Source organism: Ceratotherium simum, chromosome 19, assembly GCF_057802395.1.
Source record: "Ceratotherium simum simum isolate JZ-2026a chromosome 19, ASM5780239v1, whole genome shotgun sequence".
NCBI lineage: Eukaryota > Metazoa > Chordata > Mammalia > Perissodactyla > Rhinocerotidae > Ceratotherium > Ceratotherium simum.
In genome coordinates, this window is record NC_141918.1 from 42,407,924 (window position 1) to 42,480,012 (window position 72,089).

Here is a 72,089-nt window from a genome sequence, read left to right on the forward strand (position 1 = left end):
ACCACCAATCCAGTCTCTGTCCCTATGTGTTTGTTTATTGTTGTTATTATCTACTACTTAATGAAGGAAATCATATGGTATTTGACATTCTCCCTCTGCCTTATTTCACTTTGCATTATACCCTCAATGTCCATCCATGTTGTCACAAATGGCTGGATTTCATCGTTTCTTATGGCTGAGTAGTATTCCATTGTGTATATATACCACAGCTTCTTTATCCATTCGTCCCTTGATGGGCACTTAGGTTGCTTCCAAGTCTTGGCTATTGTGAATAACGCTGCAATGAACACAGGGGTGCATGTACCTTTACAAATTGGTGTTTTCAAGTTCTTTGGATAAATACCCAATAGTGGAATAGCTGGATCATATGGTAGTTCTATCCTTGATTTTTTGAGGAATCTCCATACTGTTTTCCATAGTGGCTGCACCAGTTTGTACTCCCACCAGCAGTGTATGAGAGTTCCCTTCTCTCTACATCCTCTCCAACACATGTTGTTTCCTGTCTTGTTAATTACAGCCATCCTGACGGGCGTGAGGTGATATCTCATTGTAGTTTTGATTTGCATTTGCCTCATAGTTAGTGATTTTGAACATCTTTTCATGTGTCTGTTGGCCATCTGTATATCTTCTTTGGAGAAATGTCTGTTCAGGTCTTTTGCCCAGTTTTTAATTGGGTTGGTAGTTTTTTTGTTGTTGAGTTGCATGAGTTCTTTATATATTTTGGAGATTAAGCCCTTATCAGAAGTATGGTTTGCAAATATCTTCCAATTGTTAGGTTGTCTTTTCGTTTTGTTGATGGTTTCCTTTGCTGTGCAGAAGCTTTTTAGTTTGATGTAGTCCCATTTGTTTATTTTTTCTATTGTTTCTCTTGCCCGGTCAGACGTGGTGTTTGAGAAGATATTGCTAAGACTGATGTCGAAGAGCGTACTGCCTATGTTTTCTTCTAGAAGTTTCATAGTTTCAGGTCTTACATTCAAGTCTTTAATCCATTTGGAGTTAATTTTTGTGTATGGTGTAAGGTAAGGGTATACTTTCATTTTTTTGCATGTGGCTATCCAGTTTTCCCAACACCATTTGTGGAAGAGACTTTCTTTTCCCCACTGTATGTTCTTGGCTCCTTTGTCAAAGATTAGCTGTCCATAGATGTGTGGGTTTATTTCTGGGCTTTCGATTCTATTCCATTGATCTGTGTGTCTGTTTTTGTGCCAGTACCATGCTGTTTTGGTTACTACAGCTTTGTAGTATATTTTGAAATCAGGGAGTGTGATACCTCCAGCTTTGTTCTTTTTTCTCAGGATTCCTTTAGCTATTCGGGGTCTTTTGTTGTTCCATATAAATTTGAGGATTCTCTGTTCTATTTCTGTGAAAAATGTTGTTGGAACTTTGATAGGGATTGCATTGAATCTATAGATGGCTTTAGGAAGTATGGACATCTTAACTATGTTAATTCTTCCAATCCAAGAGCACGGAATATCTTTCCATTTCTTTGTGTCTTCTTCAATTTCTTTCAGAAATGTTTTATAGTTTTCTGTGTACAGCTCTTTCACCTCTTTGGTTAAGTTTATTCCTGGGTATTTTATTCTTTTTGTTGCAATTGTAAATGGGATGGTATTCTTAATTTCTCTTTCAGCTACTTCGTTGTTAGTGTACAGAAATGCAACTGATTTTTGTATGTTGATTTTGTATCCTGCAACTTTACCATATTCGTTTATTACTTCTAAAAGTTTTCTGGTGGATTCTTTAGGGTTTTCTATATATAAAATCATGTCATCTGCAAATAGTGACAGTTCACTTCTTCCTTTCCAATTTGGATCCCTTTTATTTCTTTCTCTTGCCTGATTGCTCTGGCTAGGACTTCCAGTACTATGTTAAATAAGAGTGGTGAGAGTGGGCATCCTTGTCTGGTTCCTGTTCTTAGAGGGATGGCTTTCAGTTTTTCACCATTGAGGATGATATTAGCTGTGGGTTTCTCATGTATGGTCTTTATTATGTTGAGATACTTTCCTTCTATACCCATTTTATTCAGAGTTTTTATCATAAATGGATGCTGTATCTTGTCAAATGCTTTCTCTGCATCTATTGAGATGATCATGTGATTTTTGTTCTTCATTTTATTAATGTGGTGTATTACGTTGATTGATTTGCAAATGTTAAACCATGCCTGCATCCCTAGAATAAATCCCACTTGATCATGGTGTATAATCTTTTTAACATATTGTTGTATGCGATTTGCTAGTATTTTGTTGAGGATTTTTGCATCGATGTTCATCAGTGATATTGGCCTCTAATTTTCTTTTTTTTTGTTGTCCTTGTCTGGTTTTGGTATCAAGGTAATGTCAGCTTCGTAGAATGAGTTAGGGAGCTTCCCCCCCCCCTCAATTTTTTGGAAGAGTTTGAGGAGGATAGGTATTAAGTCTTCTTTGAATGTTTGGTAGAAATCCCCAGGGAAGCCGTCTGGTCCTGGACTTTTATTTTTGGAAAGATGGGTGATTACTGTTTCGATCTTCTTACTGGTGATTGGTCTATTCAAATTCTCTACTTCTTCTTGATCCAATTTTGGAAGGTTGTATGATTCTAAGAATTTATCCATCTCTTCCAGATTGTCGAATTGGTTGGCATATAGCTTTTCATAGTATTCTCTTATAATCTTTTGTATTTCCGAGGTGTCTGTTGTAACCTCTCCTCTTTCATTTCTGATTTTACTTATTTGTGCCTTCTCTCTTTTTTTCTTGGTGAGTCTAGCTAAAGATTTGTCAATTTTGTTGATTTTTTCAAAGAACCAGCTCTTGGTTTTATTAATTTTTTCTTTTTTTTTTGGTCTCTATTTCATTTATTTCTGCTCTGATTTTTATTATTTCCCTTCTTCTACTGATTTTGGGCTTTGTTTGTTCTTCTTTTTCCAGTTCCTTTAGGTGCATTGTTAGATTGTTTATTTGAGATTTTTCTTGTTTGTTGAGATAGGCCTGTATCGCTATAAACTTCCCTCTTAGAACTGCTTTTGCTGTATCCCATAAATTCTGGCATGTCGTATTTTCATTTTCATTTGTCTCCAGGTATTTTTTGATTTCTTCTTTGATTTCTTTGTTAACCCAGTCGTTGTTCAGTAGCATTTTGTTTAATCTCCATGTATTTGTGGCTTTTCTGATTTTCTTCCTATAGTTGATTTCTAGTTTCATACCGTTGTGGTCAGAAAAGATGCTTGGTATTATTTCAATCTTCTTAAATTTATGGAGACTTGTTTTGTGGCCTAATATGTGATCAATCCTGGAGAACCTTCCATGTGCATTTGAAAAGAACGTGTATTCTTCGGTTTTGGGATGGAATGCTCTGTATATATCTACTAGGTCCATCTGTTCTAGTGTGTCATTTAAGGCCAATGTTTCCTTGTTGATCTTCTGTTTGGATGATCTATCCGTTGGTGTAAGTGGAGTGTTAAAGTCCCCTACTATTATTGTGTTACTGTCTATTTCTGTTTTTATGTCTGTTAATAATTGCTTTATATATTTAGGTGCACCTACATTGGGTGCGTAGAAATTTACAAGTGTTATATCCTCTTGTTGGATTGTTCCCTTGATCATTATGTAATGCCCTTCTTTGTCTCTTTTTGCAGTTTTTGTTTTAAAGTCTATTTTGTCTGATATGAGTACTGCTACCCCAGCTTTCTTTTCATTGCCATTTGCGTGTAGTATCTTTTTCCATCCCTTCACTTTCAGTTTGTGAGTGTCTTTAGGTCTGAAGTGTGTCTCTTGTATGCAGCATATATATGGGTCTTGTTTTTTTATCCAGTCAGCCTCATTTGTGGCTTTTAGTTTTAAATTTTGAATTAATTTTTGGCAAGTTTACCAACAATAATAATATGTATGACATGTAATGTCAAAACTCTCTATTTTCAATGTTTTTGTAAGACAACACAAACATTATTCTACTCATTCTATCAATGAGTTAGCTTGCGTTATGGAGCAGTTTAGTGGATTTCGCCAAAATGAATTCCTGATTAATGGAAGAATTAGGATTAGAATTCAAGTCCCTCATTTCCTAGTGCAGAATCCTTTCTAACAGACCCCTTCTTCTCTGTACATGACGAATCATTGCAGAGAATTCTGCTTAGCAGAACATAATTTGGACTCTTGATGTGATCAAGACTACAGAGAGAAGCTGCAGAGAACAGCATTCTGCGCAGTAAGGAATGCTTACAGGCAAAATGGTGAGGAAGAAGCAAGCTGGGAAATTCAAAAACTGAAAAGGGAATATTGCTTAAGCCTTTCTTCTCCCATTTCTAGTCTTCCCTTTCCTAGAAACTGCCTATTTTTCTAAGATCAAGAAAAAAAAATTAAACTGTTAGTCTCTCCTTCACATCTACTTTACAGCTGGGGAAGTTTTGTCTTTTTATCACTTCTTTCTTTTTATACTTCTTTTCATTTTAACCCTATAGATTGTCTTTGGATTTTCTTTTAAAAAACCATTTATATCTTAAGTATCTGGAGAACAGGGACAGCATCATCCATGCATTCTGTACAGGATATAGAACATTGTGTGAATATGTAACAAATATTTTCACAAGGTGATTTAGCTTTTTTTTTTAGGAAGAAAAACAACAAGCAATTATAAAAGGACAATGACTACTTATTGTTGGTTCATTGGCTAATAAATGCCTGTCCAAAGAATATAAGCATCGTATCTGAAGCTGAGTCTCAACACGTTCAAGTGGGTGCATGTGGGTTTGGAAACTCATATTGGTCATAGATTGTGGCTGACTTGACAAAAAGGAGTGTAGACATAGACCAAAACAGGTGCCAACAGCGAAACTCCTTCTGTTTCTCTTGAAATAAGTCTTTAAAAAGCATTAACCTCAAACTCTGTTGAATAATTCTGTGTACTTCTGCTGTAAGAGCATTAGATCATGGTGTATTGATTGGTCCTTCTGGCAGTGAAGGTGTGAGATCCTTACTTCAAAGTAATCCAGTGCCTTGAAAAGGTGTTATTTGTTCATATATTAGAAAAGCAACTCAACTCTTCTCAATAGTCTATTTAGGTATACGTAGGTTCTTCTGCAGTATAAACTTTTGGGACATGAATGGATAATTGTGAAATTCCCTTTAAGTTCTTTAATTTCTCCATTTGAAACAAAAGAATATATTCCTTCTTCATCTTGACAATTAACTCACCTTATTATTAGGTGAAAGAATCTCAAATTAATAATAACAAAAAAAGATATTACTCAGAATATTTAGTTTTGAAATGGAATTTAATAGCATAGGTAGAAAAAGCTAGGTGTGTGTTTAAAATATCTTGATTCTAATAATTTGACATATTAATAATAATGACATAATTTTTATTATTACATAGTATATGGCTATATATTTTAAATGTCTACTTGATGTGGTTGAAACAAACTCTATGATGAAAGCCGACAACCTTCCATTTCTTTGTTCTCCTTCCAAAACCTTCTTTACTGATCACAGCTACTCACCTGACACTCATATACACTGGGCATCCTGAAAAGACGTTTGAAAATATCTTTTCTCTGAGAGATACACAATTTCACTGTCTATCTCATGCACCTCTCCTTCTCTCTGCTTTATGAGTGGTAAAATCACACAGCATGTTTTGTTATCCCAAGACTGTGAAAAGTATTCATCTGTTAGACTGAACGTTTTTCATACAGATGTTTTTATCACAGAGAAATAACACATTTTTTCAAGGTGGGTTTTTTTGGGGGAAAAAATCTAAAAAAAGATCAAATACAGATATGCTGAGTAACAATAAAGAAGCAACTATCTCCTTGTTCACGTCTTTCTGCTACATCGTACGTGCATTACACGTGCATTTGTACTTCTTTACATAACCTGCTTTGAAGACTAAAACATTTTGTATAATTCATTTCTGTCAAATAATTATCTCAAAATATACTTTATAAAAAGTAGAAATGAGCTTCAGCATACTGCAGTGACACTCCAGGAAATAGTTTGGAACCTCACTAAGAATATTGTCAGAATTTGAGAGGGATTTGTTCTAGGCGTGACATAAAATGTAAAAACTGAATTTCTTGCACAAACTTGAAACCAAAACATCGTATAAACTCTCTGTGTTTTGGACCCAACATGTCTCTGTCTATCTGGATAAAAACTATTGAATGCACATTTTTTGGTGAATTGTCAACAGTGAAGCATGAAAACAGATGTGTTCCTGCTATTTTCATTATTAGGGAAATAGAAGCAGCTGTGCTGGGCTGGTGTGCGAGGGAAGCTCTCAGTGAGGCCTTCGCACTCTGGGAGTCGGAAAACTTGGCAGTGTAGACCAGGATTTACATCATGAACATCTTCAAACAAGGCCACTGGGGATGGTTCGTGGGCACTGTTCAGGGCTTCACTCCTTCCTGGAGTTGTCAGTTCAGTTTTTCTGGTATCAAAGTTTTGTATGGGAATGTATGCTAAAGCTAAGCAAAGTTATTATGGCCTTAATTTGCATAAAAACAGAAAGAAAGACTATTTCAGAACTGGGCTTTGTCAGAATTTGAGACCGTGTCATTTAAAACAGAGAATGTAGCTTACATGTTTGGGATTAACAAGACAAACTGATGATAGTGCTTCGATATAGTTCTGCTAAGACTATCTGGAGAAGGAGGACCAAATATTTCTAGACACAATACACACAGTGGGGAAGAAACCCAGCATGTTTGGTGAAAGAAAAATAAATCAAAGTATAAAAACAGAGTCTTCTTTTATGCACTTGCAGACCTGACAGTAACCAGATGGTAAGTTTTTTGCATTGAATTGGTAGTTTTTGTGCAGAAGGGCTATTTTTGGCCCAGTATGGGAAATTTGTCACAGTAGTTCATTTGTCTCAAGCTTTCTCTTCCTTCTGTAGGAGTCTGGTGTTTGTGTTTGTGAGTGAATTTGTGTTTGTGTGTGGGGGTGGAGTGTTTGTGTGTCTGTGCATCTGTGCGTGTGTGTGTGCGGGGCTACTTATATATGCGGTTACGTATTCATCTGCCTTTATATAGAGCAGAAGTTATTCCCTGGCAAAGAAAACAGGCAAAACGTGAGCAAGATGAAATTGGATTTCTCTGTGTTGATCTGAAGTTTGAACTGATGGTTATATTGGTGTTCAGGGTAAGAAAAGATTAAAGTGAAGAGACTCATAAAAGAGAACGGTGACATTTAACTCTATACAAATTTTCTAAGCACTGCATTTATTGACAGTATCTTGAGAAATTTTCTCGTGTGGAAGAATAAGATCAAGAATGAACATGATTATATGGGCTTTAGATAATGAGACAAACTACTAAGCTTGTGCTTTCAAATAAAGCTGCTCTACTTTCTCTAGGGAACTGGAGGAAAGCAGCCCAGTGCTGTAGCCTTAGTCAGAATCTTCAAGTTACAGAAGTAGCTGCAGGTGTTTCTAATAAGAAATGAAATTCTGTAGTGTCTTAGCATTCATTTTCACAAACTGTAAATATGCCAGAATCTCCTAAAACCCTTTGATGTGTTCCCCCTCTTGTTATAGACCTCAAAAGACTCAGATTATCAAGTAGTTTTAAAAGAAGAATGAGGAAGAAGAGAAAATTTAGGTATAGGTTCCAAACAGTCTTGGTGTAAACTCTGAAACTCCTGCCCACACAAGCAATCATGGAGAGCTACTCAGAGAAAATCTTTCTTTCCCAGGTGAAATATTTTTGATTATGCAAGTTCAGCTCATATGTTAATTTTATTTTCAGAACATTCCTTTTCTCTCAGTCTTTCTCTTTTCCCTTTTATTTCTGGTTTTCAAATGGTATTACTACTGGCTTCTGTTTGACCAAGCTCAGATAAACTTAGAATGAGAAAATGGTTTAAACATTACAATCACGGAATGGTTATTAGGAATGCCAGTTCAAATGTGCTGGATGTTTGATCAACTATCAATGAAGTTTTATTTAAAAATTAGCACAAATTTGGTCAAATCCTATTGATGTTTAAAGACCAATTTTCAAAAATAACTATGTCCAGGTTGCCCCTACTGAGTATTCTGGGCTGATGCAAATTGAATGGGAACTCAGGGACCTCCACTCTGTAGGAGTAGGGGTAATGGCAGATGCCAAGGGAGGGTAAGGAGGCAGCTTCAGGCTCTGCTTTCTCCAGGTAGCACCTCTGAGAAGAGACATATATGACAGCACCCTAACCCCCATAGCAGGGCCTGCTGGGATCAATTTCTAAGCTTTTATCTTGCTCACTCTCTTGTATTCCTGCCTTCTCAGGGACATTTAATCCCCATTTCTTTGGGCTTGATCTAAATCTTACGGAAGTACAGAGAATGTGAAGAGAGTAGCAGGTCCCAAAACTTGCTCACTCACAACTCCTTTACACTCGAATGCAAAATTGAGTCCACGGTGTAAAAAGTCCTCAATTTTCTTTTTCCTAATTCTGATACATTGACTTGCAAGCATGCCCTCCAGTCTCAGAGGATGAGACCTTCCTCATGATCAAGGTCAGTCTCTCCACCATGCTCATGATTTCTTCTCTTGGAATGGGATCTCACTCTATCAGTTATCTCCCCCACCCCCAACACCTTCAACCCTCTTCTCTTCATCTTTGCTTTTGGCCTATATTGTACACAAATCTCTCCTATCCTTACAAAAAGTCCCACCAAGGGGCCGGTCTGGTGGTGTAGTGGTTAAGTTCTTGTGCTCCACTTTGGTGGCCTGGAGTTCATGGGTTCGGGTCCTGGGCATGGACCTACACACCACTCATCAAGCCATGCTGTGGTGGCATCTCGCATACAAAAAATAGAGGAAGATTGGCATAGATGTTAGCTCAGGGACAACCTTCCTCACCAAAAAAAAACAAAAAGTCCCAGCTTGACTCTGTTTCCTGCTCTAGTCATTGCCCTGTCTTTCTTCTTTCCTTCCCCTGCAAACATCAAAGCAGTATTTATTTGCTCTCTCATCATTTCCCTCCTTCACTCTTCAACCTACTGCAGTCTGGCCTCTTTCCCACCCCTTGGAGCAATTCTCTTACACCACTCGCTCGATTCTCCTCTTACTTCTCTGACTTTCCTTCTTGGTTTCAGCAGAGGCTTCCTTTTTCTTGCCTTCCTCTAAAATTTTGATGATCCTCAGATTTTCGTCTTACAATGTGTACTTTATCTGAGAGATATCATTTTTTCTTCAAAGTTTTAACTATTGGCTGTTCACTAAAGACTCCCCCAATAGATTTCTCCAGTATAGTCCTCTCCTGAGAAAAAAGTATCTCATATTTACTTCTTCTGGATGTTTACACTTGCAATTCATATAGGCTCTTTCATCTCAAAACTTTCCAAATGAATGCATCTCCTTTCTCTGCTCCTTCTATGATTCCTTGACTTTGCCTTCTCCCTTTCATTCACACTATTACAACTGAACCACCACCAAGCTCTACAGACTTTATTTATTAAATATTTCTTGACCCTGTTTTCACTCTCTCATCATCTCTTGCCTGGATTACTATAACAGGTGGTCTCCCTGTCTCAAAATTTTTATTCCTTAAATCTACCCCTCAAGCTCTCCACCCTCCTGGATAGGTAATATTTATGCCAGTGATTTGGGGCCTCATAGTATCTGCTAAGTATTGGAAGCTAGCCAGGTGGTAAAGGTCAGATTAAGGGCATTTGTTTCTAATCCAAGGCAAACGTTTCAAACAACCTCTAGGAAGTATCCATTATGTTGAGAAGGTAGCATGGGGAAGTAGAACATAGAAACAAATAAATTAAAAAATAGTAATTTTAGGTTTTAAAATTATGTCCAAAACCTTGGCTGTGGTTACTCCCAAATGGAATTGAGTGGGAGCAAAAACATTGGAAACTTACTAAGTTTTTGAGAACATTGTATTGTCAGGGAATCTACAAGCTAAGTTTACAAAGAATTATTATTGTTCAAGCTCTAAATCAGATCATTCTGTACCAGAAGAAATCAGACTGCAAAAGCTGAGCAGCCCTCAAATATACTTCAGAGGTGGCCACAGAGGACAATAGACTAGAAAGGAACTTCCCAAAGGGCAAAGCCATGAGCTCCTTACAGAGAGAAGAATCAGGGGCAATCAGACTGGCTATATAAGAAACTTACCCTAAGGCAGGGAATCGTTGCGGTTCTTAGCCAATAGCCCTTGATAATCTCGATGGACAGATGACTGTTCAGTGTTTCCCATTTTTCCCTGTTTTAAATTAGAGACTTTATGACAGTTCTCCTAGTCATATTCCACCGTTGTAAATTTGGTACATCTGTGTGTGGGGGGAGGACACATAACTTGTCTTTTATTTGATAGGTTGTCAGATGCTGATTGAGACTTGGAGAGGGCTTGAATGTGCTCTATGTATAAGAAGAGTACCGTGGATATTTGGTTAGGCAAAAAGGTGGACTGTGGGAGAGATGGTAATTGATCCCCAATATGTGTTCCCTTCATCATGGGAATGGAATTTTAACTCTTACAAGGTCATCCAAAATAAAGAGTACTTTTTCTAGCTTCCCTTGAAGCTGGTTGTGGTTATGTGATTCAGTTCTGGCTTATAGAGCAGAAATAGTGTGTGCTTCCAGAATTTCCCTTAAAGAGATGTCCTCCCCTTACTCCCTTTGCCTTTTCCAGTTAGAAGAAGGAGGGGTTGGGCCATCAATTGAACACAAGATGGAAGCCACATGTCATGAACGTTAGAGCAATTAAATAGAAGGAGCCTTTGTTCTTGATGCTCATGGAGCCGCCATGCAAGCCAAGTGACTCATTTGGGATCTCTTTCTAGCCCAGAACCAAACTGATACAAGAACTACTGTAAATTAAATGAAGAGAAATTTTACAAAAAGTATCCAGATAATCCAACATAATTAATTCAACTTCATTATTAAACCATGTGTTCATTTGGAGAGCTTTTGTGTTATTTACTTTTTCAAAAGTAGTTCCAAACTTCCCCTGGAATCTGCAATATCAAAGTCACACATTCAGAGTTATTTTTCCCTTCACCCATCTTCATTTTACTTGGGGAGTGTGGTGGGATGTGGGATGGATGTGGGGCACAATTAGAGGACAGATGAAAATGAATGATCAGTTTCCACTCTCCTCTTTTTGGATATGTATTTATTATGCCTCATTTGCATTGAAAGCGTAGTACTTATATCACTGCATATTTTGGTAAATATTTATAATGGTCAAAATCACCAAGAGATTAATTTCAAGTGAGCATAAAAATGATGAAATGTGTAGTTAATTTGAGAAATCTAGGGAAAGGGTAGTAGTAAGCACATTTATGAGGGAGTTGGAACATTGAAGGCCAGGATTTCCTTGGCCATGGAAATCTAGAAAATTCTAAAGGCCATTCCATTTGAGCCTGGTGGATATATCACCAGAAAATCAAATATTTTTCGTCTCCTTATCTGTGTACTCTCTTTTCCTGGCCTGGGAGAATATTTTAGATGATGTGGGTGGGCTCCAAATGCCATCACCTGTATCCTTATAAGAAAGAGGGAGAGGGAGATTTGACACACAGAGAAGATGATGTGAAGACAGAGGCCAAGATTGGAGGGTTGTAGCCATATGCCAAAGAATGCCAAGGAATGCTGGCAGTCACCAGAAAGTAGAAGACTCAAGGAATGGATTTTCTCCAGAACCTCTGGAGGGAGCAGGATCCTGCCCCACCCTTTGATTCTGAACTTCTGGCCTCTAGAACTGTGAGAGAATTAATTTCTGTTTTTTTAAGTCACAAAGGTTGTGGTAAATTTTTTGCAGCAGCCGTAGGAAATTAGCACAATGGGCAAGTTTTAACTGTATGATATACATTGAATTGTCTTCTTTTACATAAGTGTATATACCAAGGTTACTCACTCATTCACTTTATTCACCCAGCAACTACAGCTCTTTTCTGGTGATTGGGTGTGTGTGTGTGTGTGTGTGTGTGTGTGTGTGTGTAGTCACGCTGACTTTGTCTTTTCAGGATTTAAATAGACAGCATGATGCTATGGCGGCCTTTTCTACGTGCCTCATTCTTTCCTGCTCTTCATGAGTTCAATCTCTCTGTCAAAAAAAGAAAAAACAAAGCTATGACTAAGTTAATTACTTGAAGTAGTTTCATCTAATAGCACTGTTCTTTGCTGATACATGCAAGCACAATTATTACTCCACCTGGCCTGGCAGTATGACAGACATTTGATGGATGAAAGGTTTTACAATGTATTTTATTCTTCTAAGCATTGCACAGGCCTTTATTAGGGTCATATCCATGACAAACAGACCATATGTTTTAAGGAACTAAACAGCTGAGATTTAGAAGTTAGCAAGCTCTACAGACAAGGGCAGCCGAAGCCTCTGCTGTCATTAATCTATATTCTACTAGAGGAGAACAAAGAGAGAGGCATGGATACAAGAGAGGTATGGCTAATATTTGACAAATATTAAACCAATGTGTTTTTATTCCTCTCCCCCGTAAACTGTGTTCCATCACAGTGATTCTGTTGGCGTAGCCCATGGAAGGCGGGTGCTGACAAAGGCAACTTCAGAAAGAAGGGAGACGTGTGGTAGTGAAAGTCTGTTACAAAGTAGGCAGCCAGCATATCCCCTTGGCCCACTAGCTTATGGGCAGAAAAAGAGAAAGAAAAGATAAGACAGAAATAGGGGAATGAGACAACCAGACATGGGCTTTGAATGCAGAAAGGCATAAGGGCTCTGGCCCCACTCCCCACTAGGTCTCTAGGAGGATCCCAATGACCAGAGTGGCCACACAAAAATGTGGAGTGGCCCACACTGGGTTAGTGGGTGGAGTGGCATAGACAGGCTGAGACAGAGTTTTCTTTTTTCTCCTGAGCCTCCCCCAGGTCCTATGTAATGTGAATGCTGAGTTGGCAGCCCAGGCCCTGGTCAAGCCAAGCAGACTCAACCACAAGTTCATTAGGTATAGACGTCGGTGGTAGACACCAGCAGAGAGCACAAGGATAGGATTGAGCCACCCATAGCTCACTGATCCAGCCAGTACACTAACAAAGGAGCATAGGGTGGTGGCTAAAGGCACGGGTCATGGAGCAGACTGCCTGGGAACAACTCCTGGCTCTGCCATTTACAGTGTAGTAATTTTGCACAAATAACATTGTTTCTCTCTGCCTTCATTTCTCTAACGGTAAAACTAGGGTAATAAAAGTATTTACCTTATAGCGTTGTTGCAAGGATTAAATTAAGCAATGCACGTAAGCCACTTAGAACAATGCTGAGATTATAATATTCATTAAACATCATTGAGTTACCCAAGAACCAGTGTGAGGCCAGAGATTCCGCTTTCCATATTGTTTTGAGGTGATATAAGTCCCTTTCCCTTCTACTCAGGGAAATCAAGGAGTTGAGGAGATACATGTAAAAGATGGCATAATTATGTATTAAACCAAATCTAAAGAGACTATTTAAGCATTTGGATTGAATTAAGTTTTAAAGTGGAATATAATTCAAATAATTTCTTTTTCAGTTTTCCTTGCTACTAGCTGGTGGAGTTGGGGGCAGGCTCATGAGTAAGACTAGATTAGTTAATAGACTAAGAAAAGAGACTATTTTTTTTTTTTTTTTTTTTTGCCTTTATAAACATATGTGTAGTATGGGTAAATATCTGGTCCTGGGCCTCAAGTAAATAAATGAACATTTTCTGGTAGTGATGAATTGTTACAAAACCCCAGTGGGTGAAGTCAGGTATAATGGTTGTATAATAACAATCCCAGCATGGTTCTAAACTGATTATACGCATTGCTTAAAGTATTTGTACTTTATATGTACAAAGTGCTGTATAATAAGATAGCAACAGGACCAGGGAAGAACTCCCTGAGAAGGTGACACTGGGGTTTAGACTTGAAGTTACGAAGGAGCAGGCTTACTTATATTTGGAGGAAGAGCTTTCCAGTTGGAACAGCAATGCAGAGGTCCTGAGGCCAGAATGAATTGCTGCTGTGTTAGGAATGGAGGGAAAGCCAATGTGGCCAGAACAATGGAGATCAAGGCACATGTGAGGGAATATTTATAGATCATGATAGGGAGTCTGGGTTTTATTCTAAAAGAAATGAGAAACCACTAGATGTTTTTAATCAAAGAGCAAGCTGATCTGATGTACATTTTTACAAGTCACTACTTTGCATGGAAAATGAGTTGTAAGGGGATGTGAGTGGAAAAGTAGTAGACTATGAGGCAGTCCAGAAAAGTGAACATGATAGTTGGGACTAGGGTGATGGCAGTGGAGATGGAAAAATGTGGATAGATACAAGACATATTTTGAAGTAGAGCCGACAGTTTCTGCTGATGCATTAGATGTGAAGTTTAGAAATTAAGGACAATTTCTTGATTGTTGGCCCCAGCCTGGATGAATGAAAGCAAATACCCTTTACTGAGGTCAGGAAGAACAGTTTGGGGTAGTGGCCATGGGAAAGGGCAGGCATCAAAGATTCTGCTTTGGACATATTTAGTTCACGTCATATTTAGCTGACACTTGGCTTAGTACATAGCCAAGTGTCAACATCAAATGGGCAAGTAGTATGAGTGAGTCTGAGCTCTGGGTAAAGGTCATGGCTTGGATATATAAAATCAAGTGTCACCAGCCTTATAGAGACGTTTAAAACCAGCGGACAAGAACCAATCCCCTAAGTAGAGAATATAGAAAAAGGAGAGGAGAGGGGTTGGGATTTATTTATGATGAAGCAAAACCTAAAACAAAACACAACAAATAAAGAAAAAAGTGTTTCTCTATCCATCTTTCTCTCATGTAGTTGTAAATGCACTGGAAACGTGCATGAATACAAGTTAAACTTGTAACAATGATTCTGTGATGGGTGTGGTATTGGAGGTGGTTGAGGGAAAATGTTTTCTTTTTGCTGTATTCATTTCTGTATCATTTGAAGATGCCTGACTTAAATATACTAATCTTATTTCTTTTATCATTAAGACAAAATACTTGGAAAGCATCATAAATAATACATATCCATTATAGACAATTTAGAAAATGGTGCCAAGCCAGAAAAATAAAAGAAAAATCATTCATAATCCCATATCTCAGAAGCAATCACTTAACATTTTGGCATATGGAAATTTCCTTGCATAAATATATTTGAATGTAGAACCTTAAATATAGAATCTTAAATATTTTATTTTTCGTTTTTCACAAAAAATGTTCTCCAGAGTTTGTGTTATTAACTTCCAGTCTCTCTCTCTTGCACCCTCATCCCTAGAAACAGGGATGTACTTGAGCTTTCCAGAACATATTCCAGCCCAAAATTTGCCTACAGCTGCTGAGAGAATACCTGGCACCAAATAGTCATTCAACACACATTTATTGACTACAAGAATAATTGAGAGGGCTCTCAGGACTTACAGTGTGGACATGTGAAATAGCAGACTGTGTAGACGAGAAAGTCACGTGAAAAGGGAGCTGTATCAAAAGGATTCAGAATAAGGAAGGAACATTTGAAATCACAGGGATATAGTATCTAGGGATTCATATTCTAACCCATGCTGCCCAACAGAAATATAATGTGAGCCACATACAGTATTTTAAACTTTCAAGTAGCCATATTAAAAAAAATGAAAGGAAACAGATAAAAGTAATTTTACTAGGATAATCCAGTTAAGCCAATGTTTTCATTTCAATGTGTAACCGATATTAAAATGATTGAGATATTTTATATTCTTTTTTCATATGAATTACTCGGAATCCAGTATGTATTTTATACTTTGTGCACATTTCCATATAGAGTAGTAGCATTGCAAGGGCTCAATAGTCACATGTGGTTAGTGGCTACTGTCATAGACAGCTCAGGTCTAACATGTACAGAGAGGAAGGAGGGGAAAATCCGGTGTAACATTGTGTTCCTATCCTTGGAGTAAGACAGCACGTGTCCAGAAGCTCAAGCTTGAAGGATTTAGGAACACTGTATTTCACTACCTGTGGATGAGACGTAAGATGAATCAGAGAAGTTGAAAATATTGATGAGAGTAAAAGATAGGAAGAAATTTTATGGTGAAGAGTGACGGTAATAATCATAATGCAGAAATGGAAAGTCCAGAACTGAGAGTTGCGTTACTATGATACAAGAGAACAAAATATAGCTACTTCAGATAGGTTATCAAAAAGTTTATGTATTTAGACTTTGCCAAAGGCTGAGTGTCTTTTCTGTTTTTTTCTGGTTTATTTTTCATGGCTTCTGTGGAAAAAATTTACCATTTCAGAGGTTCTTATAATTTATTGCATATTTAATAGCATTTTTTGTTTGTTGTAACTCAAAATCCAAAGCGGTGATTTCCATTTTTGTCGCCTTGAATTATGAGTGAGTCAAAATCTCTAAAATAGTACAAGGTGGCAGCAATCACTAAGCAGGACTTGACGACAGTACCTCTCTCTCGCTCAGTAAATGGGCTGTGAGCTCAGATAGGGCACAAAGCGGAGCCCTGGCACCTTTCTTAGATAAGGGCACTAATTATAGTGAGGTGGGGTGCTATTCATTTACATCCTCTGGTGCTTCTGAAGAAACAGGGGCAGTGATGTGTCAGAACCGATAAGAGACGCTCAGAAACTGGCTGCCTGGTTTTTGTCCATAGGGAGAACATCTGTGACTAAAGACATGTTAGACCTTCTGGGAAAAAACTCGAGACAATCTTTATGGAGGAGTTTCTTATAATTAGATTCTCCATTCATAAACAAGTAACACACTTGAGTCGTCTCCTTATTTCTTTTTTTCTGGTGGAATGTTTTAACTCTTGGAAGGGTAGTTTACAAATTCTTACCAGTAGAAAAGAAAAAGAAAGAAATAGAAAAAATTACTCTAAAAGCAGTAATTTTTTTTTACATATTAAATCATTTAGTTATTTGAACAATGTCCTGGTTTTCACCATATCTGTGAGCATCTGATGATTTAATATGCAACAATCATCAGCAAATATTCTTCTATCACAGTCTTTTCTTACTCACTTCCTCCTGATTATATTACCTAAGTACCCGCAAGGATAAAAGTTTTATACTATTATTTAGCTTTTTTGGTTTTGACATCCAGTAAGCATTTAACAAATTTCTTCAATGTACTTTTCAATAAAGAAGCTAAATTTTCTTGACTACTTTTGATTCAACTTTTTTCTACCAAAGTTGTATATGTTTTAAAATTTAGGACTAAAAAAAGAGCAAAACTTTATTTTTATCACAAACAGTACAAAATTGATTCATATAGGCCCTAGAAACTTGGCTACAGAGCTAAGCTTTTGACTCTAGTTATACGAAGTCTCTCTTGTGAAGAACGTGTCTTCATGATCTATATTTGGTCCAAGTTTAACCCTCTGCCGGTGAGGGGAGGTGGGGCAGGAAGTGAGGGAACGAACTGGGCTGTGATTTGTGGTGGAGAGGGTTGCTGGCTGTGGGGATGAAGAAAGTCTATGGCTCTTGCACAAATAATGGCTTTTGAATGTCACAGGCAGAACTCTGGTCATTTGTTGCAGGATAAGAAAGTACTCTCCATTTCTGCATTTTTTTTTAGGTTAAATAATTTTTTAGATACACTTTTTTCTTTAAAAGACATATATATTGTTCATTGAAACTGATAATGTTAATTCTACTTGAAAATTTCAAGGTAATTTTCACTCTGTTTTCTTCTTAGGCAAACCCATGCTTCCCACTTAATCCTAAATTGGGGCCTCTTCCTCAAACTTTTAAATAGGTCTAATTCATGAGAGTTCATGGCAAGATCTTAAAGTTCACAGTGGTGGATCTCTGTGCCAGCGGTCACTCTTTTTTTTTTTTTTTTTTTTGTGAGGAAGATCAGCCCTGAGCTAACATCCATGCCAATCCTCCTCTTTTTGCTGAGAAAGACTAGCCCTGAGCTAACATCCACGCCGATCTTCCTCCACGTTTATGTGCGACGCCGCCACAGCATGGCCTGACAAGTGGTGCGTTGGTGCGCACCCGGGATCCGAACCCAGGCTGCCAGCAGTGGAGCAAGCGCACTTAACCACTACACCATGGGGCCGGCCCCCAGCGGTGACTCTTGAATGGCCTCATTTGGATCACTGGGAATCAGTCCTCAGAAGGAAGAGCACCCAACAGTTAGTCAGGCTTCTCCAACCCCAGTCAGGCTTCAGGGAGAGAGGACTTTCTCATCAAGAAAACCCTTGGGAATCCCCCTTTTAAAGTCTGCTTTCATCACTTTGAACCTTCAAATTTACTATAACCTATCTGCTAACGATCTTATACGACCGAGGACATTTATTTTATTTGAAGAACTGTTTCCCTTGCTTCTTCCAAGTTATTTTCTAGAAATGTCTTCCATACAACCAGGAACAAACGATTAGGCAAGAAGGAATTATCCAAGCCAGTCCATGGTAATGGAGGAATGTAGTTCAGATAATTTACATTTGCGCAGGTTTTATTTTTATCTAAAGGGAAAAAAATTGCTGATTTTAAAGGTTTTGTTGTGTTGGGTCTATTTGTCTGTTTCTTTGTTTTATTTTACTTTTGCTTTTTTAAAGACAAAAATATAGAGGGAATCTCTGAAAGATTAAGTAATACTCTAGGTGTATTCAAGACAGCTAATTACTGCATTGGGTTAGTCACTCTGTAAATACTAAAAAAAAAAAGTACAAATCCAACGTGTAGTAAGTCTCTATGAAGAAGGAATAATAATTAAGGAAAAAATTTAAAATTAATTGATAGTATTTAAACCAGCTACAGTTGGGGTATGTTTTATAAAGCTGTCTTAAAAAAAGGAGGGGAGTTATTACTACGGCCAAAAGAAAATATTATAGTCAGAGATTGACGTTCAAAGTTAATAACACCTATAAGATTAACATGCTCTGATGTAAGTTTCACTGTCAAATTGTTAAAAAAAAAAATGACTCAGTCTTCATTTACAGGATAGTCGGTGGCCTGTAGCAATCTGTAAGGATGAGAGAGAAAAAAGAGCGGGATTAACATGTCACTCTTTCGTGCTACCAGACCATGGGACCTGCAAATCCTGAGAAAGAGGGAGACTCATACAAGGTCACTTGGGATTAGGCATGCAAACTAATGGCCTTACTCATTGTTCCAAGGGGTCCTGTGATTGGGCTTGAAGCCAACACACTTTAGCCAACAAAGTCTTTCAATTAGGTACAGTCCTAATGCCAAGTTTCTCAGCGAGAGCATGTGAAAGGGCTCCTTTTGACTTTTGATCAAATCCATTTAAAATCTTTGCCATGGGACCCTGAAAATCGCCATTTAAAACTATGTCTGGAATGCCTCACACCTGAGAACTAATATTAGGTACATGTTCTTACAATAGAGATTATGACCAATGGATTCACAATGTCCTTAAGTAAATGGCTTCAAATATTACTGTGGACCATGGTGGAAACAGGAAATCCATTTACACTTGCCAGCTGTGCTAGACTATCAGGTTTTTTAGGGCAGGACTTTGTCTTACACCTCTGTACAGGTGCAGAGCCTGACACATGGTAGATGCTCAAGGAATGTTTTCTTTGATTGGATGGGTGAATTAAAAACAGCAGTTTTGTCTACTGAGCTTGAGAATTATGCATCAAACAAACAGGTGATTTATAGTTTGGAAGACCCTTTTCTACCCTATTTTCCCAGTTACCCATCAAGAGACCTGAAATATTTGTCCTTTTAGGACAGAAGAAGAGGTTTTGACACTGAGAAATCTAGCCCAATGGCAGTGTGCCTGTTTTTGGAAGTTGTTTAATCCCTCTTGCTTTGGAATGCTCATTTGTTTTGTGATGTGAAATCTCCTGCCTTGGCTGTGACCGTGGAACTACAGAGAAAGGCTTTCACTTCAGTGCCCTTTATTTTCTTTCCAAGTGGAAGAAAAACAAGGTTTGACTAACACTTGGTACCGAATACTTTGTTTTCAGATCTTATTTGTCTTTTCTATTGAATTTTTTTGGTGACAATAATAAAACAATGACTCACAATCCATAAGAAGGATTCACACTTGTTCCCTTTAAGAGGGATGTTCCCACAATTTCAACTCGGCTAGGTGGACACAGTAAGTGGAGACAGTGACCCCAAAAGCAAGAGAGTTAGAACAGACTGCGGCAAATTCTGCGGCCTGTGCACAAGATTATCTGCCTATTCTGCTAAGCTCTCCTACATGGAGCAAAATGTATCTTCAGAGAAAGGAATTGAAATTGCTTTTTTCCTGATGAGAAATGCAGGAATTTATAAGATATTGAACACTTAAATTTTAACCATGAGGGCTTTGAGAAGGGAAACTATAAAAATTTACTTTTAAAATTTAAACAATATTTGCAAACTCAAATGTCTATAGCAACTAAAAAGATAACAAAGATTTGTGAAATGGGCCAAATGGCGAGGTAGAGACTGTGTGGGGAATGGTAAATTTGTGCCTGTTTCAAAGTTGTTCAGATTCTTGAAACATACACACCACACACACACACACACACACACCCCTACATAGACACTCACAGAGTCACATACCTTGAGATAAACATATCAGTGGCTATATGTAGCCCTTTGACCATTATTTTTTTTATAATTTCTTTTTATTGAGGTCATATTGATTTGTAATACTGTGTAAATTTCAAGTGTACATTATTATATTTCAGCTTCTGTATCACTTTCTGTATCATTTCAGCATCGTGTTCACCATCAGTAATTAAGTTTTTATCTGTCACCATACACATGTGCCCCTATACCCCTTTTGCCCACCAACTCCCTTCCCCTTTGGTAACCACCAATCTGTTCTCCTTATCTGTGTGTTTATTTATTTGTTTATCTTCCACATATGAGTGAATTCATATGTTATTTGTCTTCCTCTCTGACTTATTTTGCTTATCATAATGCCCAAGGGGTCCATCCATGTTGTCACAAATGGCTAGATTTAATCTTTTTTATGGCTGAGTAGTATTTCATTGTATATTTATACCACTTCTTTATCCATTCATCCATTGATGGGCACTTGGGTTGCTTCCATGTCTCGGCTATTGTGAATAATGCTGTGATGAACATAGGGGTGCATATATTTTTTTAAATTAGTGTTTTCATGTTCTTTGGATAAATACCCAGAAGTGGAATAGTGGAATCATATAGTATTTCTATTATTAATTTTTTGAGAAATCTCCATACTGTTTTCCATAGTGGCTGCACTAGTTTATATTCCCATCAGTAGTGTATGAGGGTTCCCTTTTCTTCACATCCTCTCCAACATTTGTTACTTCTTGTCTTTTTGATAATAGCCATTCTGACAGGTATGAGGAGATATCTCATTATAGTTTGATTTGCATTTCCCTAATAATTAGTGATGTTGAACATCTTTTCATGTGTCTGTTGGCCATCTGTATATCTTCTTTGGAAAAATGTCTGTTCATGTCCTCTGACCATTTTTAGATTGGGCTTTTTTTTTTTTTTTTTGATGTTGAGTTTTATGAGTTCTTTATATATTTTGGAAATTAATCCCTTGTTGGATATATGATTTGACAATATTTTCTCCCAGCTGGTAGGTGGTCTTTTTGTTTTGTTGATAGTTTCCTTTGCCGTGCACAGAAAGTTTTTAGTCTGATGTAGTCCTATTTGTTTATTTTTTCTTTTGATTCTTTTGCCTGAGGAGACATGCTATTCAAAAAAATGCTGCTAAGGCTGATGTCAAAGAGCATATTGCCTATGTTTTCTTCAAGGATTTTTATGGTTTCAAGTCTTATATACAAGTCTTTAATCTATTTTGAGTTAATTTTTGTGTATGGTGTAAGATACTAGTCTACTTTCATTCTTTTGCTTGTGGCTGTCCAGTTTTCCCACACCATTTATTGAAGAGACTTTCCTTTCTTCACTGTATGTTCTTGGCTCCTTTGTCAAAGATTAGCTACCATAGTGTGGCTTTACTTCTGGGCTCTCAATTCTGTTCCATTCTGTGTGTCTATTTTTCTGACTCTGGCCATTGTTTTTAACCCATGAATTCTACCCTGGTGTTGTGTTTACTTTTTCCAGGTTAGAACAATTTTTCCAAGTGAGGGTCAAGCCTGGCTCTGCTTCTTGTCATGTGAAATTTTAAAAAAGGTGTGATTTCAAAAGAATTAAAGATTCAGCCCTGTGAAGGCTAATTCCTTTCTAATTCACCAAAAACTCAATCCACCCCTACCATGACCCAGTAAGGTCTTAGACTTGAGCTTTATTCAGTACTTCTCTCCTTGAGCTCCCCCTAGAGGTGAGAGTCTGCCACTAACAGGCCCACTGCTCCCATCACTGTCTTCTGAGAAATGAGGAGATCAATACACAGGAACAGGGGCGGCACTGAGATTATTGCTAAGAAAACACCATTCAAGGAAAATAAGAGCAATATTTATATGAATTTCTTCCTCACGTCTTGTGCTCTAAATAAATATTTAGGGCATACTATATGCAAAAAATTCTGATAGGTGTTTTGGAAAATACTGAAATCACCAATAACGTAATTCTTTTCTCTTTGGGAAAACTAAATACACACGAAAAGCAACATTCTTTCTGCCTTTCTGACATCTTAAAATTCTCTTTCACTAATTTTTCTACTACATACTTCTTAAGTAACAATTTTCTTCAGAATTCTTTTCAAACCTTCATCTTTTCTTGGTTTACTTTCCTTTAATTATGTACTCTCATTCATTCTTCTGGTTTCAACACCACCTATTTTCTGAAGATCTCCACCTTTATATTCCCAGACTGGACTTTTCTTTGAGTGAGAGATTCATGCTTTCATTTTTCTGCTAAAATTCTTCACTAGAAATTTTGAGTCACTTCAAATTCAGCATACTCAAATGATAATTCAAGGCCATAAGTATTTAGTGCCAAATGAGCATTATCAGTGGTAAACGCTATGAATCTAGAAGATCACTTTGGGCTGAGGATATTTGGGAAAGTCTCATGGCAGAGACAGACTTGGGCAGAACTTCAAACAAGAGCTTGTTTGTGGGCAGCAGTGTAAACAAAATTGGGAGCACATCTATCACCATTTCTTTCCATGGAAACTTTTTCTGGTGTTCCACTTTCCAGGTCCGAGCTCAGTTTTGACCTTATTACAATCCAAAAAAAAAAAAAAAAGACAGAGAGAGAGAGAGAGAAAACTTGCCTCATGGTGATTTCTTTCTCTATCTTTATGTGCTTTTTTCCCCTTCCAACTGGAGAGATTGGAGATCTGAGACCAGATAAGCAAAAAAGGACCCAGCCACATTCTGCTCCCAATAGAAATATACACATTTTCTCAAACAATTGTGGGTTCCTCTACTCCTGAAAACCAAAATGGGCAATCTTGAAACCCTGGTTGAGAGTTGGCTCTTGAATACCAGGCATTTTCTTTATTCATTCTGCATCCACTGAAGAGTGTGGATCTGGCCCTGCCTTTGTCCCAGCCGAGGAGCTGAATGCAAACTCTGAAACTCACAACATTGCCCTGCAATCTCGTAAAAGGACTGCCTGCTTTCCTTTCCCTCCCTTGCAGTGGCACTTCCACCTTAAGTAGCTCTCAGCCCAGCTAGACTTTGTACAGTGCCATCAGGCTAACTCTTTTGATGCTTGCTTCACAATAAAATAAATGTTTTCTTCTTTTTATCTTATGCAGTGTTGCTATTTAGAAGGAACATGGAGAGGCTTTTCTGTTCCCTGAATAATCACAGTAGTTGCTTTTCCTGTAGGGAACTGTAGATAATTAAGAACATGATTTTTTTTCACTGTATAACTGGATACACCATAAAACTCTTAGCTGTGTGCAACTTTTTCATGAGAAAGAAGTCTCCTTTTTACTGTGATAGCCTCAGGGGTGAAAGAAGTTATTCTGTGACAGCCTACAAAAAAGGCAATACAGTTGTGAAAATTCAATCAAAAACAATAGGCTCCATTGAGTTCTAACGTTCTGTGGCTTTTTCTCCCACATTGACAGTTACAAAATTTTTTAAAAAATTTTATTTATTCTTTTGTAGCCTTTGAATAGAAAATTGTCCATTTGCAAGGCAAGTAAATACCTTTAAATGTTTATCAACCAGTGTCGTGAAAGAGATCTTTTATAATTACACCTATTGGAGTTAATTGGGCTGCATTGTGTATCAAAACTTGTTTGCCATAATACTGGCTTTTTTCTTAATTGAAGTGCTCTTTGGTGAGTGTGTTTAATGAAGGGCTATGTATTTCTTTTGTAATTCCAAAAGTAGCAAAAGATTTAGCCCAGAAGAATAAATGAACAAGCATTTGAAGAAAAAGAGAAAGTTTCCCAATTTTCATTAATTTATAAGCTAGTGTTTGCATTGGGAAGTAGTAAAAAATTTGTTTCGTTTTTAAAGTTAGAACAAGACAATAACGCACTTGGCTTAAGATCTGGTGGAGTAGTCATTTGGCTTTTAGGAATGCATCCTACAGAGATACATAGAGTTCCTGCCCCACTGGAGCTTCAACAGAATGAGGAGCATGCCCAGACTAGGTACTAGCATAACCTGTTTCAAAGTTCAGGATACAGATATGGTTATAATATAGACATCTCCACCCCCTCCTTCAATCAATCACTTACTCCCCTACACTTCTTTTTAGAAACAGCAACAGTATCTCTCTTTAAACTCTTCTCCCTCCAAAAAATAAAATTATCCAAGAACTCTAGAAGCTCACTCAGTCCAAAGGAAATGAGTGTGAGGATTTGTCCTGATTCCAACGCCAAGCAGAGAGAGAACTGTGCCTGATTAGACCCCTTCTGCCATTGCTTCTCCCTGGCACATGATGTTGATGCTAAGGACTCAGCCTGCACGGCTTGATGGACAGTGCTTTGTGTACTGTTGCTGGGTATTCTTGCTGATATATACACATACCAGGCCATAGAGATGCCGTGCACTATGTGCCAAAGTTATAGCTCTTTTTGGTTCATATCACTGTGCTCAGCTACTGTTCCTGAAAGCACATAAATGGAGGAAAGAGAATTCTGGGCATATAAAACAGCATGTGTAAAGACTCAGATGCAGGGGCAGTATGACTGTTCACATAGAGAAAAATACTGGAAAACTACATAATTTTTTAACAGCAATTAACTTTGGACTATAGGATTATGGATGATTTTGTTTTCCTTCTACTGTTTTCCACTTTCTTAGTTTTCTGCAATAAAACCACATTACCTTATTATTTTAAAATGTTTTAAGTACCCAAGAGAGTAAAAATCAGTGACATTGGAAAAAAGTTGAACCTAAGAGTAATATTATTTTAAAAATGATATGAGGCAGTACTCAAGCTGAATAATGGAAGGGAAGGGAGACAATGAATTCTGGGGTGGTACCTAAAATACTGGTGTAGGAATCCAGGTCTAGAGTGAAAAGGTCTTGGCCTGGGTGCTAGCAGATGCTGTGAAGAAGGTTATAGAGCTATAAGAAATAATTTAGGGCTGAATTCAAGATGGAAAGTTTTCTAGTCTGTTTTTCCTATTGCATAGGCACCACATATACCAGATGCCTGAGAATTATCCTTAATCCTTCACTCTTCCTCCTCTTTCAAGATTTTTCTGTCCTTGGTTTTCTGCAGTTTGAACATGATAGGCCTAAGTACAATTTTTCTGTATTCATCTTGCTTAGTGTTCTCTGACCTTCTTGGATCTAAGGTTTGGTGTCTGTCATTAATTTTGGAAAATTCTCAACCATTCTTTCTTTATATATTTCTTTTGTTCTCTTCTCTAGTGTTCTAATTACATATATCTTGCATCTTTTGATATTGTCACACTATTCTTTGTTGCTATCTTGTATTTTTTGTGTGTGTGTGAGGAAGATCAGCCCTGAGCTAACATCCAAGCCAATCCTCCTCTTTTTACTGAGGAAGACTGGCTTTGTGCTAACATCCGTGCCCATCTTCCTCTACTTTATATGGGACACCGCCACAGCATGGCCTGACAAGCAGTGCCTCGGTGAGCGCCCGGGATCCGAACCCGGGCCGCCAGCAGCGGAGCGCGTGCACTTAACCGGTATGCCACGGGGCCGGCCCCTCTCTTGTATTTTTTTCATTCCTTTTCTCTTTGCATTTCAGTTTGGGAAGCTTCTATTGACTTATCTTTAACCCCATTGATTCTTTTCTCAGCTATACCCTGGTATGTTAACGGGTCCCTCAAGGGCATCTTTATTTCTATTACAGTGTTAGTGATTTTTAGAATTTTCTTTTAATTTTTTTCTTAGAGTTTCCAACTTTCTGCTTATGTTACAAGCTATTTTTGCATGCTACCTACATTTTCCATTAAAGCTTTTTGACATATTAACCAGAGTTATTTTAAATTCCCTGTCTGATAATTCCAAAGTCTATGACATATCTGAGTCTGGTTCTAATGCTTCCTTTGTCTCTTTAAATTAGTTTTTTCTTGCATTTTAGCATGTCTTGTAATTAGTTTGTTTGTTTTTTTGGAAAGCTAAAATGTACTGGATAGTAAGAATTGAATGTAAATAGTCTTTTAGTGTGAGATTTTTATCTGCTAGGAGTAGGGTTGGGCCGTGTTTAATGTTTGCTGTAGCTGTACGTGCCAGGGACTTCAAATTCCTCTAGCGTCCTTGACTTTGTGTCTCCTGCTGACTTTGGGCTGCTCTAAGAACTCTTCCTGGGGGCCGGCCCCGTGGCTTAGCAGTTAAGTGCGCGCGCTCCACTACTGGCGGCCCGGGTTCGGATCCCGGGTGCGCACCAACGCACCACTTGTCGGGCCATGCTGAGGCCGCGTCCCACATACAGCAACTAGCAAGATGTGCAACTATGGCATACAACTATTTACTGGAGCTTTGGGGAGAAAAACGGAAAAAAGGGAAGAGGATTGGCAATGGATGTTAGCTCAGGGCTGGTCTTCCTCAGCAAAAAGAGGAGGATTGGCATGGATGTTAGCTCAGGGCTGATCTTCTTCCCCCCCCCCCCCAAAAATTAAAATTAAATAAATAAATAAATAAATTTGGAACTCTTCCTTAGATAGAGACTGCATCTTTCAGTTTTATAATCCTGTAATCCATTGTTATTACACTGGAGCCTTGTTTGTGTGGTGGTGATATGTGGGGGGCTGGAGAAGCATTCTATAGTCTTATGAAAAATTCTCAGTCTTTTAGCGAGACTGAGTGTCTGGGATGTAACCTTCATAAGTGGTTCTTCAGCTTTTTTGTCTCCTTTTAGGAAACAAGAAGGTTAGAGGGAATAGGAGTTGGGAAAATGTCATTTCCACAGGTTGGATAGGCTCTAGTAAAGTCTTTTCCTTTGGAAGTAGGCCTTTGTTATGGAGAGCACCGGAGCTCTGCACCTATTTCAAATAGATGTTTTTCTCCTCCTCCTGCCAGAGCCACAAGCGGATTTTCTGGGCTTTTTACACAAAGAAACTGATGGGATTTCTGGAAGCAGGAGCCATGAAAGTTGTGAGTGATGCCTCCAAGACCGTGCCCCTAAAGAGTTTTCACTCTCATGCTAGCAACACTCAGTCCCCAGTAATTCACCAAAATTACCATTTCAGTGTTCCTGCTGGTTTATGGTTCCAGAGGCTTCCTCCCCCGGTAAACATATCTTGGCTGTGACTTTCTGGATTCTCTTGTTTCACCAGATTTGGGTGTGGTGCTTGGCCTTGTGACTTCAGTTCTCTGACGAGTTCAAGAAAAGCCATTGATTCTCAGTTCGTTCAGTTTTTTTTTGTTGTTGTAAGAACAGATTCCAAATTTTAGACATGTCAGAGCTGAAAGCAGAAGTCTTCTCTTCTTAAACCTTCACAACCAATAAATCACGGATTCCTGGTTTTATCTTCTATCTCTTTAATTCACCCCTCCTTTTTATTCCCACTGCTATTGTTTTCCTTCAGGCTTCTTTCTCTCCAACTTAGATCATTTCAGAAACTTTGTAAATCATTCCTGTGCCCTTAAATCCCTTCAAATCATGGTGAGCATACATCCTAGTTTTGCAGGGACAGTCCCAGTTTATGCCTATTTTCTGAGTGGGATGTTAATAGTGCTCCTTTTTCAGTCTCGAAGTGTACCAATTTGGCAACAATTATCAGTTGCCAATTATCAACAATTACCAACTACCTACCTTGAATAAATCTTGCCCTGAATCTGCCTCTTTCCTCAAATGATCTTGCTAAAATTTAAATATCATCATGTCCCTCCCCAGCATAAAACTCTTTAAGTTCTTTTCTCAATCCTTGGGGTAAAGTCCCAATGCCTTATTATACAAGGGCATCCAAGGTCCTTCATGACTTGTCTTGCCTTTTTTGGCTAGTTTTTATCATGCCTTTCTCAACCCCTTAAATTTGAAGATCTAGCAATATAGAGCTACTTGATATTCCTTGAACACAGCATGTTGTTTTAAACGTTGATACCTTTGTTCTGAAACCATCCAAGACCCATTCTTCCCCCCACCAGCCCTTCCCACCTGTCTTTCCCAATTTCGGTTATTATAAATCATGTTTAATTAATCATCAATCATTTATAGTTACATATTATTATAACTATTGTTTTGAAGGCTCTGTCACACATATAAAAACATTACACTACAAAAACTTACTCCAAACACTAGACTATAAACCCCTCAAGAGCAGAAAACATGTCCTAATCATCTGAATTCTTAATGTCTAACACAATAGGTGCTCAGTAACGTAGGTGGTACTCAACAGTCACTCTGTTGAGTTGGTTTAGGAGACAAGAGAGCAATGAAAAGTTCTAGTTAGTATCAAGGGTACACTCAAGTTAATGTCATGAATTTATACAGAATAAGGGTCTCTTAGACCTATGATTTCTTTTAGGAGAATTTACAATGCTAACTTTCCATAATTCTGAGATATTAAATGATTAGAGATGGAAAGAGTAGGGCAATTCAATGATTTAAAAGAAGCAACAAAAAATAATGGGAATAATAAAAAAATTCATCCTTCACCTCTTGGCTTTGTTCCTATTTAGAATTCCGGGTTTCTTTGGAGTTCCATGCTGGCTTCCGGTGCACAGCATGCCCCTTTTGTTCTTCCCAATCTCAGCCCACTTTTGTAATCTCTGCTCTCACGCTCCACAAATAACTACCACCTGGCTGCCCCCTTGAGCCTAAAGTTGAACACACCAGCAGTGTGGTTAGCACTTTTGGAGTATGTTCAGAGGAATTGGCCTATGCAAGAAACATGAATTTCTGTGTTCCCTGGAACCTAGAGTGTGCTCTTGAAGGGAAATCAGAAGCATATTGCTTGACCCTATAGATACCTCACATCATTGGGAGAAGGATAGCTGAAAGAGAGCCCAATGGGGTCCTCTAATGATTAGTGCTCAGAGTAGGGGCTCCTCCTCCCAAAGTCTAAGGGTAATATTGAAGTGAGGACTATATAGGAAATGGCAGAGGATAGCATTATGTTATCATTACATAAGCAGATTTTTAGCATAGCAAGAGGTGAGAAAATGTTTGGGGGAGCCATAAAGTCTGCACTTAGTAGAATGGGGCCCCACAGGACAGAGTGGAAGGACCAAAGCTATGGGTAGAAGTAAATATAAATTAGGGGTGAACATTTCCTCCATCTCTGCCTTTCCTGGCTGCCTATGGCTGGGCATATTGGTTTCCTTATCTTAGCGACAAACTCACCCCTCTTTCTTAAATAAGTCTTTTCCTTGCTGCCCACAATAGGCTTTGGAATAAGAAATTTCTAGACTCAACTCCTTCTTCCATGAATGATTTATGTAGTCCAGTAATTTGGGTGGCATGATCTCATTTCTCATAAACCTGAGAAGATTAAGATGGATTACCAGATTAGTTTGAGGAGAGTGAGAGAGTAGATGGTTAGAAATGAAAAAACAGGAAATATCCAAGTATAACCAGATACATATCAGAATTTCCCATGTAACCTTTGTGCTATGGTGGTGTATAGAGGTTTTGTCAAGAAACCTTCAGTTGCTAGAGACTTTATTGGCTCAGTCTACTGGAAGTCCAGAGAGAGAACTTATTTCAGCCATAGATGGATTCTCAAATAATTTATCAGTCATCTATTTTTTTTCATCTATCACAGATAGAGTTCTCCAGAAGCAGATACTGAGATGGAGCTCAGGGTGCAAGCTGTTTATTAGGGATCAAGACCCGTGAAGGGAAAGGCAGAGGAAGAAGTGAAACTATGATACAGGTCTGCAAAACCTTGGCCCACCCTGTGGGGAGCTCTGTATTAAGTATTGACCATGAAGTCTTTCCCAAGATGGGCCAAAATGGCCAGGCTTTACACCTGACCTTGCTCAGTCACTAAAGTGGGCTGACCCAGGAAGGGCATGACCTCAGGAGAGGCAGCACTCTATAGCTGAAGCAGACTCTGAAGAAGTTGACAGCTGGAGGCCATCTGCTGACCACACTCTCTGTTGATAGGCAACCACTCCTTCCTTGAAGAGAAACCTAGGTGGCACATCTCCACGTCTACTTAACCATTTTTGACTCTGCTTTTTTTTTTCTGTATGCTGGCTTTATTCAGAAGATCTTCTGAAGTTATGGCAAAAGTGTTCAACCAAAGCTTTAGACTTCTGTTTACCAGCTTGGTAACTTTAGAGGAAGAGTCTCTTTTACAAAATTTCCAGTTAATGTCCTGAGATTGAATATTACTCATTTGGTTTGGAATCAGGACTCGACTTTCAGAGCTAGGGTGCCAGGTTAGCCCCAACTAAACTGCATGGACTGAGAGCAAAAGTGGAGATGTTCCCCAAAGGTACATCATGGTACTTCTACCAAATAAAGGATGTTGGGGAGTGAGGAACAGATGTCTCCTACTCTGCTGATACTCATGCACTCTGGAGCCTTTTATAGAATGGCCTAGGGTCCCTAAGTAATTGTGGGATTGCACTTAATTGTAGGTAGAGGATCTCAAAGTGCATTGTTAACATTGATGGAGACCCTCATTATTTCGGAAGACATGACCTTGAATTCTCTATAAATAAGGGAATCCATAATACTACAATGTGTTAATTATTAAAAAAAACTCTCTCTTTCTACTAATTCTACCAATTTTCTGGAGCACCATTTGCTTTTCTTTTATTTGTAATAGAGTAGAGAATAACTGTGGTATTCTGCAACATACTGAATGGAAAACTAGCACAAGAACACAGTAACAAAGAGCCTTTCATGCTGCAAGGGAGAGGATTCCTGTTGGCATGGAGAACTTTCACCAATGGACTGCTAAACTGTGAATCTGTGAAAAGAAAGAGATTTCTATATTCAGAAATATTGGGCACATTGAAAATAGTGTCAATTTAATGTGTATGTGTGTGTATCTATATATATATGTACACATACAATTTGCTGTGTCTATATATGTATGTATGAATCTTTTATTTAAAATCTCTTTCATTGGGTTTATGAATGTCTGCTCTTCTTTAGAGTGCTATGTCTGTTTCTCTTAAATAGAATAAACCAGGACTTATACTCAAGGGGCACACATCAATGTAGCCACACCACTTATTAAATATTGAAATATTTTTCTTCTGGTTGGGACATGGTGAATGCGATAAGCATTAAAATTAATTAATGAGTTCCAGCACGTGTGGTATTTCTCAGAAACCACACACCACTATGAGTCCAAGATTTTTTTTGTTTGTTTTTTTGGGCACTGGAGCACAGAACTAGGAGTCCTGCTGAAGAGATCCTGTTATTTGTTTCAGGTATGGAGGAATTTCTTTTTTGTTCAAATGTCCGTGGCGGGAAGAAGGGAGACCCACACAGCCACGCTGAGGAGAAACTTGGCAATGGTTGAAGAGTTGGGGAGAAGGCTGGGGCACAGACAGCACAAGTAGGGCTTAACTTGCAGCTTGTGGTAGTGATCACTCAGGTCTAATTGGGAAACTTTGCTTTATTGGAAAACTTTCCCCTGGGAGGTACTGACCATCCCCGTACAACGTGAGGAGATTATGAGAAGGGGATCTTCCTGGGATCCCTTTTAAAGGGCAAAAGAACGTGTAATGCAAGAAGTGACAGTGAGGGCCTCCTCTCTGGCCCCTCCCCACTGCCCATGGCCAGTTCTCCCAGTGGAGAAACATCAAGATATCCTGCCCCCCACCCCCACCCCTGCCTGCTCCTGACACTCTTCCAAGAGCTGGTACTTGCTAACCTTGCAGCAATTGCCTGTTGTTTCTATTTTTCTCTTCTTTCCCCTCCTGTGTTTGTCCTGCTTAGTAACTGTGCTTCAACCAGTTGTCTCCACATCAGCACCAGTTGCCTCCTGACTGGACTTGGAAGGGAGGCAACCATCCTGCCCTTCTTGGGTGGAACAAAGCAGACAAAATATGCAGATTCTTAACTCAGGTAACTAGAATTGGCCAATAACCACCGTCCTTGTCCCTTCTCCTGTCTCCCCTTTGTTTTAAGGATTTATTATTAGTTAGATATGGTAAAGTCAACAGAGCAGGAGACAATAGCCATTGAAAAAATAGTTTATTATGCATGCAGATCCCAAGAGAAGGAGTACATGTTACACTAAGTGGGGCCACAGGGAAGCACGGGGTCAGTCAGGAGACGGAGGGAAAGAAGAGAACTGTGGGCTGGAGCCTTTATCATGGTTTTTATGGGAAAGAACAGGTAAGGCAAAGAAAGCAGGTTTGGGATTGGCTAAATTTGAATAATTTCAGCGCTTGGAGCATAGGGACTTTCCCTAGCCTCGCATCTGGCCTGCGGTGATTAGGGCGGGTGCATAGTGGTGAGTGTCAGACCCTAATAAGGGAGGTGGCTGAGGGTGTAGACTCTGAATTGGGTGGTTTGTATTTGAAAAAAGTGCCCCTGGGAGGAAGATTCCTCCTGTTGGGAGGGGAGTGCATCAGGCTAAGGCAAGGTGACTCAGCCATATCATCACATTGTCTGGAACAGGGTATGCCTGGCACAAGCTGTGCTTGGCATATGCGTGTAGGGCAGATGTTAAAGCACCAAGTTTACAGAAGCTAGAAACGTGATGAACACACCCTTCTACTCTCATCTTCTTTCCTTCTCCCTTTAGCTTCCATACTCCTGCCAAGAGGCTCATGACAAAGAGCCAGTGCCCTTCGCTCTTGGACGGTGGGTGGACAGAGACAGGGAGAGTGGAAATAGAGATGGAGTGGCAGCATGAATCTCCACTGTCTGCTGCCTCATGGTATCCTCAGTCACCCAATGACCTTCACTTCAGTGGTGATGTTTTCGGAAGAATTTTATATGTAAAATCTCGGCTAAGAAAGGAACATTGTTTAAGCTAGTTATCACTCTGGCAACCAAAAATTACACTAACAATTTTAGAATCATTAGAACGACTTCATGAATGATTTTTACTACAAATTTGAATGTTTGGTAAGCAAGATATATAGGGCTTAGAGACTATATATTTAGAGAATAAAAGGAATATTTTTTTACAGTCTTGATTTATATATTAAAAGTGTCAACTCTGTATTATATATTTTATATTATATATGCATATATCAGACATTACAAATTTTATATGAATTTAAATGACTCTACATTTATTACACATGGCATGGACCATTCTTGTCACCTCCAACTTGTCAAATTGTGGTTCTGTTTCAAAGCCTATTTAAAATACAGGCTCTTTATAAACTTGCTCATGATCATGACTTGTATCTCTTCTGTTGTCTCCTTCCCTGGTTTTTATGGTGGTAAAATCACTAATCATTCTTTCTCCCAGTTCCTAGAGCAGTTGTACTTTTCTAGGGATGAATCCATCTCCAAATCACTGGGACGAGTCTCCTCTGAAGTATGTATTCCTAGCCCAGCCCCTCACCCAACTGCACATACAAAAATATATCCATCTAGGAGATATTTGAATCTGAAGCAGTGTTTCTTACAGTGTATCAAAACCACTTGAGGGTAATATTGATTGAAAGCAGGAAAAACTAGAATTCTCTGTCCCTACTTCCTCTTCCAAACTGAGGAACTTAATCCTAAACAGTGTTCCCTGACAAACTGACATTTTGGTCACGTGCTCTAGGGTGGATCCCACTTACTAATCTAACCCAGATCAAGGCTCATAATGGCCACTGGGCTTCCACAATATTCTCCAAGTCCAAGTTGTTCCTGAATATTCCTGATAGCAAAGCCCCTGTGGATGGGTTTTTATCTTAGGTCTCATCATCCCTCTCCCCTTCCACGTGCCATTCCCCTACATTCTGCATGCTCAGTCACCAGACCTCTGCTTTGACCTGTATTTCAAGTTTTTGCAATGGTATCCTGCTTTGTTATTTAGACGCTGAAGGATCTCTGCCAGTATGGAAGCCCAGTCTCCGTACATCATAGATTTCCTAGATGGTGACAACAAGCTTGTCTATAATTCCAAGTATCTCCTTCTACTGTTATTGGCTGGACCTGCCCTCCACCAACCCGCAATTCAGCCCTAGTGGATGAGTTTATTCCTAAGACCTGGCGATTCTCTGCAATTAAATTTTGCTTTGAGTAATTGGCCATGTCTAAATAATGAGTGATGATCATGTCTACAAAATGTAGTGGGATATAGTAAGCATCCCAGTGACATTTGACCTCCTCTCACACACTTTATATCAAAAACATTGGCTTGTTTTGTAGTTATTTGGATTCAAGGCACCACTCCTCCTGTTATATTTGGAGGAGCCGTATCTCCTTTCATCTACAGCTCATCCTTTCACTTTAGCTTTGAATTCTCCCTGCTTCCTGCTCCTCAGAAGTCTTACATGTGGTTATTTGATAAATGCCCACCTCCCACACTGACTGTGATTTCTGAGAGGTCAGTGATCTTATTCTATTTTTCATTCCCATTGCATCCCTAATGCCTGGCAGAGTGCCTGGCACATAGGAAGTGCTCAATAAATATCTGTTGAATAAACGAATGAAAATACTAAGGCCCTTGAAAGTATGGGACTGTGTAATGTAAACCCCATCTTGGAATCTACTATTATGTTACTCAGACTCTCAAAATATGTTTAAATGATGAATGAAGATGTTCTTGGAGAAATATATGACTTAATGCTATGTCAGAATTTATGGGCTTCAGAAGATTAATGTTCAATTTCAGAGAAAACTATTCTGCCTGAATGCTTAGACCTAAATATAAGAGGATATATCCCTGAATAAAAGTTAAGACCAACTTTAATTATATAGAGCATTCCTAAACTCATTTTGATGGTAAATACCCACATTCCTATTTAACTATCTGTTTAGATAATTTTCTCCTTTTCATGTTGGCAATGAAACAGAATCAGATTGACCAAATGACTCAACACAGTTCCTAACCATTGCACGAGCCAACAGAAGGCTCATTCTGAGCACTTTTTTGCATTAGTACACACCTCCCTCATTTATTATGGAATGGAACTGGTATTTCCTGCTTCCACAAAGAAACTCAAACCCCAGTTGATACATCAAGGACTCAGAAGGAGAGGGCTGTTTTCTCTCTTCATCTGTAGAACAAGGAATCCTCTCCTCTCCCCACAAAAACATCCACAATAAGACTGAGGGACTAACAACTTCCACCTCAATTCTCTTTGTTCTATAATGGTGCTGTCTGTTGGAAATTTAATGCCAGCCATAAATACGAGCCACTTAAGTAATTTTAAATTTTCTAGTAGTCACATTAAAAAAAAGAGAATGAGATGAAAATAATTTTAGTAATATATTTTAACTTGAAATACCAAAAGTATGTCTTTTCAACATGTAATCAATATGAAAAGTTATTAATAAGATATTTTACATTCCTTTTCTGTTCTAAGTCTTTGAAATCTGGTGTGTACTCTATGCTTATAGTACGTCTCAGTTCAGGCTAACCACATTTTAAGAGCTTAAAGCCGCATGTGGCTGACACATTGGGCAGTCGAGTTCTAGAATGTGCTTTTGTGCTATAGTTTCCCATCCAGTCAGAAGAGATGTCCCCATTCATCTTCACTGCAGCCACTGGCACCCTAGTGAGAAAAGGCAACCTGTTGAAACCTCTGAAAAGTTTGAAGTAGATTTAAGAAGTGAGACCTGTCCAAACGCTTCAGTTGTCTCCACGCCCTGCTGACCACAGCTGCAGTTGCTGGTTTACGCTCAGCTTTGATATAGTGTATGTGGGCTGGTGCTGTTCTCATTGCAACAATTGTTACACGTTGCTGCCCAGGCTGCAGTGTTGCCCCGGCACACGGGAGGATTTTTCCCCTTTAGTGTTAAACATGGCCAAGGGTGATCAAGCCAAACTGATGCAGCATCTCAGTGCCCAGCCCTTTTTAGACACACTCACATTTGTTTTTTCTGTTTTTCTTACTTGGATAACTCTGAAGATCAGATAGCACCCTCCCAGGCCAAGTACCTGTAGATGTTAATACCTAGAATGATTTTTTTTTTTTTTTGGTGAGGAAGATTAGCCCTGAGCTAACATCTGTTGCCAATCTTCCTCTTTTTGCTGAGGAAGATTGGCCCTGGGCTAACATCCATGCCCCTCTTCCTCTACTTTACATGTGGGACAACTGCCACACCATGGCTTGATGAGCGGTGTGTAAGTCTGCACCCAGGATCTGAACCTGGGAACCCTGGGCCGCAGAAGCAGAGTGCGTGAACTTAACCTCTATGCCACCAGGCCGGCCCCTAGGATGATATTTTTAATGAAGGTTCTAATAGAGGGGACCAATGAATTTGTGGAGAATTCATGAACCAACCCCTACTGTCATGAGAACTGCATAAGTTTTCTTATATTGTGATTAATATGTAGTCTACCATGAAGATTATACAGCAGATTCTGATCATTTCCAGCTCAAATTTCTTAGGGAGTGGTTGATGATAAACCTTAACATAAGATGATTTTCCTGGTTTTCAAACTGTGTGTCTTAGACCTCACGCTTTCGCAGGGCCTGCTGCAGGGACCCCTGGGGCAGGGGAAGGCAGAGAGTGGGGATCAAGCATGGCAGGCAGAGACCTCTAGGCCCCGTCTCTGTCTTCAGCCAGAGGAACTCTGTTTGTTTTTCTTTTAATGCTTCTGGGCAAGATTTAGTATGCATAAGTGGTTTCTGTGCCAAATTTTTAGAAAACCACCCTCCTAAGGGAATTGTCTCTGTTTTGGTTCAGTCTGAATCTTCTTCTGTGATCCCCATATTGCATTTTTACCCTGCTGTCTGTGCTGGGATGCCCATTTTTTCCTTAGGGACTTTACTACTAAGCACTTAGTCTTTGCTAATGCAATTGCTCAAAGAAAAGCCTTTAAGTACCAGATCTTTTAAGCTCATTTTTATTGTTTTTGTTGTTTTCTGTTTATTAAAGTAATTCACGCTTATTGTGGGAAAATGAAAAAGAAAACCAGAGAGAATAAAGAAGAAAATAAAAATCATGCATAATTGCATCACACAGAGATAAATGATGTTAACATTTCCTTCTGAATTTTAATAGATATGTATTTTAAACTAAATTGGAATCATATTTTACACGGTTTTGTGTCTTGTTTTCCTCAATTAGCATCGTATTGTGATCATGTTTCTATTTCATTAATGCATAATTGTTATTAGCTTTTCTAATTCTTAATCCTTTGTATGTCTCATAATTTACTTAACCATTCATCTATTCTTGGAAATGTTGATCGTTCCTGAAGTTCCTTTATTAAAAAAGATGCTTCAACTATCATTCTTGTATAAATATGATGCTTCAATGAACATCCTTGCACATAAATATTTAACTACTTCTCTAAATTTATTTTCTAGGAATGGAATTACTAAGTAAACAATCTTTATAAATGCTTACTCTGTATATCGCTTGAACATTGCCCTTTAGTATCAAAATACAGCCCCACCAGTAGTATGTGTGTCAATATAACTGCACCCTTTCTGACTTTGAGTTCAATACATCAAAAGAGTCTTTTTCAGTTTGATTGGTTAAAAAAAAAAAAGGTAGTTCTTTTTTCATTTGCAGGTCATTGATAGCATGTTACAGGACATTTGTATTTCATTGTCTGGAGAGATGTATCTATCTATCTATCTGTCTATCTATCTATCTACTCTATCTATTCCTTTGACAATTTTTCTTCTGCTATGTTAATAATTTTAATTTTATTTATAAGAACATTTTCTATATCAAGGCTATCAGATCTTGCCCTATTATATTCATTGTAAATACAAATGACCCAGTTTGTCTTTTATTAATTTTTTTTTTGATAGCATAGGTTTGGTCATAAGCACTCTTCTAATCTCCATTTATTCTGTTACTCTCAGTAGTTTCATCCACACATGTGGCTTTAGTTACTATCTGTTACTACATTGGTGACTCACAAACTTACATCTCTAGTCCAGGGAGCCCAAGAAGATATATGTTGAAGATATATGTTGGTATGGCTTTTATCTAACAGAATGGAAAGTAAATTGATAAGAAGGAAGCCCATAAAGCTTGCAAAGGCATTGTATCAACTTAAACTAAAAGAGAGGAAGATGGCACAAAATTAAGAGAGGCCTTTGCAAGCCAGCCTGATGGTGTGTTGATTAAAGTTTGGCGCTCTCACTGCTTTGGCGGCCCAGGTTCCTTTCCTGGTCGTGGAACCACACCATTCATCTGTCAGTGGCCATAGTGTGGTGGTGGCTCATATATAAGAACTAGAAGGACTTACAAGTAGGATATACAATCATGCACTGGGGCTTTGGGGAGCAAAAAAAAAAAGGAGGAAGATTGGTGATAGATGTTAGTTCAGTGTGAATCTTTCCATGCAAAAAAGAAAAAAAAGAGAGAGGCCTTTGGAACTCCTGAACACATACATACATATCCTTAAGATATTTGTACGTCTTATTGGTTCTATTTCTCTGGAGAATTCTGATTAATACAGGGGATATATAACTTGTGTCTTTACTTCATAGATCTTCAATTGAGAGGAGCTATATTTGAAGAGTTGTACCCAAGGAAGTACATACTTTGAGACTAAGCCTGATGTCATACTGAGAAAAGACTTGTCAAGGGTCTTGGAGGAGGTCAATGTATTTTCCATGTGGGAAGAATATACATAATTTGGCATTTGTGATATTATTTGACACTCTTCCCATTATGAAGTGGATCTATACTTCTTCCTCTTGAATTTGGATGAACTTATGATTTGCTCATAACTAATGGAAGGTGGCAGAAAGGTGATGAAGATTCCACCTTGTTTGCTAGAAGATTCTCTTTGGTGCTCTGTGTCATCTTGTAAGAAGTCTGACTGCATTGAGGCTACCATGTTGCGAGAAAGCTTAGCCAATTGGTAAGACCAGTATGTAAGTTCTCTGGCCAACAGCCCCCGCTGAGCTCCCAACTGGCAGCATAACCATCAGACATATTGAGTGAAGACACCTCCTGGCGATTCCAGCCTTCAACTGCAGAGTCAACTCCAGCTTCAAAGTCTTCTCAGTAGAGGCCCCAGATATTATAGAGCAATAGCAAGCCATCTCTGCTGTACCCTATCTGAATTGCTGACCCACAAAATTGATGAGCAAAAGAAAATTTTTTTTTATGTTACTTAAATTTTAGGGTCATTTGTTACACAACAATAGTAAATGGAATACCCTTCACATGCAACATGTCTAAAACCAAACAGGTGATTTCAGTTTTCCAATCTATAAGAAGGTCTTGTCAATTTTACTTTCTACATTTCTCTTGCTTCCATCAGCTTTTCTCCATTTTCACCACAACAACTTTCATTCAAACTACAATACTTCCTGGCCTAGATTATTACAGTGTCTTCTTAGTTGATCTCCCATTTTCCACATTGAAGTCAGACCTGATTGTATTTCCTACCTCCCATTTCTCACCCCTACTCCCACATAACTCTAATGTTTCCCTATTATTCTTAAAGTAAAATAAATATTTTTAACTTGTCTTATGACCGCTCGCATGGCCATCACCTACCTCTCCAGCCTTATCTGGTTCCATACTCTGACCCTTGATCTCCGCACTCCAAATACCCCTTCACCTTTTCCACCCAGCTTCCACGGTTATATCTTTAAAAATATCTTTGATTAATGTAGTAATTCTTTTTTTTTTTTCCTATTTTTCAAATACTGGATTACTGCTTCAATATTCTCAGTTCCTCAAATGTAGCATGCACCCCCTTTCCTTTCCTCCACCAAAAAAGCTAGTTATTCTTCATAGAAACGCCAGGACAGGGAAGCTGCCCCAGGACGGGGCACTGATGGTGCTTAAACTCCAGCCTCTGAGGGAGTCTGGTTGTGGTCCAAGAGTTAAGGGCCTGGGTCTAGGGCATAAGTGTCCACCACGCCAGGATCCGCCCAGTAGAGGGACAAGTAGAGGAAGAAAGAGAGAAGGACCAGGGGTGGGAAGATGGACTGGGTCAGCTGGTGCCTGCCAGGAGTGACTCCTGCCTTAGCTGTCAGCCCCAACCACAGTGTTTGTGCCTTGAGCTGAGAAGGCAGCCCTTGAGGCCAGAATCCCTGGGACAGTGGTGATCCAAGACCCTGAAAGAAGGAGTGAGAAGAATAATCTTTGCATCTCAGATCTTTCCCAGAGGACAGTAAGACCCAGACATCCCCTGGTCCTCAAACTCTGGAGCAGAGATGAGGGATGAGGTCTGAGGGTCAGCCCTTGCTGCCTCCTCACTATTTGCAATAGATGTAAATGTGACCAATAAATCCTTTGAAAGAACCAAAACAAACAAACAAAAAGACTGTTGGCCGTGCTGAGAGCAAGGGTCAAAGGCTCAGGACACTCCTATGAACTATGCCCTGTTGGCCAATATATTTCCTCCTCATCCTTCAGATATCAGCTCAATCATTGCTTCTCCAGGAAGGCTTTTCCTGAGTCCACAATTTAGAACAAATCTACACATTTTATGCTATCACAGGACCATGCACCTCCCTTGAAATCTCCTATCATATTTTTAATTTTACATTTATTCTGTGATTCTTTAATTCATATTTGATACTCTCCTCCCGCTAACCTTCCTACACACACATGAGATTGTAAACTCTGTGAAGGCAGGGGCTCTATCTGTTTTTGCTTATCTTTGTATTTCTAGTGCCTGGCATTCAGTTAGGACTCATAAATACTTATTGAATATATGAATGAAGACAAAAATGTATATAGTAAGCATAAAGATCTTTTGCTTTGTTAATTTCCTTGATCACTCTAGCGCTTATAATCATGTCAGTTAGTTATTCACTTAAATGCTCTCTTAATTGTTGTATGTGCACACATATTCAAAACCATATACACACATTTATCCCATTTGGAAGTATTGTGGTGTTTGCAAGATGAATATATAACCCGTATTTTTTCTAAATGTTTAACTATTCTTTGAAACAGCATTTTTGGAAAAATCTACTTCTTGCCCACTACCTTGAGATTCTTCCTCTAATTAAAATAATATGTAATAATATCTTCTAATTGGTAATGACCTCTAATTGACTTGACCTATTAATAGCTCTCACTCTACCCATGGCTTGGTCTCTCCTTGACCATCTTTCTAGGCTTGTCCAAGCCAACCCTCAGCTCCATTTTGCCTTTTATATGTTGTATACCCTTTTATTTGGATTTGATTTTTGTTCTCATGGACTTGATACTTCTGTATCAGCTATTTGAGATCCAAATCCTCTTTGGTCCATGGCCGCAGTCAAAGACCTGCCCCACACACCTTCATGTCAGACATTTGCTCCTAGAACTTCAGACTTCGTTATAGCCAGAAGGAAAGGTTGAATCACATATAGGAAACCTACTGATCTATCCAGTCACATTTATGGATTTTCAAGTTATACCATGGTTATTTAAGTGACTTTAAGTAACTTAACGTGGTGTAAAAAATCTTTCATGGTATTGAGATGCTCACATCTCTAAAGATCTTCCTGGTAATCGCTCCTATTTCATTGTTTATCCCTCTTCCCATCTCTAATTTTGTGTTTTCACCCTGCTTTTCGGATTATACTCACAAAAGTTTACAATTTTTCCTTAAAGATTCACGTCTTGAGTTTGTTTTTTAATTTTACTATCTTCTGATTTTCAAATGCTGGATTTCTGCTTTAATATCTATAGTTTCTTTCCTAGGGTTTATTTTGCATTTTTCCCCTGACTTTTTTGAGTTCAATGCATGGTGGGTACATTTATATTCTTTCAGTCTCTTTTCAATATTAAAAATACTATATATTTTTAAAAACCAGTATATATTTAAAATAGAATTCCTATATAAGTGCTGCCCTGGACACATCCTATAAGTTTTGATATACAAGGTTTCTATTGTTTTAATTTTCAAAATAACCTGTGTTACCATTTTGATATTTATTTTTATCCATATTTTTGGTCAGAGAATATTTTAAAACTTGGATTTTTTTTTTTTTTTCTTTTGGTAGTTTGTTCATTTTTGTGTATGTGGTTTAATTTTATCGTAGTCAGCTACTTTGGTCTATTCACTCTCAACTTTTCATATAGTTTACTTTATGGCCTCATATATGATTAACTCTTGTGCAAACTTTAATATAGATATGGTACCCTAATTCAAGTGTATTAAAGTTTTTATTATAATTATCTTCATTTTTAATTTTCCTATTTGAGATTAAAGGCTGTATCACTACTTGTATTTCTAAGTTTTGGCTTCTTATAATCTGATGTTATATACTCAAGTTTGTCATGACTATTATAACTTCGTTGTGGATTGTATGTTTTTCAACACATGAAAAAACTCTTGCTCGACAAATGCTTTTCTCTCTTTTAAAATAATCTTTTTATTTGAGAATAGTTTTAGATTTCTAGAAATATTATAAAGATAATACCCTTCACCCAGTTTCCCCTATTATCAACATTTTACACTACCATGACACATTTGTCACACTAATAAATCAACAGGGGCACATTACTACTAACTTAATCTCAGACTTTACTCATATTTCACAAGTTTTTTCACTAACTTTTTTTCTCTTCCAGGATCTCGTGCGACATAAGACATTATATTTAGTTGTGCTCCCTTAATCTTCTCCAGTCTGTGACAGTTTCTTAGTCTTTTCTTGTTTTTCATGTTCTTGACAGTTTTAAGGAACACTGACCAGGTATTTTGTAGAGTGTCCCTCAAGTTGGGTATGTCCGATGTTTTTCTTATGGTTTTGTTGTCAGTGCCAGTGGAGTTAATTCTGACTCCTAGCAACACTGTGTAAAGCAAAGGGGAAACCTGTCTGGTCTTTTTGCATCATCCTCTCACCTTTCTGTGCTTTATCAATGCTTCACTGCTATTCATAGGGCTTTCATGGCCAATTTTTTTGGAAGTTGGTGGCCGGGTCTTTCTTCCTAGTCTGATTAGTCTAGAAGCTCTGCTGAAACCTGTCCACCATGGATGACCCCGCTGGTCTTTGGAATACTGGTGGCATAGCTTTCAGCATCACAGAAATATGTAGGCACCACAGTGTGACAATGGACAAATGGGTGGTGTGGTTCCCTGACCAGGAAAAATATGAACACGGGCTGACTGTGAGAGTGCCAGATCTTAACCACTAACCCACCTTCCTCCTGGTTAGACTGGAGTTATGGGTTTTAGGGAAAAGGTGAAGGGCCTTTCTTCATTACATTATATCAGAAGAGTGTGCTATCAACATGAGTTATCATTGGTGATGTTGACCTTCATGGCTTGGCTGAAGCAGTTTTTACCAGGTTTCTCCACTGTAAAGTCACTCCCCCACCTCCCACCTTTCCCTATTTTATTATTTGGAAGTAAATCATTAAGAGCAGTCTACACGTAAGATGAGGGGGGAGGGTAGATTTAAGTTCCACCTCCTGGAAGGGGGATGCCTTTCACATTTAATTATACTTTTAGATTGCCTTTAGTTTTATATTTGACACCTGAACTTTTGTCTGTCCATCTTTTTTTCATTTATGTTGATCCTGTATCATTTTACTTTTGGTCTGCTGGTTTTATAGTTGGATTTTATTTTACAAGCCAATGTGTGACTCTTTGTCTTTTGTCAGAGAGATTTCTAAGGATTATGTCTTTATTGATTGATTCCAAGGGATGCTATTTGCTTCTAACATGTTTATCAGACAGACAGCCTCTGACATAGCTCACCAACCCTGGGAGGGGCAGGGATTTGCTGCCTGTGATGGTGGAGCACTCAACTGTCTTCTCTTTGACAGCAAATTCTCTGGATGGGGTCAGCCTTCTTCACATATCACAGAGAAGAAAGGGGGCACTTTAATTTCTTTTGACAGAGTGAGTCACATCTAGCTAGGAATTTGGCCTAAAAAGAAACTTCTTATTGTGTAGCACCATAATCTTTCTAGTTCAAATTTTAATAGCTACCATTTGTGTGTTTGGCATTATCCTGAATGCTTTACATATAATGTCTTATTTTATCTTTCCAATATCCCTAAGAGTAAACTTTGTTCTTCCCATTTTATAGATGATAAACCAGAGCTCAATGAAAAGTTGTCACTTCTAGGAAATAGCAAGAGTTTGAAAACCGGCCCATTTTACTTCTAAACCTGTGTTATCTTCCACTGCACCAAATCCCCCAGTAGACAGAAAAATCCCTGACAGAACATTCATTCTGCTTCCCAACCCTTCATGGAGCTTTCCAAAATTTTGCTTTTATTAACTTCAGGCTCAGAATCAAGTAGCGATTGTAGTACTATCTTACTCTTGTTAAGTGATGCAAAAATCAGTAAGCAGTGGTCTAATACAGAGACTCACCACAGAGAAAACAAGGTATAAGTCACAATGTGAAATTATTAGGAGAGAAGAAAGCTCACTTGAGATGAATTCAACTCAATAAACACTGGATTAGCCCCTGCTATATGGCGATCCTTGGGGAGATGTAAAGGTGAATTAGACACAGTATTTGCACATAAGCAGCTCCCAGACTGTGATAAGTAAACATGATTTGTATTTCGTAAGAATGGGAGTATCCAAAACATGAGACTGTATCATGAAAATAAGGATTACAGTCAGAAGCTATGTCTCCATTGGCATTGAAACGCCATGCTCTGCTCCTGAGTTAGTGACTAAGTTGGAAGGAATAGCCTGGAGTGGCATGTGTTTTTTTAGCCAAGAAATTTCTAGTTTCGAAAGACTTAACAAGTTTCATAGACCATTCAACTTCTCCCTAGGATACAAGCAAGACTTTTTCAGTTTTAAAACATCTATTTACAAAAATGTTTGTAAAGTAGACTCTTCACAGACCTTTCAGACAACTACTAAACATTAGCTTGGCATGTTAAGAGATTTCTAATATTATTGTCATAATATTGCCCACATAAAAGTGACTGTAAATCTCCCCCCCACTGCGAGAAGCAGAGTATCATTTTTTTTAAATGTCTTTGATTTAAAAACATAGTACATTTCAAGGAAACAGAACATGTTCTTGGTAGTTTAGTTAGTATTTGCAGAGTACATGTTGACTAGGAAAAATTAAAACTCAGCATGCTCTTTTCCATAACTTAATATTAAGTACCCAACGTATGTTTGAATCTTGGCCTATAAAATGTGCTTGAAGCTAAAATGTTACAGATTTTTTAAATCAAAACTTTATGTGCAATCTTCTATCTGATATGGAATATTGGACTTCAGATTTCAGTGGGATTATCTTCAAATCTGGTATTTGTTGAAATGGTATTTGTTGAGAAATTAGACACTCTGTCACACATTATCTAATTTGGTAACATTAGAAATGGTGCCAAGTTTTCTACGTGCAGTCTCTGTCCCTCTGAAAAACTTGTAAGGAAAATTCTAGCAGATACTGACAGCAGTAAAAAATCTTAGTGTACTAAAATTTAAAAATGTGTAGGTTCCATTGATGAAGATAGGTAGGAAAGTACTGTATTTAGATTAAGGTACATGATGCTAAACCTTGCCTTACGTTTTTATTACGTCTCAAGTTGCAACAAATCAAAAAAAGATAAAACTTTATGAGACTACAGTTATTTCTTGTACAGACACTTGCTTGTAAAAATTCTCTGCCTTCATTTATTTTTATTTTTAGTTTAAAAGCTAAAGCCAAGACAGAAAGAGGCAGACAAATGAGAAAACCCAAATCAAGGTAAACATTGTTTTAGCAAAGCACAACATTCTGAAATAAACCAGAAAGAACATTATCCTGAATGTCACACTAGGTGTCCCATTTTCCCTCCCCCACAACAAAACTTGCTTTACCTTTCTTAGGGAAATTTTCTATATACAACAGATACCATTAGAGAGAATATTTCTGCATACTTATCTTTCAGAAGTGTGTTTCATATGGAATGCGTTTCTTTTTCTAATTTACAGCTGATAGAAATATGAAAGCTATCCAGACCCTGCCTGGAGGTTGAACAGTTTTCTGTAACTGGTGCCATAAATACTAAGAGAAAAACTAAAACAGGGCTTGAATTGAACAAGCACCCACATGTTTGGGTGTATATCTGAGTTACCCAAACCCCTTGAGTTTCCAACTTATATGAAGGGATTGTGAATTAAGATTCTCTATTTCTTCTTATTTTCAGCTGAGTAGAAGATGTCAAGAGCTTTAAAAAAAGATAGACACTTGGCAGTTTTTGTGTGGTCACATGGTCAACAAATTAATTGTGCATAAAAAAAAGAAAAATACTTTTATATGCCAATATAAATTCCATAGAAGCTTAAGAAATTATAAAATATAATAATAATAATAATGGCATAATAATTAAAAAAACATAGCCTAAGATACTCTAAAAGCTAGAAGAGTGGCTGAAGTTAGATTAATTTGATTGGTTTCTGCCTTGTGTCTCCTGCTTTTTCCTTCTCCACCCTCCTGCCACTCTGTCCCCTAGTGGCCACATGCAGGCCTAGGGAAATAATCATGGTAGATTAGGAAGTTTTTCAGGAAGCTCTGCCGACCAGTGGGTGGCACTTAAAAGAAAGTCATGTCACCAGCAAGACACGATCTTTTCTGTGCTGGGGATAAGCCATGTTTACTAACTAGTTTGTGAGTTTCAATACTCTCTTCTTTCCTAATTTTCCTAAATACCTACTTGTTCTTTAAAATGAAGGTCTTGATATTGAGCCTGATTCAAACCATCTTCTTTTCCAGAACTGAATGCTGGTTGTTGGGCCCATCCACTGCCTGGCACCTTGTTGTGTGTGAACAGATCTCCCAGAAATCAAGATGCAGCATCTCACCTGAGAGATAAGAAATCTAGAGACCTTTCACTGCTGTGCCTCATTCATTTGTTCATTCATTCATCTGTGTATTAATCAGTATATTTATATATTTATTCAATGAGTCCAAGAGAAATTTTTAAGGTGGAACCACCAGGATTTAGTAACTGATTGGATATAGGGAGAGATAAAGGGGAAGCCTTTACCAATTCTGGTTTTATAAAAACATTGCCAAGTGAATTTCTGCTACCAGAGATCTAGATTATCCACTTTATTCCCCTCTTCCTCTTGACTCCACTGAACAAAAAGTACCCTAGGAAAGGGATTCTTCTGTCCTGGGCCTACTATCATCTGTCCTCTGCACTTACTTCTCTAACAGGCTTATCTTTCATGCTACCTGGGGACACTGCTCCCACTATGGCAAATTTGATCTTGAAGTTCTTTAAAAAGTGATGATTATAAATTAGAAGTTAAACCTACTTAAGATTTATGACCTTTTTTTTTTTACTATTCAGTGTAAGTGATCATTTAAACTCCATATTCAAAAGCTACCCTAAAAAATAATAATTGCATAAGCTAAATGTCTTTAGGTATTTTATGAAGCATAGCAAAATATTTAATAAGCAAGTGGGATTTGGTATATATTTCTCATCCTCAGGAGAGCCTTCCTTCTGTGACTATGATGTGATTTTATTATTGCATCTTACAATAGAAAAGAAAGATTTAATTTGTAAAATAATGACACAAAATGTGATAAAGAAATTACATTTTTAAGAAAAGGGAGCAACTTTTTTCTTTTTTTTTTTTGTGAGGAGATCAGCCCTGAGCTAACATCCGCCAATCCTCCTCTTTTTTTGCTGAGGAAGACGGCCCTGGGCTAACATCCGTGCCCATCTTCCTCCACTTTATATGGGACGCCGCCACAGCATGGCTTACCAAGCAGTGCGTCAGTGCGCGCCCGGGATCCGAACCAGCGAACCCCGGGCCGCCGCAGCGGAGCGCACGCACCCAACCGCTTGCGCCACCGGGCCGGCCCTGGGAGCGACTTTTTAAAAGTTATAAAACCAAGAAAATGAAGGAAGACAGGCTGTTTTCAATGCACGTCTTGTATTTCTGTAAAGTATTTCAAAGCAAAAACTTTGTATGTAAAACAAATGGCTTCCCATGGAAGGCATGTGATTGATTGCCAGACAAGTGATAAAGACTAGCTTTGACTTGATCTTGTTTTTCCTTTTTTCATACATGAGCAAACTCTATGTTTGAACTCATTAGTTCAAAGCCCACCTTTGCCAGCTAACAATTGGTGATTAGAGTAGACTTAATCCTAATGTACCTCCCAGAGGCATGCTGATAAAAAGAAAACACTGCTGATTCTGTGCTTCCTTCACATAAAAATCTTTCTAAAGAGATTATTTTAAAAGTTTTTCTTTATCCTCTGTATCTTTGAAGAACTTAGGAATGGTAAATATCATCTTTTTGATTATGAACTTGCACACAAGAACTAAGTGTGAAGTGCTTATTTTTCTGGCCTGGTTATGTTCAGACAAAACAATCTTTTCACACTGCTCTGTACAAAAGGCTGTCTTTTTTCTAAGACGTTGGGAAATGAAGTGAAAAACTATTTTAAGAGTCCTTGTTCTGATTTTCTCTAGATCTTCTATCTAAAAACATTGGAAGCTAATAAGAAGACATGAAGAATTGACTTTAGTTTCAGTAAAAATAAACTTTTGATTTTCTACATGCAATTCATTAGGCACCTCCAGTGTGCTTTAATAATATTCACATTGGTCAATGTCATCTCTTAACACTAAGATTATCCAAAATTTCTGTATTCTCTATGTCAACAGAGTAAACAAACACAAACATCTGTTTAGAGCACATATATGGTCTCCCTATAAATATATAACTCTATGGAAACAAACAGAAAGTCATTGGAAAGAGAAATGATAGTGTCTCAACATCCTGGGGTGTGACAGCATGATTACCCTGGCCCCACTGCTAGATGTCCAGGAGGAGTGATTTCTTTCAGAACCTGATGCTTTCTCAGGCTCAGAGTTATGTACAAATAATTGTGTTAGCATGTCAAGGCATTTGGCACATCGTGAAATCATAATCTAAGAGTAATTCGTGATTCTAAGGGCTGTGAACATGCTGACATAATGTAAATGGATTAGATTTTAAAAGTATAAGACAATTTTTATGGATGCATGCAAAAATAATTTTGCATTCTATGAAAACTGGTTTTTTTATGTTATAAAAAGAAGCCTGTTAATTCCTTTTTTCTAGATTGTCTTAAAATATACTTTATTTTTCAATAAAAAACAATCTCATATTTCTTTTAGCAACAATAGTGTCTTCTGTGTTTGTTAATGATATGGGTATACTCAGTTACCTCAGAACATTATTTTCTTGTCTGTAAGTGGGCATTCCTTTAACTTTTTAAAGTCTTATTTTCTTGACGAAAGAAAATGTTTGCAGGAAACACAAGATACTTAGCCTAGTGATCCTCCTTTTTTCTCAACTACAACCTTTTTCTTTATAAGTAAGCTGAAAATAAATAGGAAACATTTGTTCTCTTCCAGGAAGGTTTTGAAACATTAAGAAATAAGAAAATACTTTTCAAAGTGAAAGAATTTTTTTAAAGTATGACCTTTAAAATAAATAAAATATAGTCACTGTTGAAACATCAGGGAAAAAAGATAAGAGATAAGTAAAGAAGTAAAATAACAAATATCCAATGTTAAAAAATCAGAGAAAAAAAAGATTAGAGGAAAAAAAATAGTAAAATAACTTTTAATCCCATGACCTAGAGAGAACCAATATTAACATGTTGGTGGGCACCCTTCAGAATTTTTTGCATACATGCATAATCAATGTCTGGTTTTCAACTTTGGGAATTAAAATAATGTTGTATTTCTTTATTTGTGAAATTTAAAGGACTTAACTTTGGTCCAGTCTTTCCTAAGGATCTTTTAGCCAAAGATTCTCAAAAATCCCTGACTAATTCTGACTATAGGAGAATCAGTCCTCATGCTAGCCTCTGCCCTCTTTTGGGAGAAGAAAATCTCAGATATACCCTTGCAGCCAATCGCCTTTCCTTCAGTCCTCAAGACAGCGACCACCCCAACTCTAGTGGTCTGCGGCCACCAGCAGCTTTTTCCTGCCATCAGTTTTCTCTGCGTTCTGTTCATGGAACCAGAATTCAAATTTACTTCATTTAGATCAGAAGTCAGCAAACTTTTTCTGTAAATGTCCAGAAAATAATATTTAAGCTTTGTAGGCCAAGAGGAAAACTCAAGGATATTAGGTAGGTACTTATATAATAACACAGAAAACAGATTTCTATACACTTTTTAATTGATGAAATTTAAATATAATAATAATAATCAAGTACTACAGTAGTCAGATTATGTCAAGTACCACAAAATAATATTTTGTAATACAGGTATACTAATAAGAAGAATGGATTTCTCTTTTTGTGGGGTGTGGGTAACATTTTGCTTAATTAGCGTTCAAAGTCTCGGGTTAATTGGAGTTCAGTGTTTCTTATCATCAAAATCGATTGCAAATATTCATCTGTTAATGCTATCTGTAATGAGATTTTATGTATTTCATCTTTCAAAATGTCTTTTCACAAAGATAGTGCTGCCAAATATTGTTATCAATCCACCAGAGTATGATTTTAATGATATTTAAAACTTGAAATGCATTAAGAAAATTCTGTTCTTCTTTTGATATTTGCCTTTTAGCATGTCATTACATTTCAGATTAAACTCTTCCAATTGAAGGTTAGGTGAAAACTTCTCAACTGCACAGTTAAATGGATTTTGAAATAATGAAATTTTCTTCCACTTGCATCATGGTTTGAAAAACGCTTCTAGAATTGTAGTTTGAGCTCAGAAAACATACTTGCTGCAAAGTTGTAGGGGGATGAAATCTTGACTCTTGTTTAAACTTTTGCCAGCACATAATGTGTATAAAGCGTATTAAATTTGTCATTCAAGAAAACATTACTTGTCAAAATGACATTACTGCCGTATGTGTTTCACATATAAACTCTACTGCTTTGTAATTTTAGATTTAATTCATTAAGAAACATTATCAAGGCTGCTGCAAAAGCTAACTTCTAAAACTATTTAGTATTCAATAATGCTGATTGAGGGCAGTTCTTCTTGTTGAAGAAGATTTCACAAGCTTAGTAAATTTGTCCAACAAGCCATTTTCTGCTTCACACATATTTATTCCCACCATTAGTTGTAACACGTCTTAGCAGGTTCCTCTGCAGATTGTACTGAATTAATGTTTCTTCAATTTTTTTGGAAAAATATTCTCTCCTATAATTCTTTCACACAGGCTATTCATAGACCCCAATTATTCAGTCATGTCAAACTCGGCATTAATTCTTCAATTGAATAACAACTGAGCAGTATTGATAACATCTTTCCTTGGTATCATCAAGAACCAAGGAAAACTACTAAAAATAATTTCTTTTATTTTTTTGATTGATCATTGAAGTTTCTCCCTATATCCTCAACTCTTTGAACAAATATTCTCACTCTAAGGCTGATAGCTAAAAGCTACAAAAGCTATAACAAGCCTTTTAAAGACAGAAGGCTTAAACAGATTTATTTTCTCTAGATCCATTTCCTCAACTACTGCAATCAAATACAATCTAATTCACCATTTGTAAATGGCTTTTCTTGTTTGGATAACAAATGAGCAATCTGGATACTTACTTTGGTTGCAGCTTGATTTTTATTTTTCTGAAGAAATTCTGCTGTGATGAAATATTCCACATTAAGTTTTCTAATTTTTCTGATTGTTCCTTTTCTTTGAGTTGGAAATATTGTATAGAATGCTTAGTCTGGTAATGTAGATGTATATCGCATTCTTTTAGCATAGCTATGTTGTCACTACATAATAAACACTATCCTTCATCATCTAATTTGATAATAAAATAACCCAACTCCACTGTGCCTTAAAAGCACAACTTTTAAAGTCCAATTTTCTCTTATTTCCTTGTGTTGACATGATAGGTATGTACTGGTAATTTATAAAAGTCATGTTGTGTGCAGCAATATGCACGGCATTGGAAATGCTATTGAGTTACAATTACGTTACTGTGATTTGTAGTGCACTGAGCAGGAGTTGAAATGATGAGAGTGTCCCATATGGTCTCTGCTGCAACTACTTAACTTTGCCAGTATAGCATGAAAGCAACGATATATAATACATGAACAAATGAGTAGGGCTGTGTTCCAATATTATTTCATTTATAAGTGCTGAAATTTGAATTTCATGTAATTTTAATGTGTCATTAAATATTATTATTATTTTTAGTTAATCTCAACCTTTTAAAAACATTCTTAGCTCATGGGCTGTACTGAAATGGGTAGAAAGTCAGATTTTATCAGTGGATCAGAGTTTGCCAATACTTATGTGGACTAAAAGCCTTCTCTTTCTGCCATTTCTGCCTCTATTCATGAAGAGGAGGAGGAAGAGGAAGATGAAGAGGAAGATGGGAAGAAGAAGAAGAAGAAGGGGGAGGAGGGAGAGGAGGAGGAGGAAGGGGAATAAAAAGGAGAAGAAGAGGAAGAAAGAGAGGAGGAAGGTATCTTATGGTACAGCTCACTGAAGTCTACTCCTTGTGGTCAAAGTCACCTCATTTTCTATCCCTAGAATCCCACTTACACCTCCTTATGACTCTAGTTTTTTATTGCGAATATGAAGGAAGAACTAGCTGCTATAGTCCCAAAGTAAGATTTAGGATTGATAACTTCCTAGGATTATTGGTAGAGAAAATATTCACTGACTTGCCCTCCATGCCATAATAAAAATGACAAAATAAGGCAGTGCAATGTGGTAAATTTTCAAATATCTCGGCTGCTCAATTGTATTCATCTCCGTGTTGTTGGTGTAAGCCTTCATGCATGTATTATATATAAACTGGAGATCTCCCCACCTACATTCAAACACATGCTTTTAGAAAGGAAAATCGTAGAGAATTCAATTGGAGCTACTACTTCTCAGGAAGAGAAACTAAGTCAAAGGCACTTGTGCTTAGTATGATGTCTTTTGTAATGATATCATACTCAGTTGGGCATGGAAGGGTCAAATGTTTCTCTAGAATAATAATGGTGGAGTGTATTGATCTGAAAAGAACAGGCCAAAGTAAGGCCAAAAGATAAAAAAAGAGCCTTTAATTTTTCACACACATACAAATTTATGTATCCATACATGTATTTTGGATTTGAGTTTCGGTTTTGAAATGTCAGTGTCCACCTTGATGAGCATTACCTACCCGATGACCTAGTGTGAAAAGAAGCCATGTTTTCCCCTGGAGTACATACTGAACCTGTATTGAAACAATTATATTGACTTTTAATCATGTAATTAGAATGCATCTCAATTTCCTGAACCATAGAGATTCTCATAAGCATTTGACCAAAGTCAGAGGTGCCGTTAAAATTGCCGGACACAAAATAGACCAACAAGAGAAATTTCCGTCTGCTGAGGAATGTGGTAAGATTTCTCAAACAAGGGGTAAAGAACTGAAACAGGAGGATGAAGAAGGATTACTTTAGGGAAATGTGATTCTGAAAAAAGAGGGAGGTTGGGAAGAAGGAAATTTTGTGAGGATCTAAGTGTGGAAGTATAAAGGAGGAGCTACATTAACCACATTGGAAGGAGTTTCAATTTTCCTTCCTTCTCATTTTATTACCATCTAGAAATTTGCCCAACTCATGAATTTTGCATCAGTGTGTTTAATGTGGTGGAGGCTGGTGATACAAGGTGGTTACCGGGAAGGATAGACTGAGAAATGGGCAAAAGAGATTATAGGTGTCCTTTTGGACGTGTTAGGGGATTATCCAAGTCTTTAAGAGTGTGTATCTTTGATTGCCTAGGCTATTTTGCAACTCCATAGGGGTAGGAAACTGATAACTTATAGGAAACTACAGGTAATGCAGATGAATCTTTTCCATAGCAATGGAAATGAAACTGTCCCTTAGAGATATAATCAACTTAAAGAGTAATGTTACCCCATAACAATGGTTCTCAAAGTATGATTCAGAGTCCCCTTGGTGTCCCAGAGATCCTTTCGAGAGACCTAAAAGGCCAAAACTATTTTCATAACAATACTAAGATATATCTGCCTTTTTCACTTTTATTGTTTCATAAGTTTACAGTGGAGTTTTCCAGAAGCTACATGACATATGGTATCACCACGGGTGAATGCGTAAGCAGATATGAGAATTCAGATGTTTTCTATTAAGCCAGACATTAAAGACATTTGCAAGAATGTAAAACAATGCTACTCTTCTCTCTAGATTTGTGTTTGTTTTGGAAAGTATGACAAATTTTTAAATATATTACTGAGGATTTAAAGCACTATCTCTCACCTCAAACTTTTACAGCCATTATATTTCTTCCAGTATTTCAAGGTTTCAATTTTTTATATTTAAATTTTAGTACATTTGTAATTTATTTTGCTTCATGGCCTGAGTAGAGATCTAACTTTTTTTTCTGAAGTGGTTGGCTAGCCCATTTACTAAATAAATTTTCCTTTCTTAATCATTTGAAATGGTACCTGTGTCATATATTAGATTCTTGTATTTACTTGGTTGTTTCTAGATCTTCTATTATATTACATTAATTTCCCTCTATTTTAGTACGTTATGGAATTTTTAAATTATTAAAATTGTATAATATATTTTAATGTATAGTACAGTAAGGGCACCCTCATTATTCTTTTTCACATTTCTTTTCCAAAATAAAATTCTTAAGGAAAACAAATATGTTCAAAAATAGCAAGTAAATATATGAATTATGTGTAAACTGTTAGTAAAGCATTGAACAGTCTTTTTTTTTTGCATTCCACAAGGATTTTATTTTTTTCCAGTTTTATTGAGATATAATTGACATATAATACTGCATAAGTTTTAGGTGTACGATATGATTTGATATATGTGTGTATTGCAAAATGATTAGCACAACAATTTTGGTTACCATCCATCACCACACATAAGTTAACAAATATTTTATTTTTTGTGATGAGAATTTTTAAGATCCAGTCTCTTAGCAACTTTCAAATGTATAAAACAATATTGTATAGTCTTTAGACAGAGTTGAAACTCAGTCTACTAAAAACCAAAAACCCATATTGGGCAACTACATGTGCCACATACCCTATGCAGTACTTTACCCTGACGTATATGTTAGTTTTGGTTAACTCTTCTTTCTTAGCCAATGTTTCAACTCATGTTTTAATCTTAGGTGGAATATAAGATATCTGAAAAGTATTAATGCACTTGTTTAAAATTTACCTATATTTACTGTTTTTTCTTTCCAAATCTCTAGCCACTCTTTCTCATAATTAATTATCAGTTTGAAAAGAACAAGAATTCTTTCATTTTCAGCAAGGTTGCAAGTGTGCCAATCAAAATGCGCATTGTTGGCTGAAAACAAAGTGGCACAGTGTTCTCTCCTTTATTATGAGCTATGAGGTTGTCATGATTCTCTAGATATTTGCCTTGGAAGTTTCCTCTTGTACTCCTTTATAACAGTGGTTAAGAATGGCATGACAAGCGATAACACAAATTGGCAAGGTCAAAAAGATTTCATTCCCTAAAATTGTCTGCTATCTTTTTTGCATGAAAGATGATGAATATTAACAAATAACAATTAACTTCTATGGTGTTTAATTCTCAACTTAACTGGCCATGAGGTGCCCAGATTAAACGTTATTTCTGAGTGTGTCTGGGAGGGTGTTTCTGGATGAGATGAGCATTTGAATCAGTGGAGTCAGTAAAATAAATTGCCTTCCCCCATGTGGGTGGACCTCATCCAAACAGAGGAGGGCTTGAATAGAACCAAAGGTGGAGGAAGGAGGAATTCACCCTCTTTTTTTTTCTGCCTCACTGATTGAGCTAGGACATCTGATCTCATCTTCTCCTGCTCTCTGACTGGGATTTACACCATTGGCTCCTCTGGGTCTCAGGCCTTTAGACTTGGACCAAATTACATCACTGGCTTTCCTGGGGCTCCAGTTTGCAGATAGTAGATTGTGGGACTTCTCATCCTCCATAATCATGTGAACCATTTCCTCATAATAAATCTCCTGTTTTGGGTTCTGTTTCTCTGGAGAACCCTAATACAACTACCTTTGGTATAAAAAAATTAAGAAAAGCAGCAACAGTAACGGCTGTGGCATTTTAGGAACATATTTGAATGGCTACTCCGTAGCTCCCCGTCATTTTAACTATTCATCCATTTATTTGTACTAAATAGTTCCTAAACTTCTCTTGTAAGAGGATTTAATTGTTTTCTCTTCTCTTTTTTCAGTTTAATTTGTATAATATGAAGCCACGTGTAAAATGTCTATACGGTTCTTCGCATGAATGTTTCTTTTCTTTACTCAGTTCTTTAGGCTTTCTACATAAAATATCCTGGCGTGGCTAACTTATTCCACATGTCACTGCCTTTGAAATTCCAAGAGGGGTTTCCTGTGATCTGTTGGCCTTTCCCACTTTCTTTCTTCTTTTTTTCTCTCTAGATTCTTCTGGGCAGTAATATCAAATAACTATGAGGACATCTGATACTTCCAGAGAGAGGATTTTCTAGTTGAAAAAAAACTTTTTGGAAACAGGAAATCATTTTTAGTTGACCACATTCAGAGTTCCAAAGCTAAAAGCTTTGGAAAATTTTATTTTATTGCTTTTTTATGTTAGCATAATGTAGGCTCCCATACTTAGTCTGGATGTTTTTCTTGGAATTATTACCTTAGAAAGTGATACATAAAAATGTTCTGCAGGATGTAGCCTGATGTGTGTGCCAATAGTTCTTTCCTTCTGTCTATCTATCTATTGGTCATCTATCATCTATCACCTCTGTAAAATAAGAAATGTATGTAAAACAGTAGAGCTATGTATTGCAAACAAATAAAACTAGAGAGATAAGCAGTGATGTACAATGTAATATGAAGGAAATTATTTTGGTACTCCATGAAGAATTGTTATGATATATAATACATTTGGATTTATGTGCTTGCTCCCAAATATGCAAATTGCTTTTATAAATTATAAAAGGTTTAGAAAAAGACAAGGACTATGACAACAAACAATTATAATGTCTTAATTTTGTTTATATGGAGACAATTGACAATAGCACTACTTTGACCCAAGAAGTCCAGGTTTAATGGATAGAGTCTATAGCAAACCATTGAAATAGAAGTAAATCAATGGGAGCTGGATAACATTCCCTATCCACTTTGCTTGCCTCTGTCTTCTCAAAATGTTACTTGCAAGCAACAGAGAAAAAAATTAGTGTATTACCTCTTTCACAATTTGTTTTTGGTTGCATTGGATAGGGTTCAAGGAGAAGACTGAAACATAGGTTAAGCGTTCATCGTTTTTGAGAGGCCATTAGTTCATTTTGCATAACCGTCTTGGGAAACTAAAGGAAAACCAAAGCTACATCAGCATTTCTTTTCTGTATGTGCCATGTATCCTGAGACACACAAAGGAGAATCACCTCTTCCTCTGGTGACCTGAGTTTGGAGCTTCCTGGGAGAGAATGAGTGACTTTACACTGGACACCCTGACGCCTGAGCATCCAGCCTCATTAATAGCCATGGGAGCCTACTGTAACAAAAAATGAAGTCCAGGGCAGTGTAATCTGCTTCTGGGCTGTGAAAGCCTCTGAAGAGAACATGATACACGGGTCAAATTCCCGATGCTACTAGGGGGAGAGCTGAATATGATTGTTTAGAGAACTTCAAGGGGAAGTGCCTCTCCTTACCCCACTGTATGCTTCCTGCCACAGAGATCCATCTGGAGTATTCACCACTGTATCTGTAGTGCTTACAACATTGTAGGTGTTCAATGAATGATCAGAGAATATAAAAAATGCTATAAACTGACCCATAGGGCTGATCACACTGAGCATTCCAGCCTCAAAAGGATCCGGGGCCAACTGAGGATTTTAGAGGACGTTAGATGTATAGAAAGCTCTAGTGGGAGATGATTGTCACAGGAGCTGCGGCCAGGAGGGAAACCACCGGAAACCATAACAGTCACTGAGAGCAGAGTGAAGTATGAGAAGCAGTGGTAGGAGAGCTACCTGGAGTTGCATCTGTTGCTAACTGGAGTTGCCATCGAAAGCATCAGTCCAAAAATTTCAGCCCCCAGCTCTCTGCTGGGTCACCAAGTTTATAAGTGGCAGATTTAGAATTGAAGGGGCAAAGGGAAAAGGGTAAAAAAGTAGGTGACTCTTGGTTTATCATTCAATTTAGTGCAATCTAGCACGCACTTTTTGTGGATTCACTGCAAGCTTAGCATAGTTGCTAAACCTCTTATCTCCTTGAGCCTTAGTTTTAAATATCTGTAACTTCAATTGTCATCTCTTTAGGGTTTGGGCGAAAGAACTGACTCACATGAGCTCAACCCACATAAGCTTGGGTTATACCAGAATCAATGATTCTATCATTGAAAAAGTTTTAAGTATCTACTAATGTTTAATAAATTGCACTGGATTGACTGCAGAAAGGAGTGCCTAAATATGATTCAGAGTGTCCCATTTCATAATATTTTTCCTGAGTCGGCTCACCTGGCTGGGAACTGTACTTGTGTTTAATTTTTCCAGTTCATTACCTCATGCTAGGTACCTCTATTCAGAAAAGATCCATCTATGTAAGGGTTATTTTAATCATATTATAGCAAAATTCATGCCAGGAATAGCTGGTATATTCACAGAGCGCTACAGCAGGTGCTGTGAGTGGATTTTCTGCTGAAGAGCCAGATTCCCTAAAAGAAGATTGTCAATTTCGAGGAAAGCAAGTGTCGTCAGCTAGACCGACAGTTCCTAATACTCAACTGAAAATGAGTACTCAACTAAAAATACTCAACTGAAAAATGAGTCTAAGGAGATTGTGAGTAGCTGGACCATCGGAAATATGTTCACAGAACTAATTGGAGAAAATAAAATTGGTTGCTAAAATGATTTCAATATAAAACCTCAAGAGACTATGTCTGATTTCTTCCAAGTGGATGGAGGTGAGATGGATACCAACATCAACCTCTGTGTGCTGAGATTTCTTGCTACTGCCAGTAACATGGTGTCTTTCCTTAGCCACCGACTGTGGCAAAATTCTACTTTATTTTTTAATGAAAATTCTGGAAGATACAGAAAATTAGAATAAAAGAAGAAAAAGAAATCATCCATGATTTTATATTCTCCAACAACTATATTGATATATTTGTATTTGTCTGTCTAGAAAAATCCATTTTCTATATATGTGCTCTGCATTTTCTTGGGAGTTATTTGTTAATATTTACAGAGCATGTATTAGCCACGGTCCCTAGATTTTCTACTTATCACTATATTTTATCCTCACCCAAATCCTACAAATTAGGTACTATATTTTACAGATGAAGAAACTGAAGTTCAGAGAAGTTCCGTAAAAGCCCCATATACCACATAGTAAAAGAAGGATTGAGGTTCACACCCAGGGCTGTCTGATACCAACAGCCATTTGTCAGCTCTTAGGGTTTATTGCCAGTACTGCAAGGCATGTCACAAACACAAACATACTTGAAAATGGATCATCCACAAAGGTATTAACCACTTTTTTAAGGGGGAAAAAACTGGGCTACATTTCCTGAAAACTGTTAATCTATGCATTTATGGTTAAATTCCACAAGGCTGGAGCCACTGAGACCTAGATGTCCTCCTAAAGTAAAGGTCGCCTTTCACAATCAGAGACATTTGGCAAGCCTACCTCAGCCGCATGTATTTATTTCTCACATATGTGGCAGCAAACAAATGTGAAGACACTGCAAAGCACCGAGGAGCTTGTGCTGGAGACTATTTTATCCCAGACTTGACATTTAAGCTCTCTAGGGAAATGTTAAGTCGTTGAGGTTTTATGCAGTTCTAGCAAGAGCACAAGAGGTTTTAATATATTTTTTAAACAACTGGACAATTATTAAGAAACACAATGCAGCCTAAACATATTTACTTGAACTTAAAATGGACTAGAATCATTGGATTCAGATTTTCCTAATCACAAGGGTGATTATACACAGTTCAGCTTGGGTTTAGAAGTTAGGCAGCATATATTGAAAATCTCACCTGTATCAACACCTGTTCTTTGCCTCAGCTCCTCTGAAAAGTTGGGATAATAACACCTCTGAGTGCTGTTATGAGGGACAGTGGATAATCCATGAAAAATATTCAGGACTATGCCTGACTCATGGTTTGAATTTAAGAAAAGTTAGCAGTTCAACACCAGAACAGGTTAGTCAATGGAATCTGTAACTTGTAAATATATTCTCTTCTTTTTTTTTTTGCTGAGGAAGACTGGCCCTGAGCTGACATCCATGCCCATCTTCCTCCACTTTATACGGGACGCTGCCACAGCATGGCTTAACAAGTGGTGCGTTGGTGCACACCCGGGATCCGAACCTGTGAACCCCAGGCCCCCGGGCTGCCGCAGCGGAGCGCACGCACTTAACCGCTGGTGCCACAGGGCAGGCCCTTAACTGCTGGTGCCACAGGGCCAGCCCCATTCTCTTCTATTTTTTGATGAATTTTGCATACTACTCCTTTTCATCTTGTAATAAATGATTTAAAATTCAAGAAAATACTCCAAACATGCAAAATTCAAAACCATTATTCTTAGACTTTCATCTCATTGTTCTTTATGTCATACTTGCTCAGTATTGATGATTTAATTCAACACTAAGAGCTCTCCTTCCTGTTTTACATCAATTGCCAAGTCATTGAAGGTACTAACCATATATCCTTATTATATTTATTAGCTTTGTATCTCTGTGATCTCTTAGTATCAAGTCATTCTTTTCTCTATCATTTTAATGATTTATCCAAACTCCAAATCACAATGTTTAGAACTACGAAATTGAAATGATCAGGTGCAGGAAAAACTATCAAGCCTAACAAGCGTTAGCAAATGAGAAAAGATGGCTCTAAATCCCTGTGCTGCCCTTCAGTCAGTGCAACCTTGGGCAATCACTCATGAGTCTCTGGTTCAGCTTCCTCAACTGTAAAATGATCATAATATCTGTCAGGCTTTCCTCCAAGGGTGTTGTGAAATAACATTGTATGTGAAAACTCTGTAAACTCAATAGCATGAGAGTATGAGAGCTTGCTTATTTAAAACTTCACAGTGAGAGGCCGGCCCCATGGCTTAGCAGTTAAGTGCGCACACTCTGCTAGAGGTGGCCCAGGTTCAGATCCCGGGCGTGCACCGACGCACGGCTTGTCCAGCCATGCTGTGGCTGTGTCCCACCAACGGCAACTAGAAGGATGTGCAACTATAACATACAACTATTTACTGGGGCTTTGGGGAAAAAAAAGGGAGGAGGATTTGCAATAGGTGTTAGCTCAGGGCCGGTCTTCCTCAGCAAAAAGAGGAGGATTGGCATGGATGTTAGCTCAGGGCTGATCTTCCTCACACACACACACAAAAAAAACAAAAAACTTTGCAGTGAGACAAGATAAAAGAAGTGAAAGCCCCCTATAAGCTGTACGGTGCATATGTTACACACGACGTTGTGTGGGGGCTTATTTATTTAATCCCTCGTGATGGAGGCACTGTGCTATGAGCTGAGGTTTTGCAACATTGTAGAGGCTTTCCAGAAAAGACAGCACGCAACACTAAGTAGAATCCGATAAAGATCAAACAAATGGTCTTGAGAAAGTGTACTGTAGGTGTCCAGAGAAGGAAGCAAGAACTAGGGGCTGGCTGGGCTCTTCAGGGAACATCTACAAGGAAGTGGGGTTTTGTCCTTAGCATTGGATTTCGGGTAGGATTGAAATAAACAGAGGGCAGAAGGGGGCCTTTCAGATGGAGGAGGAGCCCGAGCAAACATGTACGGAGGTAGCCTGAGCGATGGGCTGATTCAGATACAGTAGAACCTTCCCGTAGGGAAGCAGTGGGGGATGAAACTGGCAAGACTGGGCAAGTCAAAATGGAATGCCAAGAGAATCATGCGCTTTGTTAACACAGCACATTTAAAAGGAAGGATTTTGAGCAGGAGAATGGTGTGGTAAAAACTGCGAACTCTAGCTTCAGACAAACCAATTTCTAAGCCAAATTGGCCTTTTAGCCAGTGTTTTCTTAGGCAACACTTAATGGACACACATGGTACAGTGGAAAAAGTGTGAGCCTGGGAGTCAAGGGTGGACCTGTGGAATGTGAGGCCTCTTTTCTGGACCTACCTTTTGGCCAATGTGGCAGGCAAAGTAACCATCATCTTACATCCTGGCTCTTTATCACTTCTGAAAACATTTTTGCCACATTTCTTCTTCATTGAATTTGTATCAGTGTTCCTCCAGGTTAAGATTATAAAAACAAGTTAAAAGATGTTTTTTTCTAAAAGTCCTCAAAAAAGTTCCAAACTGTCCTGTCTGCTGTTAATTCTTTTTCCATTCCTTTATTTTTCAATCTCCTTTAGTTGGTTATGTTGCCTTTCAGCATAGAGTGTGTTACTACATCACAATTAGAAGCACATGATTACATTTTAAGTGACCATTTCCTGTCCAGATCCATCATTAAAATGCCCTTTGTTGCTAACAAATTCCAACTCACATTTAATGCTATTTTAACATCAGATATATTCTTATTATTTAAAATTATCTTAAGCCAAGCTTTGTACACAGAGTTTGAAAATCATCTTTGTATCTCCTGAGGCTTATGTCAATTACATTTTTGGCCAGAAATAAAAATATTTGGTTCTAAAGTTACAAGTGGGTGCCATATTGATTATTTAGGTACTGATATGCTAGCAGTAAGGCTTTTCTTTCCTTTTATTTTTTTAATTAGAGAAGATAAACTGAATCTACCCATCTGCCCTTGGTCTCTCAAAATTCGAAAGAGAAGTGAACTTAAGTTTTCACACATTCCTTGATTTTTGTCTCGGCTTCTAGAGCGTGGCAGAAACCTGTTATCCTACATACATATGTAGATTTGGAAACACCGGTGTTTGAACCATGCTCCACAAAACCTAACTAGTGTACCAGGGGCAAGTCTGCTATAACTGCCCGAGCCAAGAAAGAGAACTGAGTAGAGTCAGCAAAGGCATTGCACTGAGGTATGACAGAAATATGGGAGCCTAAATGGCCTAAATGGGAGAGATTCTCTACTCTCTCTCAGTAGAGAATCAAGAGCTACAATTTCTAAGTTTCTCCTTATTTCTTTTTCATAGACATGAGATAAGAATTGAGGTAAATTGTCTCAACTTCAAGAATGTGTTATTTTACTTTTCACATTGTAAAACTATATAGATACTCTATATCCCAAATAATAATGGTCTACCTGTGGATCAATTTGAGATCCTTGGAAAACAAACTTTAAAAAATGGTGGAAATGCCTGATGGTGATATATGAGTCTGGAACCATGATAATATCATTGCCATCTGAGTCTTACATTGTTATAAATGAGAAGGGACTTAGAATGCTATTACCATGAATTAATTCCCCATGCCTGTACATCAGTAAAATTTTACAAATATAAAATGATCTTTTCAAAATGGTGTTTCAGGGTGTTTACCTTCTAGTTTTTTATTGTAACACCTATGTTCAGAGGTGAAGTTATCTGAAACTAGACATTAAGATGGTCAATATATATCCTTGGCTTTTCAACTAGCTTGGTTGTGGCCTGTTATAATCTCTCTTTGGAAATTTAGATAAGCCTACTCTTTTTCAAATAAAAATTTTAAGTAATTGAGGGATTTTTTAATAAACAACTCTAATTCCTATTGAGAAAATCAGGATTTATTACTGAAACAAAACAAAACAAAACAAATTATGGGTTCCTTATAAGACTAAAAATATCTCTTGCCACTTTTTGAAAGCTGTGTTTTCATAAATTGTGTTTTCAAAGCCAGCGCTTCTCCCAGATGATGAAGTAAATTGAAAACTGAATGTTTTAAATGCAAGAAAGAATGCTTGTGCTGGGGGTGGGAAGGAAATGATGTAATCTTTAGAACTATACTTAATTCCAACTACGGTTATTAATTCTCACCTTTTAAACTCAAGAAGCCATTAATACTTGTAAAATATCAGTTGTGCACATGTCTATGGCATGATCCAATGACACAAAAGACGTAGTCACTGGTTATACACAAATGGGAGAAATAAGTGAATGTGTATCTTTGTGTGTACATGTGTAAGAGTATGAGAATAGACATGTAAATATTAGAGCACATTTTAGGAAACACAAGAATAAGAATGGGTTTTAATATACTGTCATGGAAATGTGCACATAAATGGGAAATTAGAGACAATACGTTAAGTAAACCAAATAATTCAAGGAAAAGGTGAGATTGCGTGGTTTAGAAGGATAGGAAAGTGATTTGGCAGAGAGAAAGCAAAGAAATACCGTGTGTCAAACACCACTACGTGACCTTCCAGAGCCACGCTCCCTCCTTTTTCATCTACCTTCTGCCTCAAAAATGGGCCTGCATCAACTACATCAACAGGACCCTGATGTTCTCTGGCTTCTGAATGAGTTTGGGACTTAATTTCTTCCAAGTTCTGCTAATTTCTTCCTTTCCTCAGTCCTTTGGGATTAAGAGTGGTAACGCCTCATTGCTGCTGGCCCCTATTCCCGCCCTATCTGTGGTGATTCACTTCCACTCCACTCAAACTTTCATAACGTGTCACTTTGTAAATAAGTACTCATCTAATCATCTCTTTTCTGTGGGGACCTTGGCTGATACATTAGCTGGTACCAGCAGCGGCCCCAGAAACAGACTCCTTGAAATGAGATTCTGGGATTGGTACATTGTATATGTGAGGAGTGTAGGGATAACCTCTCTGCTGGGGATGTGAGGAGTCAGGGGTAATCCTTGGCATACTGTAGCATCATCAATATTCAGGTTATCACTATGGTTGCGTGGGATGCTGAGCTGGCAGAGATCCAGTGGCTGTGCCACTTAGCTGCTCTGACAATTAAGATTTTAGATTACCTTAGCTTCTTCTTACAGTCCCAGAGAATACAGACAGGGAAGAAGAGAATTAAAACTATGAACATGTAATTACGAATGTGCACAGAGTCACAAGGTTTCCCGAGTAACTTTGAAGAAGCCCCTCTCTCCTATAGTCACCTGGAAGATAGAGCTGACAATCAAGCTTACCGTATGATTGTAAAGGTTGCAGAGTCACAGCACTAATTATAAACTGGGCCTGCCAGATCCCTAATGCTAAGAGAAAGGCAGTTATCAAGAAACAATGGTACCCTGTCTCATTGGATAGGACATGGTGGTAGACATAGATGAAGTTAAGAACTCTGAATTTCCAAATCCCCTTGAACCCCTCATGCCTGACAAGCAAATCTTGACTCACTTCAGACTCTTACCCACCAGTGGGCCCGTAATGAGGGTTAGAACCCAGTATAGCTTGGACCGAGGGTACAAAGCCTATTCACAAAAAGAAGAATGAAGTCTCAAGTCACTCCACCAGTTAAAAAAATCCCCATCCAGCAGAAGTGCTTGCAGAGGCTAAAGCTTTTAATCGGGTGGTGGAAAGTAGGCAGTTATGAAGTAGCTGGCTACAGAGAGAGAATTTAGAAGCTGGGTTTTATGGTACTCCATTATTTTTTTCTTCCCTTTTTCCCATTAGTTTCTTATATGAAAAACAGCAGTCATAGCTAACATTTTAGACTTCAGGGAGGAATATAACTGAATTGCCCCATGGTGATATGAGAGCTGATGAGACTTTGTTCTCTCTGGTTGCAGGCACAGGCTTTCCACTCAGACAAAGACAATATTGGGTGCTGAGGGGCAAACAAGGCTGCCTCATCTTGTACTACAACAAAAAGCCATCCGTACTCTCTGATTTCATGTCAAGGGGACGCCCAGTAGAAGGTAGGAAGTAGAGAAGAGAGTGATGTCAGGGAATTTATTCCCTTAGCTCCCTTCTGGTGAAGTTACGTAGGGCTGGCTGTGCCTTCAATGGGAAGTCCCTGATCCTCCTCAGGTGGCCTTCTGTTCTCACCTCTTTCCTGGTGAGACCTTCTCTTATCTCTCTGGACACCGGGTGGAGGAGGGGAATAAGAGCTCTGTTGTGGTTGGTCCTGGGTCCCTGCATAATTCAGTTGTTTCCTAACCTCCATTCACACCTTGGTCATTAGCCCTTTCATAAATAAATCTTCCTTAAGCTACTTTGATGTGAGCGAGCCATCTGTTTCCTGTGAGGAAGGACCCTGACAGGCACTTAGATGACTGATAACAAACATGCCAAAACCAACTTTAGAACATGCAGAGGCAAATTTGGCAAGCTTCACTGTAAAAAGAAAAAAAAATTCACTGAGAATTTTCCTCTATTATGTATCTTTTCTGAAAAAGACATCACTGAGTCATCTAAGAGAACACAGGTTTTCAGCTCCAACCATTACTGAAATGATACTGACATTCTCCATGAAGGATGCTAAATGTCCAAGTCATGGAATGACTGGCATCTAGAGTAATTCTTTGGAAGCATTCAGTGAAGATAATCTCTTCTAGAAGCCTTAAAAAGGTCTACTAATACACAACCATTTACCATACCACTAATACAAAACTATTTACCATAATTAACCTCCTAATTCCTTCTCTTCTCATTTTACCTCTGTATACTCAGCCTAAATAAACATGACATCATCATGTAAATCACGTGCTTTGAGAATTTTCGAGTAGTGATGGTGGATTTTTACTAATCCATTCAATTTCACTTGCTTATTTCTCTCTGGTGACTAATGGTGAGTAGCCAGAGAAGGTAACTCATCTGCCATGAGGTTTCCTATCTGGTTACCTATCTACCAATGGGTTAATAAACTGTACCAAAGAGTTGAAACACATTCCAAGTAATTAAAATCCATTAGGTTTGCTGGCTTTTACGTAAAAATCTAAACCCAACCAAACAAAAAGAAAAGAAAACATTGTCCTAAGCTGGAATTAGGTTTGTTGCTTTTCTTTTGCTATTTTCTTTGCTTTTTCTTTCTTGAAGAGTTTGCTTCCCTCCAATGTGCTTTGCACTGTGTTTACTGTGCCCATTCCACACATTCCCTTTGGTGGTTGCACTCTCTCTTGGGTGGCTACATTCTCTCACCTCAGTGGTGGCAAGTGCATTTTAAGCCCCTTTTGTGAGAAGTCATTTTTTGTTAAGAGTTTGAGTTGTTCACAGTGCCTTGACACTTCGAGAAAAAGAATATTAAACACAAAAAGAGGAAGCCACTGATGAGCATTATTTAATGTACAATATTGTGTAGGATACACCTCTACCAACTAATTAATTTTGTGACTGTCTATATTGATGCTTATTAAAGTCCATTTCACATTTGTATTAATAAGAGTAGATTTTTCCTTCCATTTCAAACTGGTTTCTATGGATTTCATTGGTCCTTAATGTATCTGGAAAGGCCTGACTAACTTCTTCCCAGGTATTGTCTACTTTCTGACAGTGTTTGGGTCAACTCTTGCACATGACTCATATTGATTATACATCAATTGTATTATCTTCTCTATTAGATGATAAATTTCTTAAGAGCAACATTAGTGTTTTCCTTCTCAATTATTCTATATACTTTCTAGTGCTTGGAGGGCTAGATCTTCAGTGGGTATTCAATTTATAATTGATGAGTAAGACATGCTTTGAAAACCAAGTTAAGGAACATGCCCTTAACCATAATGCTTTTATTTGGGTAAATGATTAAACCACATATCTTATCTAAAGATGAGCTATCCAGTATTAAATTATGTGGGATCCCCTAATGATGGTCTTCATAGGAAAGGATACTTTCCTATAAAGACGATTTCCATTTACCATTTCTGTTGATGACGTCAATTACAGAGTTTGGAATTTGCTTATGAAATTTGTAGAGAGTTCTAAATTTACAGGGGTAACAAAAACAGGTAAACTGGCCCTAATACTTTGCAAAAATGGCCTTATAAAAATCTAATGGATTTTATTATGTTCAAGAATGTAAGAGATTTTTTTAAAGTCATGAGTCATGAGATTTTGTCCAAAGGTGACCAATATAATAAATAATGCAGTGCAGAATGAACAGAGAGCTATATCATGCAGAATTTTTTATTGCTAAGAGAAAAAAAAAAAGCATTAGTCTGTTTTGAAAGTAGTGATATTTCTTTACATTGTTCTCATTTGGGATTTTTAACAAAATACATATTACTTTAAGATGGAACACTATTTCATTGTCATATCAATTTTACCCTCTTGCTTCAAGGAGTATATTTCATACTCTGAAGAGTTGTATATCCTAAGGCATAAGTTTGTCACCTTAATTTGGATAGTCACCTGGTGAATTCAGTGGATTTTCTCAGGTCCTTTTCAGGTCACTGTTCTATTATAGTTGTGGAAAAAATCATTACTGTGTGGAGTACCAAGAAATTGTGGAAAATTTCTCCTCCCCCTCCTTCAAACCCCATAGAAGTTTACATCTTCGTTTGCTTTTGCATTACTGTTAGCTTTATACTTGTCTTATTCCTTCATTATTCTATCTTTAAAGGTAGGGACTGTGACTTATGTATCTTCTCATCTCTTGCATCAGTAAGAAAAGTTCTTTTCATATCAAAAGTAGACCCCAAAGTTTGGTGAGGAGAACCATGTTAAAACCCACTCTTTCTGTTAACTAGCCATGTGATATTTGATGAATCACTTAACCCGGCTGGGTCTCAATTTCTTCATGTGTAAAATGAAGGAGTTGAACCAGCTGATCTTGAAGACCTATTCCAGTTCTAAAATGGTCCAGAGTATATGATGGTAATAATCGAGCATTAGTCATGCATATTAACATAATACCACTAGAAATCTGTGGAACATGTTTATATCCCAATGTATTTGGATTTCATCTGCTACTAATCATCCACAACCTACAAGAAGGTTTGGATTCCACAGTTTTATTTAGGCGTACCGATTTATTTAATGCGTACCGATAACTGCTCCTACTCCATGCCAAGTCTGAGTAAAGGAATCCTTCCCTGTATGTTAAGTCACTCTGGAGAGATGTTGCACCTCCTCGAAGAATTTTTGCATTGCAGTATTTGCATTTCTTTGCCATGTTCCCCCAGGCAGAGACTTGTCTGATGAGGCAGGCAAAAGAATTCAAGATGAAAGTTTTGGTTTGTTCTCTTGTTTTTTTATCCTGACTTTCTAACTAACCTGTACTGAAGCAAATGACTGAGCACTTTTTTCCCCCTCCAGTTTACCTAATTAGGAAAAAAACGAGGGATAAAAGCTGCTGACTCTCGGGTATGTATGGTAAAGATCAAACGTTAGCGAGGGTTCTTTGTGATGAAATGTATTCTGAAATAATGAGTTTCCTCAATTTCTAAAACTACATATTTCTTTTAGCTCTACATTCTGAAACAAAGCACACACATACCCCCGCCTACACACACACTTTGCTGAGCTGCAGTTTGGCACAGAGGGTGTGACTGTAAAGTCATAATAAACAGAGTAGCCAACAGAAACCACTTAAGTAGGCCCACCTAGACGGTATGACCGAGTTGAGGATAAGCCTCACTGAAATATTTCACCTGGCATGGGTTCAAGTTTTGAAGCTGAATGAGTCTGCTTTTGTTTCTCACTAACCCTGGAAGAAAGGGGACTTGTCGGGGAGGAGGAGGGACTAGAAAGAAGGAATGAGTTAAGCCCCCAGCATCTTTAGCTCTTTTCCTTTGCTTCTTTTCAAACAGGCACACCACATTGAATAGCATGTGGAAAATTGGCATTTCCAGTGAATAAAAATTAACTGGCAAACAACAAAAGGAAAAACGGAGGAATGCTCTTGGATGCTGTTTGGCTTGTCTTGTCTTGTCAGAGAAGGAACATGTGTGAATCAAATGGTTTAAGATGAATTTTACCTACACTTCTGGCTCCTGTTCAGATGTCTTAGATTTCTTAGGCAATTTCGTTTACTTGGTAGGGTTTTTTAAAGTATGATTCTTCTGTAAGTGAAGGATAAATAAGAAGACTATAAATGTAATATGGGTGAACAACTGTTCAAATGTTCCGCTTCAGAAAACTTGCTCACTTTTGTTTTCTTTTGGGGAAACATTTTTAAAAAGTTATTTAAAAAGCCAGAAAACCAACAAAAGTACCTGTAGAGTTGGAGAAGATTGCTAATCTGATATTTTCAAAGAAAGCGTGTCTTTTGAAGAAAACACACACACAAAATTTCTTCAATATAAAAATACACATGCACAATAGTTTTGCCCCCCTCCCCAATATGCTGCATGCACTTAAAATGTTTGAAACTAAAATCTCACTTACTCCCAGGAATTTAGAATTGTTCATTTGCTTCACTCTGTTGTGAAGTTACCCACTGACTAAATGTATTTGGTCTTAGGAAAAAGCCAGAAACCAGCCTCATGGCTGTCTTGTTCCTTGCTGTCTTTGGAGCAGAAAACCATCTGACATAAAACATAGTTTATATTTTTATTTAAAGAAATAATCTGCTGAATACAAAACAGATACCCTCTGTCATGCCAACTCTATCATGACTTGTGATTGAATCCATTAACGTAGGTATCTGGTGAAAAAACATATGTTCAGTGACAGAGATCAACTATTCTAAGGAATAGCTTCACGTAAAGTTGCACAAGTTTATATTTTAGTGACAAGGATGTCAAACAAGTCATCGCATATATAAAATAACTCACAACCAAGACCTTTACAACAAGATCAAGGACATGAGGTTTCCACTACTCTCAGACAACGTCATTAAATTATAATGACTGATGGTGCATTTCAAACAGTGTTTAACTTTCAAAATAATTGTACATTAACTTCAAGGGAAAATATATCATGAGGAAAAAAATTACCTACAGATGATACTGCTCAGTAAAGCCAAACTTCATAATTTGGTATCAGGCTATAGCCATCTGAAAGGCAGGAACTTTCAGAACCATAGACTAGTGGAGTTGTAAGGGAACTTAGATGACTCAATATAACTATAGTAATTTATGGATGAGTAAGCTTAGGTTCAATGACACTAAGTGACTACACAGCAAGTTATGAGCAAAGCTTCGTCAAGACGCAATTTTCCCAACCCCTCAGCCCTATGCACATTACCCCACAACACATTTCATGTCATTTCTGAGGTGGCATACTTGTCTCCATTTCATATCAGTGTCTCTGGCATCTAGCGTTCATAAGAGAGAAGTACCTACGTTGGAGTCGAGGAGACCAGAATGGATGGCTAACCAAGTTTCCTTAGGAAATAGTGGCAGTGTCTCTTCCAAGCCCAGAAACACCTGCCTGCTCACTTTAAATAAGTGTAGAGTGAAAGGAATATTCTACTTTCTTTTGAATAGAAATAGAAGCTCAATTCCTGAGAAAGAAACCAAGTTCTTTTCCCCAGCATTTTGTCATTTCGATGAGTCTCTGCTAGAAGTTGACAATATCTTTCTGAAGACAAATATTCCTACAAAATCAAAATGAGAAAGAGAACTGCTTTCATAGCTTTTTCAGTGACGTCTTTTTCAATTTTGTTTCTGTGTGTGTCTGTGTGTGTGTGTGTGTGCGTGTGTGCATACTATGTTGACGTATTTTTAAGTATTTGGACCATAAATGAAGAAGGAAAATTTTATAAGTGTTCATTATATCAAATATCCCAAATGTAATTTTTATGTTCTAAACTGGTTTTACTCTATGACTGTTTTGTTTGATTTTATTTGTTAAAAATAAAATTACAAGATTTAAAGTAGAACGTGTTCCGTAGCCTTTGAAAGGTTTGTAATTGTTGACTGCAGCAGCAGGTGATTCAGAAAGGGTTCAGAAACTATTTTACCTGGGCCTCCAAATTAGTTGCCGTCTGAATCAGTCCAAAGTGTTCAGCTTTCACAGACCAGCTTAGCATCATTGCCAAATTCAGGTTGGTATGTTCAGAGCTCATTGAATGCTTTTGACCAAGGGTTTGTCATTATTTAGAATTTTGCAAAGTAACAAAGAATAATTATTGAAGATAGAAAAGTACTTGCCTGTGAAAACAAGTTTTTAACACTGTTCCTCTAAGAATAGTGTTCTATTTTGATACCTCATATTTGTCTTGTATTATGGGGAGTATGCAGCTATGCCTCAACACTCATCTTTCCTGGAAACTTTCCCCTCTTTCTTTGTCTCATAATAGTTGGCTTCTAGTGCTATAGG

General features: G+C 37.8%; 1 long non-coding RNA gene across 1 annotated transcript; it reads left to right on the plus strand.

Moving 5' to 3' along the window:
- The first annotated feature begins 6,627 nt into the window (after nucleotides 1–6,627).
- LOC147914542 (uncharacterized) lies at nucleotides 6,628–49,262 on the plus strand. The gene is made up of 3 exons (XR_015555267.1): nucleotides 6,628–6,754; nucleotides 38,706–39,415; nucleotides 46,854–49,262. It is a non-coding gene; the product is annotated as an uncharacterized LOC147914542 (long non-coding RNA).
- The last annotated feature ends 22,827 nt before the right edge of the window (nucleotides 49,263–72,089 follow it).